The sequence below is a fragment of the Aplidium turbinatum genome, chromosome 8, assembly GCF_918807975.1.
Source record: "Aplidium turbinatum chromosome 8, kaAplTurb1.1, whole genome shotgun sequence".
In the NCBI taxonomy this organism is placed as follows: Eukaryota; Metazoa; Chordata; class Ascidiacea; order Aplousobranchia; family Polyclinidae; genus Aplidium; species Aplidium turbinatum.
In genome coordinates this window covers 31,093,086-31,165,174 of record NC_137479.1, presented here as the reverse complement: position 1 = coordinate 31,165,174, position 72,089 = coordinate 31,093,086, and the positions used below count along the sequence as shown (strand labels likewise).

Genomic DNA, 72,089 nt, shown 5'->3' with positions numbered 1-72,089 from the left:
TGTACTTTAAAACTGATCAGACATAAATTCCTGGCACGAGTGCAAACATCTTGATCTTCGTGCTAAATACAGCGAGGAAAATTTTTCAAGTTTTGAAATCAACCGAAAAAAAAATTAAAAATGATTCTGTTTCGAAAACAATTTCTTCATTGGTGGAATAATCTTTGGGAGGAAATCTCTCGTTTGACTTTTTGTCTGAATTTGTATACAAGCACCCCTAGGTTTAGTTCTCCAAACTCTTACAATAGCCTACTCGAGCAGCGATTCGAAAAAACTTGCAGCACTTAATTAAAAGGACATAATGTTGGTTCATTACTTTTATCTTTGTACTGCTGGCAAGCTCTTGCTGAAAGTCTATCCTCGCAGGATCCCGGATGTTTGGGACACACCACCATTGCACATGCGCGTTGTTCGGTTATAGGATCCCCGCACGAATCTGGAAATAGCATTCCATGTCAGTCATAAAGTAAACTAGGTTTGAAATATAGGAGGGTCATATTAGGATTCATAGAGTTTTTCCAAACTAATCATAAATTTGATAAATAAAAACGAAAAACTGAATTGTCTTGAAGCAATAAAAATTTAAAATCGTTAAAGTATTTTGAATAAAATCTGAGTATATTTTGTAGTTGAAATTAAAGTTATTTGAAAATTAACCATTTTGTTGTAACATCTTTGAATACCTGGCTGAAGAAAACTTTTGTGATTTCAAAAGTTTAATAAAACAAAGAAGAATAGAATTATTAGCCTCCTCCACTGATTATTCATCAGCAATCCTCACCATTATGACAAGCCATCTTCATCCTCTTCTGTTGTCCTCCTCCACAGGTGAGAGAACACTCACTCCATTCAGACCACGCAGCTGTAGCTGAGAAGATCAAAGCTTGTTCTGTTATTTTTGGACTCTGAATGAATGAGCTTAATTTTTGAAAAATATTGACAAATACTGTTGTGATATGATCCATGGCCACCTGGAGATGCGGCCTGATTTGTCACATTTTGCAGATTTTGATTACCGCTACTGCTAGTCCTTGACTGACATTTTCTGAGATTGTTTTACTTTTTGCTGTCTCCTAATGATATAAAAGCTTTTTTGTTGCCTTGAGGAAACAGTAGCAAATGAAAAAAAGTACCGGTAAGTTGAAATACGCTCAATCAGACTGTTATCGAAAAGTTAACAGTCTGACTAAAATCTTCGAAATCAAATTTTCTTTGTTTTTCAACATGTGAGGATGTTAAAACCTATTGTGTCATGTGAGGAAAACAGTAAAGAAAGCGTAAAAATATAATTTTTAGAAAAATTTATTTAAGCATTCGCCCAAAGTTAGCAAAATCCGGAAATTTATGCAAAATGTGACAAATCAGGCCTTATCTTTAGATAGCCCGAGCGAACTTTGCATGATCATGTGAGCTTTGCATAATAACATTTTAAAAATAGCATGAGATTTTATTAAATAGAAAACGGAACAGCACAATTTTGAAATTCAGCCGAAAAACATTCTTCTCATTGCCATTGGCTGACAAAGTATCAATGTATCTTGTATCAACCGATAAGTTTGATCGTTCTTTCACTAGTACATGACCTGAAAGTAGGGATATGTGGCAATTTTCAAGACATATTCCAATAGTGATTATGCCTGTAGTTGCTGGGTCATAATAAAGACCAGAATTAAAAGTGAAACGGCAAAGAGTTACTCATATTTTACTTTTTAAAACAAAACACACTTAAAAATTAAACTTAACATTTCTAGTAGGCTACTAGAACATCAGATTAATTGAAATGCGGGGCCATAATTTGCCTATCACTGCTCTATACTCACAACATGAGCGACATGACTTCCGGCAATTGGCCTGCATGAAGGTACGCATTTGAGGATAGATGGCGCTGTCGCAGAACCCAGATTCGGCCCACAATCCACATACGTCATGAGTGTCGTAACAATCTGCAAAAACAAACAATAGTCGTCATGAAAATCACCTAATATATGCTGAATATAATTGCATATTATATTCAGTCGCCATCTCTGCCTGAAGCATACTGCGCAGCAGCATGGGTCATCTGCCTCCATGAATCAGGGTTCTGAGCTAACTCGTCCAGTGTTGCCAAATTGAGTTCATACCATGCCGGGATGTTGTCTGCCATCGCCTTGGTTGTCTGCCACGTTTTCTCTTTCCGTTGACTTTTTCTTCCATGCAGATTTTGCTGACTCCGTATTTTGATTTTTTAGTGTGGCGGAACAGTTTTAGAATTTTTGATTTTATTGTTACTGCAATTAGGTGTAGCTTCGTTATACTTAATAAGTCTTCTATATTCATGTGGTCAAGTAGCCTTTTGTTGGTCATGCTTCTCATGATGTGGTGGAAAGTGGTGAGTTTTCTATTGTTTTGGGCGTTCAATTTACGCATTCGACTGTATAGCACATGGTAAAACAAAAGTGTTAAAAATTTTGATTTTAATTGCATAAAATTATTCATGCTAAATCAACATATAAATGTGTCAAAGACCATTTGAAACGTACCCATATCATCAGCAATTGGTGTTGGAGTTGTGAAGTCCCCTGGCACGGAACAAAAGCCGCAGGTTTTGCGGCAACTTTTTTTAAGAAAAGGAATAGCGTCGGTTTGCCCACATGCTGATAACATTTCCGAACACTTTGAAAACGTATCTTCGCAAGCTGCAACAAATTGTGATTTAATAATAGAAATCGTTACCTAGTACAATCGCCTAAAAGACATATCTAACACAAAACTTTAAATAAGTCCAACAAAAAGATATGTGGAGCACTTTGGAAATGTAGTGTTGAAAGAGGTTGCTAAACACCTTTATCTTTTTTTACCATTTGGTAGCATCAATTATGTCTAGTACAAAACACTTTTATGGTCTAGATCAGTGTTTCTCAACATTTTTTGGCCCAACGCCCCCTTTATAGGCTAAACTGGTGAAATTTTACCGCCCGGCCCCCCAACAAAAACGATTAATTACGAAAAGCAAATATATATTTGCGAGCATGAAAACAGTATACTGGCAGTAGTGGTTACGTCATAATGAAACTCACCAGATTTTGTGATATACTGAAAAATTACTGAATTTAAATTTTAAATAGATGGCATTCGTAAACAAAACGGTTGGTGTAAGAGAAATTGCTTGGGCATGGTGCGAGCATGTAGAGTAGATTATCCAGACAATGATGTGACGAAATCGTTACGCTGGTCGGTAGATGGGTTAAACCAAAATGCCCCTGATAATCAAAACGCCCTCCCCCCCTTTAAGCCGTAATCATACCGCCCTCCTGCAAAATCAAACCCCCCCGGGGGGGCCGTACCGCCCGGTTGAGAACCACTGGTCTAGATTGTAGTTAACATGCACCTATTGCTATCTCGTCTATCGTGGTAGCCTAAATAAGTTGGCAAAAGTGACATCTTAACCTGAAACTTACGGGTTTGAGTTGTTATAGAAACCGGGCTTGCTCCCTCTGTTGTTGCTGAACCGCACTTGCCACAAGTTCGTCTGCAGTTCATTGTGACGTTGGCGTTCACGTCACAATGCATAACGAGACGAGGACAGGCTTGGTATTGGTCGACGCAATCTGACAACAGAGAGATCGTTTTATTGACTGCGATTGTGGAATCTCCGACTGGTGACCACTGACCAGTAGGAGACAGGTTTCCGTGTTGTTTACCCATTTCAACAGGTTTCAGATTTCTTTCCTTTCTTATAATAAATTCCACCAAAAGTTTTCTATTTCTCAGTAGCCTAAGCATTTCTGTTTCTCATTGAAAATCTCAGAATTGTGCTTTCGATTGACGGTTGATAGGTAACCAAGTAACAAAAAAATCCATCTTTTTTACATTTGGACGTCTGTAGACGTCGGATTATTGTAAAAAGTTTGGATTTTTCTAGTGTTGCAATTGTATAATGCGTAGATGTGTTGTAATACCGTGCAGCCTTGTGCGTGTAACTTTCATTGAGCATGGCGAGTACCTGCATTGGGCGGCCGCAGGGCCGGATTTAGCTGATGGGGGGCCCGGGGCACTTTTAGATTGGGGGGCCCCGTGCAAAAATTTTTTTCAAGCCAAGTACTGCACAGCATTTTGCAGAAACTTTAAAGGCCAAAAGGAAAAAATAACACAAAATCACATTTTTTCCACATAGGGGGCCCCTTCAAAAGTCGGGGGGCCCGGGGCAACTGCCCTCTCTGCCCCCCCTAAATCCGGGCCTGGGCGGCCGTGTAGATTTTGAACATTCTACTCACCATCAGCAGGTGGTTTTGAATCACCAGTGGTCTGGGGAGTGGTAGTTCTGAACAAAACTGCGTTCGTGCTGACACCATTACTTAATGACGTGGTGGGTTGCTTGCTGGTTGTTGTTCGGAAATAAATCTTTTCTGTGACAACATCACTGTGAGATAAGGTAATTGGTGGAAATGTTGCAAAAGCTGATGATGTGTTGACGTCAGAAGATAAATCTAAAGAGGACAAAATAAATTTGACAAAAACAAGACTAAAAATTCGTCACTGACGAAACGTTGGCTGGTTTTGAATCTTTATCCTCGGACTGACAAAGCCTTGATTGGTTATTTCTGGTAGTTTCGCATACTTGTAGAGGCTCTTGACGCAGGGCCGGTTACCGAGATTGGCAGAGTGAAGTTTTCCGATTGTTGAAGTGTTGTTGCCAGAGAATTATTCCACCCATTAGTTGTCGCTGATTGGAGAGCAGTCCTGAAATGCGTTGCTGAAGCGCACACCCCGAGAGTCGAACCAGCGCCGCTTGATCTTGAGCCAGGCGTGTAACCACTGAGCCAACGGGGCGGACATTGCTAATAAATGCTAGGTATCATCCTTAACATCAGTAGGTAGCCTAAAGGCCTATAGTCACCAGAAGAACGCAAGTCACTTTATTTATCAAATTGCGAAGTGGCACCCTTTCGACTACATAGCCCTTAAATTTTATCATTATTTTGTACAGTACGCTGCAGTAGAGAGAAATGCCTACGCCCTTCTTGGTGGATAATTCAGTTCAGCAGACCATAGACCTAAGTTCAAATGGCTTTTCTTATGACTAGTTGTGCCACAAAATTGGAAAATGCATTGAACTATCAGATCTGAGTAAAAGTAATTTAACATTTACCAGCATCACCTGGTTTCATCGATTAATTATTTATGTGAAGGTGTAATACAAAGAAGCATCACTGTACCTTGACAAAGTCCGCACGTGCGCTTGCAGAACAACTGCATCAGTGAGGAGGATGTGCAAGTATAAAGAGGGAATACGTCACAACTGGAATGCTCATCAGCGCACTCTTGTGAGGAAGAAGAGGTTGTTTCTGCTGCCGCTAAAATCGCAGTTGGGTTGGAAGTAGACAAGAACACGATTGTTGGCGCTGCAGTAGTTGCTAAAGTAACAATCGGGTTGTCATTGTTAAAGTGTGACACAGTTGTCTGTTCTAACAAGGAGTTATCTGCTAACGATTGTGTTTGAGTTTCAGTAAACGAAACGTCATCAATGGTTGCGTCTTCAAATACGTCATTGGTGGTTGGCTTGATTGACAGGTCCACGTCATTCATTGCAACTTGCGTTGTTTCTTGTTGAGAGGTTGTGTGATGCAACAAATCATTGATCCGGGTTGTTGCAGGAAGACTCGTTGCGACACTTCCTTGAGAAACTTGTGGCTCTAATGATGTTAAAATGTTATAAAACAATTTGCATCACACACGCGCAACGTAGGCTACTCGATCGCGCTTTATAGACTAGGACTACGCTGGAACTGTCTGCTTTGAGAGCAACAGCTTTTGTGAAAGATAAAGCGCTTTACAAAAATCCGTATTATTATAAGCTTGTTTGCTATCCTATCAGGCCCGGATTTAGGGGGGGGCAGAGGGGGCAGTTGCCCCGGGCCCCCCGACTTTTGAAGGGCCCCCCTATGTGGAAAAAAATGTGATTTTGTGTTATTTTTTTTTTTTTGACCTTTAAAGTTTCTGCAAAATGCTGTGCAATACTGGACTGATGCTACTGTAGACGTAGAGATAGTTTTTCGCGCCGAAGGCGCGAAAAATTTTTTTGCACGGGGGCCCCCCAATCTTAAAGTGCCCCGGGCCCCCCATCAGCTAAATCCGGCCCTGTATCCTATGTATTATGTTCACATTCTTGTTGTTAGAAATGCTTAAAAAAAACTGAATACAACTTCACTTTAATCAAAAATATCTTGATGTTGCTTCAGCTTGTACTTGACAAACGTTCGTTTCCATCACGACTAGTCAATGGTTTGGTTTGGTTTGGTTGGTTGGTATTGAATCTTTATCCTCGGACTGACAAAGCCTTGATAGGTTATTCCTGGTAGTGTCGCATACTTGTAGAGGCTCTTGACGCAAGGCCGGTTACCGAGATTGGCAGAGTGAAGTTTTCCGATTGTTGAAGTGTTGTTGCTGGGGAATTATTCTATCCATTAGATGCCGCTGAATGGAGAGTAGTCCTGAAATGCGTTGCTGAAGCGCACACCCCGAGAGTCGAACTTGCGCTTACGTCGAACTCCGAGAGTCGAAGTTTGAAGCGTAAGAGAGAAGCAAATTATTTAGAATTACAGAATATCAAAAATATTGAAATGTGTTGCAGTCAACATAAAATATATCAGTTTAAGTATAATAAAAAAAACATAAAATTTTGCGATAACATCGCGTTTTAAGACATATTAAATTTTCAAGTTAATTTGAAAGTGTGCTTACAACAACACCTCAACAAAAATAAACATTTTTCAGTTAAATAAAACAGTTTATTTTTACCATTTGTTGTTGTGAAGCTAGTATCGGTTTTTGAACAAACTCCGCACGTTTTCTTACAGTAAGTTCGAGCAAACTGACTTGTTGGACACAAGAAAATGAGGAATCTACACAAATTAGCTACATCCAGACATCCGTCAGAGGGAGCCACTGAAATAAGATTGAAAAAATATCGTTGCAGCAAAATTTTGATATTTCTTCCGAAAAAACAAAATTGAAATTAAATTATTAGTAGCCTATGTTTGAAAGATTACAATAATAAATCACTTTTTTACAAGAAGATATACACTTGCAAGTAAAGTTACGGTGTTCTGCAGTGAACCATTTTGAACATAACTTTTCTTATTTAATTTATTTAACTTTTTTATGCTGATGAAGCAAAAATCTCGATGTATTTAAATCTTTTGTTGCAATTGATAGTTGCCGGATTCGTCAAGCGCTTTTTTTGTGAGTTACCAGTTGTACTTGAAGTCTGCTACAACGTCAAATAAAGAAAGGTAGCTATTTAGCAATTAGATAACATGGTACGGTACATGTTCTTCTGGTGCAAACTAAGTTGAACTGTCACAAAATGCATACGGTGATTATTTCTTTTTATTCCGACGTTTCGTCAATCAGATACGACTAAGTTCTCCAGGGGGCTAGATCAGGTAGTGACTACCAGTGGCGTATATTCAGGGTGTTCACTGAACACCCCAAGAAATCCAGAAAAAAAAATTTCCATCGGTTGTCGATGTTCTTTACTTTCCTGATATTCTAACATCTTGCTGCATGCTGATTGCTTTCTTTTCAATTGCAAAACTCGTCCCCTTCTAATTTTAATACTCCAACGTTTGAGGTCATTGCCTTTAATTTTTTTCGGTCATTACCTTTAAGCTGGGTGTGCACTGACAGCTTGGCGAGTGCTATTTAAAATAAACAATTAAAAAAAATGACGTCACAAGGCAGCGAAAACAGCAATGGTTTTAGTTCAGCCAGGCTACTCACTCGCTGATCTGAACACCTTGGCGCGTCATTGGGGGAATCCCAGGCAATAGCAAGTTTTAGCTTGTTGGACTAGAGTTTGAGGTGATCAGAGTTGGAAACAAGATAAGATAAAATGTTTTTTATGTACCAAGTGCCAGTAAATTAGTCGAGGTTTTAAACAGTTTCGTTTTTACTAAGTAGTACGGCGGATAAAAGTACAGCCGACCAACATAGCAATCGACTTTCTTTTCTTGTTTATTATCGAGTTGCTTTGCTATTGTTTTTTGTTTTAACTTTCACCTGTTTGTTTTCAATTCGCTTGTACATTTCTCAAGGTGTTGCGACCGTGCCTAATCCTTGCATGAAGTAAATCATTTCCATCTCGAGCACGCTTTAACTTTCGCGTTTTTTCAGACTCCTGCTGTGTTATGGATGGCAAGTAATATTGTTCGTTTTGATGGTCGGAAATAAAAAGTGAACTGAAGTATGCTATGTGACTTTAGAAATGCAACTTAATGTTTGATATTATTAAGTCATTCATTCAATAGGCGCTGTCAAATAAATATCTATTTTGTATTCTTCTCCATTCCGACAACATTATTTTTGTCAGTTCTGTTCATGTTCAGAATTTGTGCTGAAAATGCTCTCAGAACGCACCAAATTCAATGTTAATTTTTCAAATTTTCTGGGGGAGGCCCCCCAGACCCCCCGCTGTTGCTTTACCGTCACTGAACACCCTGTTAAAGTGGTCACGGTACGCCACTGGTGACTACCTGTTCTGTTTAGCACAGCAAAACAGATTATTATCTTAAAACATCTTGTGATAGTTCATTCAGCCAGTGTTTCCACTTTTAGGGAAATTTCCCTAAATTAGGGAAATTTGGAGTAAATTTTTGGCTGTAGGGAAATTTTTAGGGAATTGCTTGTTTTAGGGAAATATTTAGGGAAATTTAAATTTTACAAAACGAAATCAATTTTTTTTTATAAATTAGAATTTGGCTGGTAATTTAAAAAAAAAAGCTTTAAATTTAGGTTCTTCAATTTTATTTTGAAACACTGGAATTTCGCAGGAAATTTTCAGGCCAGGAGTCAACAAAGTTGAAAATTTAAATGGCCTTGCACTGATTCGCTACGGTATAGAATTTATCGAAGCTGGCTGCTGCGAAGTGCCTTCAAAAGTTCAAATTGTGTTTTAGGCAGCCCATTTTTGAAAACGTGTTTGTTTAAGTATCACTTGTATTTTGTTGTAACTTTTTATTTGGTGGAGTCTTCTCTGACATCAAAATTCATTTTTAAAAGTGCCCTTAAAATAAGAAGTTTAGAAAACTTGTTATATTTTTAATTTCTTTTCAATTTTATTTTTCATTGCTGGCACAAACATGTAGTGAACAGCAAAGTAACAAAAGGGAAACTAGCAAAATAACAAACCGTAATTTGCCGATGCTTCACATTTGTCACATTAAAAACAGGGAAGCTGACTCGATGACTGATTTCTTTTGTTGCTTCCTGTCTGTTGTGGTATCTAGATTGCTATGGTGCTATCTTATTCATATTGTATCTAATTGTACCGTACTACTCTCGCAACAGACAAATTAAAGTTTTCTCTCTGAAAAATCAATGAATTGATATTAAATGGCTCACACAGTATGAAGAAGCAAGAGAATTCAGAACAAAATTTTGGCTGGTTTGTAATTGTGTATATTGTAAATGCATAATTGTGGCAGTAGCAGATCCCGAAACAATTGGATAATTTTAAAAATTTCTGTTGATTGAGCGAGATTCTTTTGTTGTTTCATTTTTTGCCATTTTTTGTGTGCTTATCAAATTCTCATGTGTATCTATCATTCGTTGTTTTTTTATCTGTCGCTACATATAGAAACCTGTTTTTTTTTATGCTATTTTCAACACATATTTGTTCTTTTATTTTAGGGAAATTTTTAGGGAATTTCAAGGTATGATTTAGGGAAATTTAAGCAAACTGTACACTAAATTTAGGGAAATTGAAAATTTGAAAGTGGAAGCACTGCATTCAGCTTAGTTTCTAGGCTACCATAAAAATGTATATCATGTTGTTTAACTAAATGCCTGGTGAACAGCCTAATTCAATATTTAGCAATTAGTTGTAATAAATGATGTAATATACTGATGATGCTCAATTCAAGTTATAAAACCTAGTTTAAAAACCTCTAATCATACGATTGTTGGTGGAAGCGTTGGGCAATTCCACTACTGCCATACGTTTAAAATCAAACAAAGCCAAGTTCTTTAAACCTGTTAAACAGTCTGCCAGTTTCAACGTATTTTGTTGTGAAATTATCTCAACTGACTGTGGCAGTCAAATCAAAATATTTTTAATTCTCAACGTTGTTTTCCGGTCAATGTACATTGTACAATGAACGACTGAACGACCAACTTTCAAAAACAAAGGGTGATTCCCCAATGCATTGACAGTAAGTCAGGGGTCACCAACCTTTTTTGCATGCGGGCCACTTTGGCACTTAGGAGAGCTGTGGCGGGCCACACTAATAAAATTTTGGGTAGGTTGACTCTTATGCTAGAAAAGAACGCATTTCGTACTCAGTATCCAGCGTTATATGTTCTTAAATCTTAGAATACCGCAGCAACAAAATTAGTCGAACAACGCTACTGCCAGGCCAAGCTCCTTTAACAACACTTTTGACTTCTTAAACATTACCTAATAAACGAGGCCACTTGTATAGCGAGGCGAGCGGTTTCATCAGAATATTCATCGCCAAGCAAAGAGTGGTGTTGTCCAGTGGCGTAGCTAGGGGGCGGGGGAGGGCGGATCGCCCCGGGCGCCACGTCAGGGGGCAGCACTTTCAGACTACGATTTTTGATTTTGATTATAATCTGATAAAAAAACGCATTTCATTTTCACATGTTTTTTCTTGAAGGGGCGGCAAAATCCGAATCCGCCCCGGGCGGCACATTCCCCAGCTACGCCACTGGTGTTGTCACTTCGCTTCACAAAAGACATCTTGCCATTAACAGTTTCAGTAAACATGGAAATGTTTGACACATCGCAATACAAGCAACAATAGTGACCTGCAAACATATCAGCAAAAAATAGGCTCCAATAACAGGGAGAAAGAAACCAGGCACCATGAAACAAACGTTTGTGGAAATCACCGAAAAATCGTTTCTATCGTAACTCATGAACAGTGTTCCCTCTAAAAAAGCAAGGAGTTGGTTTTTCATCCTTTTTGTGAGAGTCTATAAAACCGTCTTTCCTTGATTATTAGCCAAATGTCACTTGCGCTCATAGACACTTGCGGTGCTTATCAGCATAGCAAGAATTGTTGATTAACAACATTTTGCAGTACTAAGCTAGATATTTTCATACCAGAAAATATCTTTAAATTTATATATAATATTTTTCCAATTTATTATAAATTGAGTTGGCACACCGGCCTATTTTGCCAACAAAAACTTGCATAAAGGAACACTGCTCGTGAAATCCAATAACGGTGAAACGCACACTAGTGTTTACAGGACATTTACAAAATTAAAATAAGCAACCCTATGCTCACAAGACATTTTCGAAATTCGAAAACAGAAGTTTTAATCAATCACTGGGACAGTGTGGATGGACATCGCATTGGAATAACTTTTAACGACCCCTACCTAGAACTACAATCTGATTGGTAGGCGGTGGAATCGTATGCAAAGCGAACATATGCTTCCCGGAAAAAATTTTTTGCCTTCATCCTGTTTAACTCCTCAAGAAAAGTATTTTGGGTTGTGCTTGTGCGCTGATACCTTCCGCGGGCCGCCAGTTGGTGACCCCTGCAGTAAGTTGATAGATATAATCACCACACAATCGTGGGCTACAAATCAGCATGGTTGTTGGCTAATCATTGTTAGCCTACTCTCACCTGTTGATATGGCATGAAGCATTGGAGACGTTGTTGCTGATGTTGATATGGCATGAAGCATTGGAGACGTTGTTGCTGATGTTGTTGAAGGTAATGTGATAGTTTTTGGTGAAGTTGTTTGTGATGATGTTGACTCAATAATTGTCTCAGTTCCTGTTGACATCACTGATGAAGTGAGTGTTGCCATTTCAGTTGGTGCACTGCTTAAAATAGCTGTTGTAACTTCCACTGTTAAGTTGCTCCTGAAACTTGTTGTATTCAATACAGGTGTAGCATTAGTTTCATTCGCTGTGGTTGTCGAAATTTCTGTTTCAGCTTCTGGGTTTGATGTTGTTAGAACTGGTGTCTTTAAAGTTTCCAAAATTTCAGTGGTTGCTGCTATGTTAGTGCTAGAAGTTGTTGTCATACCAACTGTTGTTGTTGCTACGGAGCCTGTCGTTAGCATAGCGTCTTGGGTGGTTGTCTCTATCGATGACGTCGTTGGTGAAGGTGTTGTTATACTTTCCATATCAAGCGGTCTCATCGGTTCTATGAAATGGGTGGTAGCAACAATGATAGTTGATGCTTTTTGTTCGATTTGATCTGAGAAAACAGCTTTTATCGAAAAAATGTTTTATCTTTGTTCATGACTCAGTTACGTAAAAACTAAGTCACGTCACACAAGTGATGGCTATACGTATTTGTTGCGTCACAGTAGCCTATGATAATTTCAAACTTTCCGAAGCAAATGTAAGAAAACATTACTCAACAGCTTCACTGCCGTCATTTAAAATTCTAGTTTTTTTGCTTAATCAAGAAGAATAAAGTCTTGCAGACCTTATTGATTACAAATCAGAGCTTGGGTAATCTTCGCCATTAGACAACGTCAATTGAGTCAAGTTAAACAACAAACCCTGTCGTTTTTACATTGGTCGTCTGCAGACGTTGAATCAATGTAAAAATGACGAAGTTTGCTATCTGGGATGGCTCACCTGGGCACAAGCCACAGGAGCGCTTGCAGTTTGTCGTCATAAACTTCTCGTACAGAGGAGTGACGCAGTAGCCTTGCTCCAACCAATAATCGCAATCTCCTTTCCTCAAGTCATCGCAAGCTGGATTCGTGTTGCTGGGTACCTCTTCACCTGAAACAAAGTTTGAAATGAGAAAGTGGCTTTATTTAATTTTTATTTTCTCCATACAATCGTTCTTCAACCAGACACATGCATCGAACCGTTTTTGTTACGCTTTTTTACGCCTTTACAAGGAAAGAAATAACTTAGCTAGCAAAAAGAATAAAATAGATATTTTGTCTTTGAAGCAGAAGACATGATAGTTTTTGTCTTAACTTTTTCCGCCATTTTAAGCAATTATGACGGTAAAGTTCTGCCTTGAAAGAGCAACTATTCTTAAAAATAGCAGAGGGCTGATAGTGGGCTGCCTTGGCCTACTATCAGCCCTCTGCTATTTATAATTGTGACAATATGCTGTATCCACCTTTGCACAATTCGCAACTCAGTCTGCATTTGATTTCCATAAATCGTTTGTAGTCTTTGTGGTCGCAATAATTTCTATTTTTCCATCTTCCGCATTTGGAGTGAAGGTTGAGACATTCCGTCGTGTTAGCGCTACCTACCGTATTTCGCTTTACTCGTTTGTAAATAGTCTCACTGGCGATTAAAGGAAGGTACGCGTCATCCTGCAACATCAACATAAGACATCTACTTGGAGATGAATGTAATTTACTTGAAAATAAAAAAACTGAAACTGAACTTTTGGTTAAACGCAGAAACATTCATCTTTAGCTTTCCAAGTGGCCATATGCAACTTGGTTTGGTTGGTTGGTTTTGAATCTTTATCCTCGGACTGACAAAGCCTTGATTGGTTATTCCTGGTAGTTTCGCATACTTGTAGAGGCTCTTTGGCGCAGGGCCGGTTACCTAGATTGGCAGAGTGAAGTTTTCCGATTGTTGAAGTGTTGTTGCCAGGAAATTATTCCATTCACTAAGTGCTGCTGAATGGAGAGCAGTCCTGAAATGCGTTGCTCAAGCGCACACCCTGAGAGTCGAACTTGCGCCGCATGATCTTGAGCTAGGTGCGTAACCACCGAGCTAACGGGGCGGACACAAATTTCACAACTTAATCCGAGCTTTAAGCCAATGGCGTAATCCATTGGCTTAAAGCTCGGATTGGAGTTGTTGGAGCTTACTGAGATTCAATAGCGTTGATAGGGGAGTCTAGGGGGAACTTTTACACCCGGGTGCAGAATAAATTGAGGGGCCTTAAAGCTTCCCAGGGGTCTCAAAACGTTTGCAAAAAAGATGCATACATTTTGCTATAATTTCTTTGGTTGGCGGTGTTTTGTTTTGGAGGCCTAGGAATGCCATTGGTACCGGACCTAATGTAGCCACTCAATGGGCCTGCCGAAATGGAAAAGAGTCTGTGTTTTATCAAAGTGTTGTTGCTTGCAGCCGAAGTTAATCAATTCGGTAGGATCTGTTAAATGAAGAGCAGTCTTTCAGACTTGACATCAGTTTTCGATTTCATTTCCAGTAGGGATTTTAGATCAAGGGAATGCGAAGCTACATCCTTTGTTTAGCTTATCCGCAACACGAAAATATTTGAGTTTTTCCATTTAAAACATATGGTACTTTTTGTAAGTTCTGTAGGTCTGTAGGAGATATGAAATTGAAGGTTTTTGTTGAAAGTAAGCTTTTAATGAGACCTAAAAAATTGTCAACTTGAGAATTAATTCTTTCAATGTGGCCGGAAAAGCAGAGCTTTGTGTCTCGTAATAAATGTAACAACCTCAATTTCCAAACATGGATTGGTCCGCGGGTGTAGATGGGAATGAAAATAATAAATCTTTCAACTATGACAACGTAATTACTTCAAATGTATTGAAATTATCTTTTTATAATCTTACCTCCTCTTCCTGAGATCTTTGTGACGTGTGTTCTGTCGTCATAGAACAAGCAGCGTCATTTAAAATAAAGAATAAATACGTCATCAGGATAATGTATTGCGAAAACGACATTTTGAATAAAACAAAACTTTAATTTTTTTTAGCTTTCAAAGATATTTTTAAGCTCTAAACTACAGTCAGAGCAGTCTTTTTATTTTTTTTATTTTTTTTATTTAATTTCTTTTAAATTCTCTTTCCTCTAAAAACGTATAAAATAAGAACCGTATCATGATGATGAGCAGTAACTAGATTCTTCCTTGAAAAGCATCAACATTTGTTTGCATGCATCAGTTACAGAGAATAGGTTAATCTTTTCCAACGTTTACAAATACATGATAGCTCTAAAACTTCATCTTTCACAAACGGAACGGCGCCAATTGGCAACCAACAAACTGTAGGCCTAAATAAAAAAAATATATATATTAATTTTGGCTCATACAGCAATTTCGAATTAGTGGACTGGCAGAAGTATCAGTTTTTAGGAACGGCTAGAAAAAGCCAAAATTTCATCAGCTCTACGACATGAAAAATCTCCTAAGATACGACCTGACAATTTGTCATCATCCGCAAGATGTCGCTATGCAACATGATAAGAAAGCTTTCTGGTCTCATTATGACACTGTCTGCAGAAATCGCTTTCAACAAACTAAAACATTTCAATTGTTCATCTAACATCAATAAACACTGATACAACTTAGTGGTTTATGTTTTGTTTAATAAACCATGTGTTGCTTCACATGGTATCGTTTCAAAAACCTCTGGTATGTTTATGTTCTTTTACATTGATTCAATGCAAACACTGGATATATTTCAACAAACTCTTTCAACTCCTTCCTCAAGACGAGTCATTCTAATGGGATGGCAAGATTTTGTTCTTATTTTGTGAACCAAAAACAATAAACTACACAATGTTAGAGCATTCTAAATGGTGATAGAATCCTAATAAATGTAAATTCATCTTGCCAGAAATAATTCACTTCAACTTCTTATTTGACATGTTTGAACATACATGGATGAGAGACCAACAGTGTTGGTATCAATTCTTGCATTCCTAGTTCGATACCGGGTAAAGTCAGAAACAACCACCATATAAATTCGATGTCTAATGTAGTTATGTAATAAATTGAGTCTTGCTTGCAGCAGCAAGATCCTTTTCACAAGCCAAGTGTAGATGAAACGATCTGTTTCAACCTAATGTTTTATAACAAGCGGTTTTTCACAAGCTTTCGGGGGGTTGGTGAAGGTTTCAAAATTGTGCTTCAAAAGCTTGTGAAAAAACTGCTGTTACAACAGCAAGCCCACAGGTTGAAACAGATCGTTTCATCTACACTTGCGGAATTAGTTAATACGGTTAGTTTACATTTAATTTTTTAGTACCAGTAATCAAAATTTTTGTAAGTTTAATGTGATTTCTTATACAATTTGCAACTAGCTGACTTTCGAATTCTTTACAACCAATTCGATAATATGCGGTTTATTTCCAATGGAAATCTACTTTTCATTTCGTTACGTGATTTTATTTATAGCTTTCACACATCAAAGAATTATTTTCAATAAAAAGAGCAATAAAATTGCGCTTGACAATTGAATAATCAAAGTTGCAATAAAAAGACACGTAAGGGAACAGCGATGTTTGAAAACACAATAATCGCCGCGCGAGTCATGCAAGAGATCAAGTATTGTCCATCGAACAATCTTGTAATTGTTGTACGGTACCTCAACAACAAAGGTCAAAAGGCGGTAGCTGCAATCGCTAAACAGGCAATTACAAAAATAATATTGGTAAATCATAAATTTTCATCTAACAGTGTTTATGCTTACGTATGTTGTATGAATATCACATGATACACATTTACGTAAGCTAGTACATCACGCCACGTCTCTTAACGACCTGCACAAAAATGACGTCATCTACTTAATTCCAAATTGTCACCACCTAGCCTAAACCTGAACTCAATTCAAGAAAGTGAAAAAAATATATTATAACTCTACTGTAGTACCTTTGAAAACAATTTTAAGTTTTTGATGACAGTAAAGGACTTATTCTAAATGCTATATTTTGATTTTTAAGAAAAATAAAAGACATTTTGTAATAAAAAAAATCAAAAATTTTCAGATTGAAAAATTACACTTTTTGCAAATTTCTTAAAAGCTATGTAATTGCGTCTTCCAGTGCATTTCTGTCAAATATTTGTGACAAACAGTTTTGTTGAACCTAATATTTATGATGGCGTATCAACATTATAACGCCGAAATTCATGTAGTAGGTTACGTTGCCATTATTTGGCTGGAAAAACTTTTCATTTCTTATGTTTACTGTTAAACGCTTTTTACTGTAATTAATTATTTGTCTTTTCTTAAAACATCTGCTTTTCTGAGATGATTTCTTATGGACATTAATATTGTAGTTTTGAGAATTTCTGACTTCTTACATCACTTCACTCAAACTGCATGGGTCTTCACTGAACACGATATGAGTTCGTTTCACATTTTGTAGAACCTATCAAGAACCTTGTTATCGCCTATATGTTTGCTCAACATCGAAAAACATTGAATCGGCATTAAAATTGCAAGATGCTTCATTGAACCAACCTTCTATTGAGCAAGAAATGTTGAGAATCAAAGGTTAGAGACCAGTTAATAACTTGTATATACGGCAACGTTAAATAGAATATCTGCTTGGACGTTGCGACTTTTTAGAATGTTCTAAAAAACTCATCGGATTCTAATTGTTAATTGCAATACTTTCCACCGCCATTCTTCACATCAATAATTGCACATACATATAAACTACAAATCACTTTTTGACCGCTGTTAGTTCAACGAAACAATACGTTGGCTTATTGTTGTTTAGAGATTAGACGAGGTTGGTTCTACCTTATTGAAAGAAACAGACAAAGGATGAACTATTTATGAACAAAGCGATTTTCACTTTATGTGAGCAACTATATAATAGTGCGACAATTCTATGACACTTGCAAAGAAGAATTAAAAGCTTGAACTTCGTTGCGTGATATTTTTAATGATTTTTATGCCTTCATCATGCTTTGAACTTAATATGAAAACAACCAGACTGAATTACTGTGCAGCCAGCCACAGTAAAAATATGGATGAAAAATGTAGACTACCGATGAAACGCTGAGTTGCATGATCAAGACATGATCGGAACAATCAGCAATGGTTCAATTCTTAGGGTGGAAAATACAACACTCTTGAAGTGCAGCTCTGTTCGGTGACATTTGGTGAATTGAAAAGGTTACTGTGAAAGCAGTGGTGTAGCCAACGCAGAGGGATCGAGGAGCTATAGTGGACCACTGCTCACCAAGTCGCCAAGTTTCTTTGCCCCAGTTGCTGAGCTATCATATCATTGCAAACAACTACTTCATCTGGTATGGTACAGATCTAGTCAGATTCCTACCCGATGTGATGAAGATATGTAGACTATCAAATAAAGTGGCTGAGGCCGAGGGTCACTTTCAATGTAGGCTACAAATCTATCTGTTACGGCCAATCTCTGTACAAATCAAACGTCATATAAAACCGTTCAAGTCTACTGAATATTACGTCATGGAAGTTGCTAGAAAATGTGCCAAAATTGCACCATCGTTCATAGACTTGTGTCAAACTTGTTTGGACTTGTTTGGGCCTGTTTAAACAGGAAATATTACATCAGCTTGAACACCTGTTGGAATGACTTCATAATTGTCTTTCATTTATTGCGTCACAGTTACTTTCTACGTGAATTTGAGATATTGATATCTTTTCTGATTCATTCGTAAAATGATTGCTTGAAAGTTGGCCGCTCATTTAACTGTTGGCTTAGTGCTTGCTAGCTGGACAAAAGTTCCGTCTTTTATCCAATTAATCTGTATTGTAGTGACAGTTTTTTTAGAGGTGTAGGCGTTACACCTATTTTCGATAGCCTCGGGCTAATTTTACTGGAATACACTGTTTGAATAGACGTTTCGAAAGTGTGTTTATTTTTGGGTCATTGCATGCAGACGAACGGATTTGGGAATCTTACGTTACAATTTTCCCACGAAGAGATTATGGTTTACCGCTGTGACCATAAAAAATAAAAGACGAGTTCTTGTTAGCTGGTAGGCCAAGAAGCACTAAAAGCATAAAAAATAAAAGACGATTCTCTGTCTAGTGTTTGGCACAGAAGCACTTAGAAGCAAAAAAATAAAAGACGATTCTCTGTCTAGTGTTTGGCACAGAAGCACTTAGAAGCAAAGAAATAATAAAAGAAGATCTTATTGGTTGGTAGTCTAAAGAAGCAAAGAAAATTAAAGACATTTCTTCTCGGTAGGCAACTGAAGAACTTTAAGCTAAAAAGTAAAGACATTTCTTCTCAGTTTGGTACAGAAGAAAAATAACTTTGACATTTATTGGCAAGAAAGAAGATTAAAGGCAATCCATCTGTGCTTGAAGATTCAAGTGGAAGAATCCAAGCAAGTTTTGTCGACGTTTGGACTTCACATACTCGTACAGCTACGGTATCGTGCATTTAAATTCTTTTTTGTATTTTTACGGTCTTTGCAGTTAAGTTTTTTATAACTACTGTAATTTTGTGTGTTTGTGTAACTTAATTTTTTAATTGTTAAATTTAGCCCTAACATTTAATATGTCTACACTCGGTGGCGACAGGGACTCGACCGCCGTCGACTCGACTGAGTTTAAGCCTGATGATGTTCTTTGCGGTCGGGCAGGCCATTCTGGGGAGGGACCCATTAACGATGAGGCTAAGTCAGTTCGAGAGGCCCGGCATCTTAGACGGGATATTTTGACTCAAATTGGGAAACTTTCTGTAGTCCTAGGTTCTTTGAGTGATAAGCAGGAACTGTTAATTTTTAGATCTAAGTTATCTACTTTAGAAGAGGAATTACGGCATTTCCATGCTCTTTTGAGTAAAATTGTTAACTCTGCAATCTTGGCAGAACTTCGTGATAGGGTAGATCCCGAATTTAACTCGTTAAAAAATAACTTCGAACAAAAAGAAAGTGAGTTGTCAGATAGGTTGGATGCTGACATACATCCTGAGGATAGCGCCTCAAATGTAAGCACTAGGATGTCTGAGAGCTCGTCACGGATAGTTGCACAAATTAACCTACAGTTAAGACGAGAGGAGCTCCAGATCCAAGCTGAGGCCGAAGCAAGAGCTGCTGAGGCCATCGCAAGAGCTGAAGCCATACGAGCTGAGGCTGCCGCACGAGCAGAGGCTGCCGCAAGAGCTGAGGCCATACGAGCTGAGGCCATACGAGCTGAGGCTGCCGCGAGAGCTGAGGCCGACGCGAGAGCTGCTGAGGCCGAAGCGAGAGCTGCTGAGGCCGCCGCGAGAGCCGAAGCTAGAGCTGCTGAGTTCGCACTCAAAGACGCTCAGTTGAGGGCCGAACAACGTAAAGAGGTAGTTTTAGCTGAATATCGTTCTGAGTTGGGCTCCCGGCGTAGCTCTAGGAAGGGCTCTTCTAGGCATTCCAGAAGTGAACATCAATCACAGTTTAATTTACCTAACCTTTTCCACACGCCTGTTCAATCCGTAAGTGGACCTGTACAATCCACATGTTTTCCAGCTGTTTCAGGAGGTCTCGGGGCCGCGGCTAAGGATCTTCCGAAGGCTGTAGAGCCAAGGTCTGCAAATTACAACCGAACTCCTCCCCCAGAGCGTACAGGTCACGGGGCCGCCAATAGCAGTAATGCTTTGCCCCCTTCACAGTTTTCAGCGCCGCTAGTTTTTGATCGCCCAGCTACACGTAATTTGGGTGGTTGTGAGAGGCGTATCGTGTCTCCTGATTTTAACGTATGTGAGGATCGTGATCGGGCTGTGCATGTGACTGAGCCCACTCAGCCCATTAAGGGATATAGCTTGTCTTCTCCCGCTAAATCGAGTTCTCAACAGCAGGATTGCTTTTTTGAATACCAAAATAGTAGGACGTTCTTCGATAAGGCGGCCTTGATTGGTTACGATGGTAATAATATGCCATTTATCTTCTTTAAAAATCGTGTTATGGCCTTGATGGCAGCTTCGCCCTTTAAGGGAACTCGTTTGACTTTGTTGCAAGCAGCTTGTGTTAGAACAGCTGCACAAACGATTGCTAATTTGGTTTCCGACACTTCTGGCTTGTCAGAGGAAGACAGGATAGAAATGTCGTTATCTCGCTTGTCCCAGCGTTTTGGAGTTCGTGGAGGTCTTTTCGCAGAACCAGAAATTAGAAAGTATCGCTATGGTAGCAAATTGACTTCTATCTCTTCCAGTGATTTGAAAGAGTTTAAAGATGAATTGTCGCAGTGTTTGCTTTACGCGAAAGCTTATGGTCAGCGTGATAAATTAGAAGGACGTTTTGTTTTGGATTTGGCTAAGCGACTCCCGTTTGACGCTAAGCAGCGTTATCTTGACTTTTTAGGTGATCAGTATGGTAGCACTGAGGAACCTACTTTTCAGAGTTTGTTTGATTTTGTAGTACGGGAGGAAACGCGCAAGTCGACTGATTTTAGCATTATGCTAATGGGCGATTCTGGTGAGTCGCAGCATTTTAAAAAGTTTGGCAAAGGAAAATTGCCTTCATGTCCGGTTAGGCAGACGTCGGTAAAACCCCATGATAATGTGATTTCAGGGAGTTCGCAGTACTCGACTGCTGTTGGCGCACCGCGCGGCGGTGTGGCCAGACATAGTGACATACCGGCGTGTTTTTGTTGTTCGTCACGTGGTCAAGTTGAATATCATTTTTTGTCTAATTGTAAAGAATTTTTGCGCTTGACACCTAAAGATCGGAGAGATGTCATTGTGAAAGCTGGCAAATGCTTGAATTGTTTGCGCCAGCATATGGTTAGAGACTGTAATCATGCAAATAACTGTCGTAAGTGTGGACCTACCAACGATAGGAAACACTATTTTCTTCTGCATGATTTTTATGTGACGTCACGTGATTCTCTGGATTTGGTCGGTAAAGATGAGGCTGGTGCCAGAGTTCCTGTGCGTAATGTTAAGATTGGAAATGTTAAAGCAGCCTTTAACCGCGTTACTGCTGCTCGTGTTTTGAATCCAATGACTGGCAAATCGAAGTTGGTGTATTGTCAGCATGATCCTGGTTCGCAGTTGACCTTTGTTTCGAGTGACTTGGTGTGCGAACTTGGTCTTAAACCGTATGATAAAGCGTCGTTTAAAATGGATACTCTGGCTGGTCAGAAACCTACTTGTGCTGACCTTGTTAAACTCAACATCCAGTCGTTAGAGACTGATGAACTGTTTTGTGATATAACCTCGGTGGTTAACCCAGCTTGGGCTGACGATGTTAAAACTTTACCCCATAAACAAGATTTAAGTGGTTTCCGTCATTTTCATGACGTGAATATGTTTCATTTGAATGATTGTAGTACTGTAGATGTACTGATTGGCAACGACAACGCTTATTTGATGTGTGCAAAAGAAGAGCGTGTTGGTGACAATCGTAGTGAACCGCATGCTTTGCTCACTCCTCTCGGTTGGTTGGCTTGTGGTGGTAAGTCACCCTTAGTTGAAAGCGTTGCTAAAGTGTGCAGAGTGCAGACGTCTTCAGAGTCGGATGTCATCTCTGGCTTTCAGCGTAAAATTGAGTCTCGCGATATGGAAATAGCAGACCTGAATAAAGTCATTCAGGATTTGACTTTGCAAAATGAAACCTGTGAATTGTCTCGCAATGGTATTTTGGCTAGAGAACTTGTCGAACCGAATATTGATTTGAAAGATGGTCGATTTGAGATACCTGTTCCGTTGAAGGAAGATATTGATCTACCTAACAAATTTGTGTTGGCATCAGATAGAGCTGCTGCTTTAAAGAAGAAGGCTTTAAAACAATCTGAATTTCGAGGAACTTGTGTTAATGATGTAATGTTTTCGGGTCCTGACTTGTTAAACCCTCTGGTAGATGTCTTGGCTAGATTTCGGCTTGAAAGATTTGGTTTCATGGCTGATGTGACCAAGTACTTTTTTCACATTTTACACTCTTCAATACATAAGCCCAATTTTATTGAACTGCTTACGTACACCAGCAGTGCCGTTCGGATCGTGAACGAACGCCCTTTGGTACCTTTGAGTGACGACCCTAGGGATTTTACTGTCATCACCCCTGCCTCACTTTTGACCCCATACTTAGACCCATACTGTGCTGTTGGGCAACCACATGATCGTGACCAATTAAGAAGGGATTATCGGTTCAATTTGTCACTTTCTCAGCAGTTTTGGAATAAATGGATCGATTTTTACTTGCCAGGTCTTCAGGGCCGGAAAAAATGGCTAAAAATGGCCGAGAATTTGGAGCCTGGTCAACTTGTAGTGGTAGGTTCTCTCCAAGACATTGGTAAACGTGGGAAGTATCAACTTGGGAGGGTGCATGAGGTAGTTCCACAAATTAGGAAAGGGAAGCCTGTGGTTCGTAGAGCCAAAGTTGCCGTCTGCAACTATGATGAGAGTACGGGGAAAGTAAAAGTAGACTACGTGTTGAGGGATATTTCGTGCCTCGCCCCCGTAAAGAACACCTAAGTGTTAGGGTTTGAGCCTGGTTTTGTCTGCGGTGGCCGATACTTGTCTGAGCCCGGAACAGTCGGTTATTAGCGCAACCATTGTATATAGCGTCATTTAGCGTGTACCTATGGTACCAATTTCATGTATCGTCGTGTTTATTCTTATTGCTGTTCATTCTTTGCATGCCCTTTGTATTTGCGTATTAACTTAAACGTGAGTGATTCAAACAATTAGTGTATCATGTGTTTTATTCATTGGCTCACGATTGTCCTTCAATTCTTTTTTAGTTATGCCATGTTAGACTGTCATAACTAGGGGCCGCTATGTTACGGCCAATCTCTGTACAAATCAAACGTCATATAAAACCGTTCAAGTCTACTGAATATTACGTCATGGAAGTTGCTAGAAAATGTGCCAAAATTGCACCATCGTTCATAGACTTGTGTCAAACTTGTTTGGACTTGTTTGGGCCTGTTTAAACAGGAAATATTACATCAGCTTGAACACCTGTTGGAATGACTTCATAATTGTCTTTCATTTATTGCGTCACAGTTACTTTCTACGTGAATTTGAGATATTGATATCTTTTCTGATTCATTCGTAAAATGATTGCTTGAAAGTTGGCCGCTCATTTAACTGTTGGCTTAGTGCTTGCTAGCTGGACAAAAGTTCCGTCTTTTATCCAATTAATCTGTATTGTAGTGACAGTTTTTTTAGAGGTGTAGGCGTTACACCTATTTTCGATAGCCTCGGGCTAATTTTACTGGAATACACTGTTTGAATAGACGTTTCGAAAGTGTGTTTATTTTTGGGTCATTGCATGCAGACGAACGGATTTGGGAATCTTACGTTACAATTTTCCCACGAAGAGATTATGGTTTACCGCTGTGACCACTATCCGAAAGAGCCAAAGCCTTGCTGTTGCGGATTCGAAAATTTGTATCGCGAACGTAGCCTACCCAAATTGTTGTGATCTATTATAATGAGCAAATGGGCGTTTTCTTGAAAAAAAAAACAGTAGGCCTAATTGAGAATGGTTGTGTGCCGTTGGGGCCAAAGGTTTATCCTTCTACTACCCCAGATCTACTATGTTCACGGACTACACTGAAAGGCTACTGTAGAGAGCAGCCAGTCTTTGGTGTCATCACCAAGACACGCAGACCTTCCACTCCATTAGGTGACTTAAGATAGTGCAATCGTTGATGCAGTGGTCTGTTCCTCAGCACCACATTCACAAGAAGAGAAGAAGGCCATCTCAAATCAGTGTTATGGCTACTTGAACAAACTTAACTAAAAATGATTGCACCGGAATCGATTTTTGTCTGTATTAGGTTGAACTGACTTGGTATCAAAACTATTTTACAATTGAATCACTTTTACCTTCTTTGACAATAGACTGACTTGTGTTTTTTTCTTATCTGGTTAAATCAAACTAATGAAAACTTTTAATCCGCCAAAATCGTTTCCGTAATGCGGTGTTTTACTATTTGCCATGGTTTGTGACTCAAACTTAGAAGTTCAAGAAAAATAAGCTTAAATCGAAGAGCATTTGCAACATTTCTTTACCACTACCGTACCCAATTGCTTTAGGTAGCCTATGTGGTTCTTTCAACCAAGGGCTCCGGACACTTCTTCAGCGTGGGGGGTAATTTAAGCAGGGGTGGGATGTTTTGACATCGACATGGGTCTTATTAGATTATCGCGTCACATATACTTCTGGGAGGTCGCCCGCCAGACCCCCTTCGCATTACTGAAAGCTTCAGTTTCTTATACAGCGTCTCAGGCGACATGTTTTGCGCCGAAGGCGCAAAATTCTTACTTTTCAGCACGATTTAAAATCGAAAAGTTATTTCAACAAATCTGAAATCGCAACAAAAGCTCTTTAACATTTGCCACATTTTTTGAAGTTTTGAGACAATTTTGACTGGAAGAGGGGACGTACGCAAAATCCCTCTCTGTATTCTTCCTTGGCTCAAGTCCTCCGAATGTTGCAATTCAGACGCTAAAAGGTTAGATTTGAAAGGTCAAAAGCGTTAAGGTTAAAGCTTTAATCTATAACTTATTTTACAATTACATGAATACAGCACTGTAACCTGTGCCATAACTTCCACAGTGGAAAGAAAAGTTTCAGCATCTAGGGTCTAGGCATACATTCAACTCAGAAAAAAATAAAATAAAAGCTAAAATGCATTAATTTTTATAACAACTGAAAATGGGGAGACATCTTGATCGATAATACAGGAAGGCTTACCATCTGCGCCGTGTAAGAAATAACACTAAACAAAAAAATGCCATAATAATAGCCTACCTTGTGCCGAAATACTACAAAAAAAATAACATTATAAACGAACACATCAACTCAAACAAAACGCTGTGTGCACTCTGCTTCTATTATAAGCAGAACGGTCAGAAGTCCCCAAAGACTTTGTGCACTGTTGAAAACAAATTGTTTGCAGATTTCATCTACACTTAGTTCATCCAAATACACTTGATGGGCATGGCACATGGCAATAGAATTGAGTCTTAAAGCAGTCACTGTTATGTGCTTCGGAGCCATGTTTTTAAGCGGCGTAGCGAGCTAATAACGATCTTTTAGCTTCTGCCGAAGAAGGGCCATTGACCAATAGCAATCTTAGCCTACAAGTTTTTCCACACTGGCATACAACTCTTTGACAATAGGTTTAAGTCCCATTAACTTGTTTCGAACATCGCACACATACTTGATCGGCCCAAATTTCTGATGAAAGTGGCTTAAATCTTGGCCCAAAATTTTCACGTCGAAGCCATATCGTTCCAACGCAGCAACAGCACTGTCGTTGACTGTGCCAGATACTAAAACTTCTTCAAGCATTTAGTGAATTTTAATTCCTTTGCCATTGAAGCGATGGGTGAGGCCTTGCACTATGCCTTTTTAATTAAACAGTTTTTAGCAGTGAGGAATTATGACGTCACACATGGCGCATTGTGATGCGTATATTTTTGACAGGATACATATTAGTTTGGCGTTGTCTTGCGAGTCGGAGTTTCTAAGCAAAAAACTCAAAAGTTGTGCAACAAAATAAAAAAATGAAAATAAAACACAAAAGTAAAAAAAATGTTGAAAATGAAATTTTTATCTCTACATTAGTGGGGGGGGGGGGGGTAATTTTGCATTAGCTACCCCCCACTCCAATTGGTGGGGGGGTAATCACCCCCCTGGCCCCCCCCTCTAACGGAGCCCATGCTTTCAACTAATTCATTTACTTTAAACTGTTAGGTTTGGTGGCCGTGCTTAATTTATTTTCATCTATGCAACCTTTAAATCTGCATCGTATGCACGTTTTAAACTTTTATGGTTTTGCCCCCTTTTCCTTTTGTTGGTTTTGTTCTCGTACACTGCTTGTAATTTATCATTGCTGTTGTTTTCCGACAAAGAAAAAATAAATTGAATTATTAATATTTAAATATTTTTTTGATAAATTTAATGGGTTTATTATTTTAATTGTTATTTAAAACATAGTAACTTTAGCGGGTTAAACATACTTTATTTCACACAAAATATAACATAATTAAAATAAAATAAACTCAAACGTTTTCGACACGTACGTGTGTCGATCCTCATCAGGAATTAAATCTGCAATACATACGTAAAATGAAAAATCGTAAGATAAATTTGACTATGCACTGTAACTGTAACGACACTCTGGACTGAAAGCACAAACTAAACAAATGTTTTACTCGATAATTTACTCGCAATCATTTTCGTATCATTTGTTCAGTTTGTGCTTTGAGTCTAGACTGCAGTGTTTCTCAACCCCGAGTCCGCGGACTCAAATGAGTCCGCGGAAGGGCCTGGATGAGTCCGCGAGCACAGTTGCTTTTGCTAGTGGTCAGTTCATATTGCATTACAAATAAAACGTAAAATGCTCCTATTTCACCAACTTTATCTTTGTGATGTCGTAATAAATGGGCTAAAATTCTAAAACTGACTGTGTTCTACCGATGAGAACACAGTCAGTTTTAGATTAGATGCCTGGTGAACAGTCTCAGACAGAATTACTTGAAATGGCTAAAAGAAAACAAGTTTTTGCATATAATGATGAATACTTGAAGCTTTGGATTTACTTTGATTGAGGTGAATGGCGAAGTGAGGCCGCAGTGTGTGTTGTGCTTAACAGTCTTAGCTCACAGCTCTTTAAAGGACACGAAACTTTGTTGGCACCTAGAATCAAACCATGGAAATGTTGTTAACTTCACAAATCTCTTGAAGTATTTAAAGAAAAAGAGCATCAGGTGAAGCGAAGTCGCATTGATCGCCCAACTGCTTGGGGAGGAATAGTATATTCTCACAGTCATGCAGTGCGTGCTTCTTTTGCGGTTGCATGGAAAATCGCTTACAAGTGCAAAAGCACCTCACACAGCTGGAGAAAATTTGATTAAACCAGCATCTGTTGAAATGGCCAGGATAATGTGTGGTGATGCTGTTGCTAAAAAACTGGAAATGGTTCCTTTGTCAAACGACACCATGAAGCGGCGTATCGAAGAACTCTCAAGAAATGTTCTGCAACAAACAATCGCTGCCATAAGATGCTGTGAAAGATTTAGTTTGCAACTGGATGGGACAACCGATATCGGAAGTGATGCACAGCTCATGGTGTTTGTGCGATATTTTGACACAAATGATTTCGTTGAGCAGTTTCTGTTTTGCCGTCCACTTGCTAAAAATACCACAGGAGAAGAAATATTCAAGAAAGTGGATTACTTCTTTGAAGAACATCAGCTTGAGTGGTCTAATTGCGTGTCTGTTTGTGCTGATGGTGCTCCAGCCATGGTGGGAAGTAAGAAAGGCTTCATGAGTTTTGTGAAAAAGAAAAACAATAACATTTCGGTCGTTCATTGTCTTCTCCACAGAGAAAATTTGGTAACAAAAGAAATACAAGAAAATGTAGCCATAGTTTTTAAAGAGGTTGTATCTGTGGTGAATTATATTAAATCTCGTCCTTTGAACACTCGCTTATTTCGTGCTTTGTGTGACGAAATGGGAGCGGAACTCAGTGGGCTTATGTTCCATTCAACTGTTCGTTGGTTGTCACGAGGAAAGGTGCTTGAGAGAGTGGCTACTCTTAACGAGGAAACCCATGCTTTTTTAAAAGAGCAAAATCATGAACTTGCTGATCGCTTTCGTGATGATGAATGGATTGCAAAGTTGCTATTTTTAGCCGATGTTTTCAGCCATGTAAACCAACTGAATAGTTCTATGCAAGGAAAAGAGAAACTATTTTTTGATGTTTTGGAAAGTATTAATGCATTCAAACGTAAAATAAAGCTATGGATGCATTGAATGAAAAGTGGGAGGTTGGCTGCTTTCCCAGGATTGAACTTATTTGTGGAAGAGAAAGATATCAATTTGGGCGTCATTCTTCCCATCTTTCTTGGGCACCTCAACACATTTCTTTCTGAATTGGATCGTTGTATTCCTTCCAACAATTATTGCAGGATCTTTAATTGGGTTCGGAATCCTTTTCAGGTGTCAGCGCTAGAACTTCACTCAGATATGGACTGTAGGGGAAGGGAAGGTAATTTGATACGGAAGGTAATTTGATACACCCCCCCTACAGAAATGTACAAAAAATATTGGTCAAAAATATTGTCATTAGGTGGAAGATCTGTGAAAATAATGCCTACAAAAATTGCACCATGCAGCTAACTCGTGCTTTTATGGCATAAAATTGTGAAAGTGTGTTTTTTGAGTATTTTCGTAAAAATTTTAACTCATGATTATTTTCGTCTGGAAAATTAAAGAAAAGTTCCTGAAAGATGAAACCAAACTCATTTGACAGTTCATTGATAAGGCTTCAAGGGCATGTCACGTTTTTTCTGCAATGTGCATCCAAGCATACAAAAATCAGTATTTTATAACTTTTTTTGAAAAAGGTAAATTGATACATGTGGAGAAGGTAAATTGATACAGTATATTACATTCTTTTTTGTGACTGTAATAAATGTTGACATTGCTCTACTTGATTTAAATAAGTTATTCTTTATTAACAAGACCCGCTACTTTGGGAAACAACTATTATATAGGCTTTCGTAGGCCTACACGCTATCTGCTGTCAAAATATGAGAACAGCGCAAAGCACCCCCCTTGAATAAGAACTCCAGCCAATGATCCTTCCCATGATCATCCCGCTGCAGAAGCTTCGCCGCACACATGGGCCTCAACAGTCATCTTTGCACCCAAGCACGCCAACCACATATTAAATTTTCATTTATTGCTTTGCTGTCAAAGGGGATTTCTGTATTAGTTTTACTGTATCAAATTACCTTCCGGGTGTATCAATTTACCTTCCGTGGAAGGTAATTTGATACATTTGAGTGACGTTTTTAAAATTTCAATTAAAAAAAAAGTAACAAAAATAAAAAAGTGAAAGTGTTTTTAAAAAGTGTGTAAGGGATCGGACTTTCATTTCAGCATAAAATCAATAGTTTGTGTCACGTAATTTTTAGTTAACAGGCAAAAATGTTAAAAGTGTATCAAATTACCTTCCCTTCCCCTATTGCTGAACAGTTGCTTGAATTGCAAAGCCAACAGATGTGGAAAGACAAGTTTAAAAAGGCTTCTTTGACTCAATTTTGGGCAAATGTGCAGTCGATGGAGCCTAGTCGTTCAGATCTTTGCAAGCAAGCTGCAACAGCTCTTTTGCCATTTCCAACCACATACCTGTGTGAATCTGGCTTTTCAACTCTGACGATGATCAAAACGAAGTATCGCAATAGACTTCAACCGGAAGATGACATTAGATGTGCACTGACAACCATAATTCCGGAATTCGATAAACTTGTCAAGCAAGTTCAAGGACAAGGCTTTCATTGAGTGTGTGTTGAGTGAAAAACAGTGCTTGCTTTTTTCGTTGATACCGTATTAAACTCTCTTGGATAGAAATCAAAAAACCTATTTTTCGTTAATATATAGCTTGAGTCCGCGGGTATATAGGCGAGCTTGAGAATAGTCCGTGAGTCAAAAAGGTTGAGAACCACTGGTCTAGAGTGTCGTTACAGTTACAGTGCATAGTCAAATTTATCTTACGATTTTTCATTTTACGTATGTATTGCAGATTTAATTCCTGATGAGGACACACGTACGTGTCGAAAACTTTTGAGTTTATTTATTTTAATTATGTTATATTTTGTGTGAAATAAAGTATGTTTAACCCGCTAAAGTTACTATGTTTTATTTCTCTATTGGTTCAACAAAGCAAAATCTCTACCAAAGCTTTATAATTGTTTTGTTTTTTTAAACCTGGCTTCAAAATTTGAAATCTTGAGGATATTTGAGAAATATTCTGACATTTTAAAATTTAGATTTTTCCATTTTTTACCAACTAAACATGGATTCGTTTCTAGCACTAGTTGCTACGTTCATCTGATGAAATTGAAAGTAAAATTAACAACAAACAAGATGGTTTATTGCTTCACTGATGGTTTATTGCTTCATGGATTACTGGGGCAACAGTCAGGACGCTTAACTACGGGACTTTCCCTTCATCGAAAACGTCTGCAAAAGAATGCTCTGAGTAAACTCTCAGTCTCAACTTGTCTGATCTGATTCACAAGAAACAGAATGCAGGCGTTCGAGGTTTGCGCTATCTTATTTCTTTCCTCAAGTTAAAAGAAATCAATTCAAAGTGGGTTGAGAATTGTTAAAAAATCTTAAGATAGTAACCTAGGGTAAGGAGAATAAAAATTAATTGTTTATGACATGAGTTCATTGACAATCAGAAACTTGTCAAATGTAGTGACTTCATTTTTGTCTTTGATTTGATAATATTTCAAGGTAGAGGTTATAGTTGCTCTGAGGCTATGGTACTTGAGCGTACAGTTTGAATTATATATGCATGAGCATAGGGCTTTACAAGGAGATGCTAACATCAATGATCGATTTAATGTATTTGTTACTGCTTGAGCAAATATGCACAAAGTGAAATGTCTAATGGTAATATAAACTGACAGTGACCTTGAACCAAAACTTTAAAAATATACCGTGGTTAAAGTGCTTTCTTTGGAAGTTAGTAGTAGATGAGTAAACATACTCGTTAACATTGGTAATAAGCTTTGTACAATCAGTCATTCCCATAACAACACCAGCTGTGTCTATGCAGGTGCAATGCTGGAGTGAGGGTTGTTATGATATTTTTAACGTAAAGAGGTTAATTAAAGTAATTTACGTTCTTCTGGTGACTATTTACTAGGTTACCTCCTGATGTTAAAGATGATAACTAGCTTTTTGTATTTCCGACGTTTCATCAGTCAGCACGACTGACTTTATCAAGGTGGCTAAAACAGGTTAACACAACCCATTCAGCAACGATGGTACAACACAAAAACATACTGATAAAATGAATAACGCAGCAAGAATCAGAGTTAAAACACGCGACAAGATACCTAGAGGAAAAGAGGTTACCTAGAGGAAAAGAGGTAAAGAAGTTACTTGATTAATTGATTTGATCTTTTTCCTCAGACTGGAAAAGCTTTTATGATAGTTTAGTTCTGGAAGTTTCACATGTTAATAGAGGCTTTGAACCACTGACGCAGGCTCAGTCAGCAAGATTAACAGCTCTAGTGAAGTTTCTGATAGTTGTTGAAGAGTTTTTGTGTGAGTTATTCCATTCACTAGGTGCTGTCAAATGGAGAGTAGTCCAGAAATTTGTTGTTCAAGCACACACCCTGAGAACCAAAACAGCATCGCTTGATCTTGAATCTGACTGAGTAATGAGTACCATAATTGAGCTAACCAGGCAGACTATCCAACTGAGCTAACAGTTGCCTACTCATGCAAGCTTGAGATATTCCCTCCAACAATGATTATTTTACTGATGTAATAAATAAACTGCATTCACACTTTGGTGTGAATAATCCTCCCTCTCGACTTTTCAATAAGATTCTCATAGGGTTTTTAATTTAGATTTTACTATGTCCCAAGTTGAAGAGCACAAACTCAGTCACTTGTCACAATCCCTTTTATTGGTAAGAAATCTAAACGTTTTATCATGAAGTTTTCCAGATATATTAAAATAAAATTTAACGTCAAACTTGTTCTAGTGTATAAAATGTGTAAAACTGGTTTTATTTTCAATTAATGTCCAGAACTTTTTTCCACTTGTTTTACTTTTCCAATACACATACTGAGCTGCATGATGAATTGCATCTGCAATAGAGTTATAATATTTTTTAAAGTCCTTGACTAATGACTACATAGTGAAATGGTACAAAAAGTTTATCATTAGTAAAAATTAGGCCACAATTATAAACTCTAATAATGTATCAAATTTTCAGGGTTATGGGAAAAGCACTAGTTTCACTTGTTGTAATATTGATACCTTGCGATTTCCTTGCTGAATTAACTTTTGTGTAGGGTTGACATTAAATTTGTTATCAAAATCTTTACAAAAATATGCAGTAACGTTTGGAAATTCTTTCATGCATTTTAGAATGTTGTTAGCAATGGAATATTCAATTAACATTTGTGTTTGGAATGGCTTTTGAAACCAAGAAGAAAACAAGCTTTGCCGATGTTATATCATACTGTAATGAAACAAAGTCAGAAAGAGGTAATTGTCTTTGGTCAAAAATGCATAGAAAACTAATATACTTCACATGCAAATTTTGCATTCTTAGAATAATGTGGAATGTTTGTTTATTTCAATTTATTGAATGTGGCATTTATTGAGCTTAAACAAGGTTAATTCTTTGAAAATTTATTAGAGTTTTGCAAACTAACCTAACATATAAGATTTAAGAAAAATGTGAACACTATATATAATATAAACGACGACCTTTTAGAGTACATGCATAAAAGTGAGACAAATTGGTTTTAAATTGGATTGGCTTTACGTTGATACGGGTTTAAAGTAATCGCCCCCCTTTTTTAAATAACCTAACATAGGCTACCTTTTATGGTAAAACAAGCTATTACCAGATTTGTATTTTCAATTTTTGTCACATCTTGCATCCCATCTAGATCTGAACACACTTACTTTAGTTGTGATACCGTTGTAGATCATCAGTTTGGTTCATAGAATTAACCTACAAAACTTTAGCATGTAGACAATTCATTTTGTTGTACCGTAAACACATTTCTTTAATCATATAAAGATACAAAAGAAGCAAATTTGATATATGAGAAAGCAACCTGCTTCTTTACATGGTTTTGTGCATTGAAATTAAATTTGTATAACCTGGATATGTTACATGGTTTCATAGATTTACATTATATTTTTCATTTACGTTAGAACACTCTTGCATAGAAGATTCGAACATGTGATAAAATACCAAAGAATCATATTGAAATGTTCTTAATACAAATTCCCTCTGGAAAATGTGATAGAAGACATGGTGAACTTGCCTTTCAAAAGTTTTATATTCTGACATACAAATATTTTTGAATTTTCTATACTATGACCTTTTACTGTGACATGCAAATGTTTTAATTGATATTCATAGTTGAAGCACGCTTTAGTCCAGTAGTTTCTTGATAAAATTAGTATTTGCAATTCGGATACCAAACTCTGTTTTATATGTTTTGTTTGTTTCCAAAACTTGTAATTAACAGAGCTCTGTTAATTACATTTGTTGCTTTGTTTTTTGATTGATATAGCCATGGCCACCTGGAGATGCGGCCTGATTTGTCACATTTTGCAGATTTTGATTACAGCTACTGCTAGTGCTTGACTGATATTTTTTGAGATGTTTTTACTTTTTGCGGTTTCCTAATGACATGAAACTTTTTTGTTGCCTTAGGGAAGCAGCAGCAAATGAAAAAAAGTAAGTTGAAAAACTCTAAATCAGACTGTTATTGAAAAATTAACAGTCTGACTAAAATCTTCGAAATAAAATTTTCTTTGTTTTTCAACATGTGAGGATGTTAAAACCTATTGTGTCATCTGGGGAAAAGAGAAAAGAAAGCGTAAAAATCTAATTTTTAGAAAAATTTATTTAAACGTTTGCCCAAAGTTAGTAAAACCTGGAAATTTCGGCAAAATGTGACAAATCAGGCCGTATCTTTAGGTGGCCATGATATAGCCTACTGTTCTGTGTTTAAATTTAATCAATGTCATTTATTATCTTAAAGATAATAAATGAGTTTTATTTCAACTACTAACAAGGTTCGAGTCCCACTCATAGCCACAGCGACATTATTGTGGAAACTCTGAGTGTCCGGTCTAAAAGTCCTTCCAATTTCCAGCGAGGAAACGCGTGGTCATCACCAGTGCACAAAGAGGCACTGGAATTGTCGAGCCGAAAGCGTTGTGCAGTTTTAAACATGATTGGTGAGCTATGCTGCATGAGCTGGGTTTGGCAAGGGAAGGTTTCTTGCATTGGCAATAGTATGGTTTGTTGTTCCATTTGTTGGGTCGTTTTAGTTTGTGTTTGTGTGACTAGTTATACAAGTCATCCGCAAGCAAATAATTTAATTGGGAAATTATACGTTTGAAACCTGCTTTGGAAGCAGAATCGCCACCCAATTGATTTGCCAAACTATCCATCAACTAGCCTTCAACATCATTGTTTCCATAATGTCTTGTAGGAAGTGTAGGTATTGAAATGGGGCAATTTTTAGTAAAAACTACAGCCCCAAATGCGTTGAATCATTTTGGAATTTCTTATGATGGAATCGTAATATTTGAATTGTCACATTGAACAGCTTCATTTTATTTCTATAACATGAAGTATAAACATTCGTGCTCTATCTACAATGCTTGGTTGGTAGATGGTTGGTATACTTGTTGCAGTGAATTGATGTCACATTTTAAGAAACAAAGTTTTACTGTAGTTTTTCTAGTTTCAAGTGTGCTAGATTTGCTGTGGTTCTTTGTGTTGAAAAGCTGTTTTCGTTTTTTCAATGGCTCAAACGTTGAGGTAATATTTTAGTTAGCAATAATTTATCCCTTCACCCTCTGTGCAGAAAAAAATTGGAAGTTGAACATCCGTAGCAAGATTGAGTCGGATTTGACTGATCAAGTACAACAAGCGCTGGCCCCTTTGACCAATGAGAAGCGATGGGCCAACAAGAAAAAGACAGACCGACAAAAAAACTTTCAAGTAAGATTATTTTGTGCATTTTGGTTTTACTTTTTAGAAGTTCCCGAATGAGGTTTCGTCTTTTTGTGTGCCAAAGTTACAACTGATGCTAAAGTTACGCTGCTATAACCAAGTCTCACTCATACCATACCTTCAAAGAAAACTGCTTTTGATGTAAGTTATTTTCACACGGAGATAACACGAATCACTGTAAACAAGTTATCAAGTTTTCTAAAGTATAGCTTTTTCAAGCAGAATAAACCAGAAAAACTATATTTCAGCCCACCTTTAAAACAGAAATGTATACTGTGCCAAAGTTATACTTGATATCTGGAAGTGGAAATAACTGGTTGCATCGTCAATTCGCAAGGGGTCATACAACAACTTGTATATACATAACTTAACTTTTATTCCAGGAGTTTTTTTTGGATCTTTTTGAGACACCTGAGTTAATTTGCGTGTTATTTTTCATTTATTCAGAAATTTATGTTAATACGTTTGCCTAATGTTGCTTGTTTATTTTGAGCTCTTGTTTGGTACCCCATTGTGTTCATGATTTCTACAGACTTGGGATCTAATGTAAACAAACAAATGAATAAAACGTAGCATATCTGGATGTACTTTTGACTCATAAAAATCTGGCATGAAATAAGTTGTCGATAAACCATCACAAAGAATAAACTTAACAGCTTCGTTACTTGTTTCAGTATTCAATTTATTTGTAGAATTTTTTGTTGATTCCACAACAGAAGTATTTCGTTGAAACATAACTCGAAGACTTACCCGGTCTCTAACATGTTTTCTTTGAAAACCGACACCATTCTTTTGCCCTATTTCTTTGCTATTGTGGAGGCACAATTGAACTATTGTTTTATGTCTTGGTCAAGAAGGAAGCAGCTACACGTGAGGCTGGTTGCTTGTCACCTCCCCAATGTATAAGCTGACCTATCAGCTTACGCAAGCAAGGTCGTTTTATGGGGAAATCATTCTGATACCTGTTATGTGCCTGATGTGGCTAGTGCCAGTCAATAAGTTGTATGCCCTACTGATCAAGCTGTGTTGCTGAACTAGGGTGCATCAATAATAATCGTGTTTTTATTTGCGCCCATTGCGATAACATACAGTACACTGCGATCACAGATGCGATACAACAGACTACAGGAAGCAGCGAAGTGACATATAGTCTTCGAGTCAGCTGCTCCCCTTTATTTTGGCTTCAAAATTTTCCCTGGCGTGGTGAACTTGCTGTGTGGTGCAATTTTCTTTGTAAATAGCAAATAAAGTGTATCTACGTGTAAATTTCATTCGCAACACCAGAAGATAAACCATGACAAAAATGGTGTAAAGCACTAGTATAGTCTAGCTGGCACATATGCCTATGTCCCCTAATGTCGTGAGATGTTCCAGTAGCAGCATACTACCGGTACTCGTTGCAATGCTGGTCCATGGGTAACAGCTTCCATTTACCTTTGATGATTTAAAAAGAGATGTGGCAAGAGCTTAATGTTTAGGCTGAAGGGGAAGTCTCCTGAATACACTTTTAATGCAAACTGCATGCTGTTGGTATATCCTGGGAGGGACCTAGTATCGTGTATATCTGTAACATTTCACTTTAGGGGATTGTCCTGTGCAATTGTAGCTCTGCTGGAAGAGTTAATCTAACCACAATTTAATTCTAAAAGTGTCGTAAGTTCATGAAATCTCAGTTTTAATAAACCTTTTTGAAAGTGTGTCACTTTCTTGGGATGTACTTCAATTCTGATATTAAAGTACATCCCACTACTTTTATAGTAGGATGTACTTTTTTATACGGATTATTATCACTGACAACACATTGGAATAATTTTGGTTCTGTTTCGTCTAAACAACGAACAATGCTTTCGAATCATGTGTCTGGTGAACATCCTTGGTCGTCTTTTCTTTTAGATGCTCAAGATGAATTCTTACTCAAAGAACAGGTTTGCATCAAGATTCGGATCGGACTCTAACGGAGGAGGAGGAGGAGGAGGAGGAAGCTTTAAGTATATTGACGTTAATTACATCCCTCAACATCGTGTTCTTCCGGGAAGAGGAGAGAACTATTACTCCAAAGATACTTTGCCGAAAACTCTCACTAATCTCAGTCTGCCAAGGAAGAGTGGCCTTCCGTCGCAAGGTAACTAAGTTTTGCACTGAACTGAGTTGCCTCAATCAGTCCAGTGATTTATTTCCTTCAACAGTCGTCCCGTAGGAGAAATGTAGCCTATTAGGGTTGATATCAACTTGATACCAATTGTTTTTTATCCTAAATTAAACCAGATCATCCTTAGTGGAACTAAATTGTCAGTACAAACGAAATTACTTAATTTTGTTGATATATCGATTTTTATTAAAACGAAATTACTGTACTCAGTTCAGTGACGTATTTTCTTTGATTTTTCTTCTGTGAATTATACTCGTATACATGTTTGTGGTGTGTAAATGTCATCAACCCCCCAAAGTTAAAAAAACCCATCATTGATATGTATAGCGGACTTGTCGGTACAAAGTAAACAGATTTTGTTGAGCGGTTTGCGTCTTCAACACGTTTCGTTTGTGCGTTATACCGTGCATTTAGTACAGAGTTCTTCAACTCAAATTGTTCTGAGGACCAAATGAATACCGTATGCAGCCCACGGCCCTCATGTTTAAGACCCTTAATTGAGAGGTATCCACCATAGTAAGACAGTGAAATCTATGCAACGAGTACTTGATTCTTGCGTTCCTGTATAAGCTGGAGAAGGCCCTATCTGTCTTGGCCTTTGAAGTGTTGGTGGGTCATTGGCAAACCGCTCGACTTCGGAGCATGGAACAAAAGCTCATAGGAGACGGTTGTTCTGATTAACTGTCTAATCGTCAGCGATAATATCTAGCAATCATCCAAACCAACCTAATCATCAAACGGGCCACGGCCTCATCAGTTTTGTAACCGGTCAGTTCGTGTTAAAGTCACTTGCCAGTTCATCTGATCCTGTTCCAATGTTGTAAGCAGCGGCGACGACGATAACTACAAAAGTCTAACGTTTCATGAAGAAAATGTTTGCACAATTACACTGCAATGATTTTTTCTCTACCAAACTCGCAATAGAAGTTCGATACTTTGCAGGCTTGCACGGCTTGGAGGACATGGCCAGAGCACAGAAGCATGCTTCCAATATAAGAGGAGGCTTGGACGTTACCCTCCTAGACTCTAATTTCAACTTTCTATCTCTCCCCAAGCATGAAGCTGGCCTTAATGGCTTGAAGTGGGTTCAAAGCGTTTCTTGCTAATGCTTACGTTTATGAGAGAGTGATACTTTAGTCTTTTTAAGGTTACCTTGCTTGTATACGTAATCTACTTTTGTAATTGAGTAGACGTTGAATTAGATGGTCACGACTTTGTTCGTTGCAGGCCATTAGTTCCTAATGTGATTTCCTACAACGGTCTATCCCTACCTAACTATGGAGCGAATCGCAGATGTTTCCAGGTGAGTCCTATCATCCTTCATCTTATGCGAGGCGTGCTATGCAGGAAGCAATGTTATTCTGGGTTTTTAAGCAAGATTATAGCCGGTCGTAAATTGATTGTTCGGCAAACGAGTTGGCGTTCAGAATGTTTATCACACAAGTACTTACTCTGGTGTTGAACTGTACCAAATTATGCAAAATAGTCTTGTGTAAAAGTTGGTGAATGTATTCAGTAATACTGAGATCTTTTGGTGAAGTTTTGTATAATGCTGTTGTATGCCACTCAAAGGATGAAAAAACCCGCAATTCAACTAAGGAAGATGTTATCCCTATTTTGTGTTGGTTTGTGAACCCCTCATTTCACCCAATAGTCCATAGATGGTTGCCCGGTGCGTTGTGAAGCATAGCAAGAAACTTTTTCCTTTCACGCTCCGTAAAAGTTGATATTATTCCAGTTGTTGTATCCTGGTCACATTCTTGGCTAATTCTATATTTCAAAACGTGTTTTTACTGTATTTAAACATCGCTTAACATCCATTTGATGAAGTTAGCTTGTTTATCTGTCAAGTTATTACAGAACATCCTTGCGATTTATTTTTTAAGGTGTTGTCTGAGATGTTTTCCAATCGTTTGTCGACAGATGTACGGATCATCCGGTTCAAGGGCTATTGGCACTTTCAAGTTAAGCTTGAGACGCACTTGAGAGTATTATTTTTGCAACTACTGTGTTAGTGAATGTAGAAGACAATAAATATGGAAATAGATGACAAACGTTTTGTACATGACCTCCAGTGATGAAAGGTTTTCATCTGCACACAGTAGCCGCCCATACTTGACGGTTGAAATAAAGTTTTATACATTGTTTTTATGCGTCACAATTGATTATTATCCGCTCGCAGTTTAGGCCATCTTTAGCGCACAACAATGGCCATTGTGACAGCATAGAGATACAACGCTTTAGATTGAATGTCGCTTTCACTAAACATTGGTTTAACGAAACATATCAGACAAACGATGTTCATGACGACCAAATGTGCTCCAGCACTAAACCACTGCTGGAGAATTCAAATAATTTTTCCATTCAATTGTTTCGGGCAAATATTGAGTTGTTTTTGTTTTTTTAACAAATCCACCATGATTCGCCTGATTAGTATCACTGGACAAGCTCAGTGTAAGATTATACTTTTCAAACCACTCTCGTCTCTATGGACAGTCCAGTAACCGGCAAGTGTCTTAGTTTTTGCATTCGCGACTCTGTAGGCTTCAATACCGGTTCGGCGATACCGACAAACACTTCATAGATATCGATTGTGTTCTTTGTTGGATAATATAGTTGAAGATAGGTCTTCGTAGTAATGTGGTAACTGGTAACATCGTAAGTTTGGTATGAAATTAACAAAGATATTTTTGCTATTACTAAATCGTTGGCTGATGTGGAGCTACGGCAAATACATTGTGACATCATGATCATCAGCGTGGACGGATTGTGTCTTGGAATGTCGATTGTTGCAAGACGACCTAAGTTTTTAAACATGTTGTTTCCATTGTTTCAGCTAAACTGGTAAAAACGCCCATTAGTGAAATGCAGCGTGTTCTTGGTAATTTTATGTTATCAATTGTTACCACGTTAATGCGACGTTTAAAAACGTAAAAATCCAGGCAATGCATAAATGATTTCTTCAGCTGTGAACTCCTGGAATGTATTGACTGGGAGCAAACCACCTTCGTGGTACACTGCGTGTGAAAATTTTGTCCCTCCCTCTTGCATTGCGTATAGCTCACATCAAAAATATGACCAGTGCACTTCATAGCAACACAAGCCCTTTTGGCTCAATTGTTTTACTGTCATCACTAACTAAAGCTTGGATTTTCGTGGTTAGCTTTTTCATCTCGTTTTTTCTAACTTTCCAGGCCTACACGAAAGAGGGAATGAATAACCTTTTGAACTCTCGGACGCGCAGGGGTAAGCTGACCTACTTGGGGGATGGAAAGTACGTTGACAAACGTGGGGTTACCATCAGCCGATTGGGACCCTTCTGGCCCCAAGGCTACGGCCCGGTGTGCGATTGTCCCAGGTCAGTCATACTGTTGCTTTCTATCTTGTTTCCTTAACTTGTAGTTGTAACATTTCATTAAAAATTAAATGAGTTCCATGGTTTTCGGTTTTTTCTTTTAACATCGTGATTTTAAGTTGCTGATGACGCTTGCTGTCATAATTGACATCTTGTGAAACGATGATCGACAGCTTTAGTTGTGCGTTTGAGATACCACCATTTCAGCCACGTATCCAGCCTACTTGTGTTTGCTGTAGGACTAGGTGAATGTGTTAAAGGAAGTTGTTGAAAGGAAATTAACATTGAAGTATTTTTATACAACCATTCAGATTTCCATGCTAACCCTATTCAATGATTGTTTTGTTTGTAATGTTTTAGATTCATTAGTTCCTGTCCCAAGCAAGAAAAGTTGTTGCGCACATCAGGTGAGCAGATATGTTGTTGATTTGTGTGCCGTTATAATAACCAGACATTTCTCTTACCGGGTACATTAGTTTTAATCTACTTAAAAGTAGGATATTTAAACACAGAACATAAATACATACGTAAACATAAAAGAGCATTAGAGGTGCTCTCCACTCAACACAGGAATCTGACACCAGCTCAGAAACCCAAAACTGTAACAAGTTGAAAACAGAAAACACAGCTTGTGCCAATAAAGCAAGAAATGTCTGCGTCCGAAACAAAATAATCATGACGTCACACACGCGAATAAGAAGAGGGCGATTTCATTACAGTTTGTATACGTACCAAGTTGTCTATCAGGGAGGGCCTCGTCAGAAGCGCAGAGGTTAAAGTCTCAATAAGCGCCATGAAGCTCCGATGTCCGCGGTTGCCACTTTAACATAACAACTTTTGTAAGCGTCTGTAAAGCATGAACCAATCAGAAGCTGCGTTTCCTGTGACGTCATTGCGCAAATGGAAGTTAGAGGTAGAACCACGGCCGTGGTAGAACAGAAAAATGCAAACAGCTCTTATAGAAAGTAAATTTAGTAAACGTTCCGCCGGAGCCACCGTGTCCTAGGTGGTTAGGGCGAGGGAATACATTTAGATGACGTGAGTTAGATTCCCACTTCTGTCATAACTGTTTTTTCTTATGTAATTATCAAACAACGTTCAAAGCACTGATCAACTCTCTGGCTGAGTGTTAGAAGGTTCACAATTCGACGGTAGCCGCCTAAACCATGTTCTGATTGGTGCACCAGATTGATTGCACCAGATGGTTTGTCGGGTATTATTGCTGAAGGGTTGCATAGCCGAGTGGTGAGAGTCCTAGTTCCACGATTAAAAGGGCGTCGGTTCGACACCGCTCAAGAGCATGCGGCTCGTATTTGGAAAGACGTTCAAAGGCTTGCCTGCCGTCCACTTAATCAAAATTTTATACTGTACAGTATTACCTGGTGAAGCCTGGATACGATAAAACAAAATTGAAAAAGCAAACAGAACACTGTTGAATGGAACTTACCTTGGAGCTGATGTTATGTGATCATTTCTTTGCAAAATTAAGGCTTGTCTGAATGCGATGTGCTTCTTACAAAGTTGGTTTGTCGATCCAACTGGTTCTATTGATATCGTGCCATTGTTAGAGAGCACATTGTCTGCTTCTGCCAAGTCAGCTGGTAGGCTCACGTTGATTTTTCCTAAACAAATGTTTAATCAATTGCCAATTTGACATTTCAACTGCCACATGGGGCCAAGTGTTGACAATTTACTTTCTTTGAAAATGGTATCAGCGTCGTCACCTTCAAAAAAACGTTACGTTTTTATGACAATTGACAACACTGACTTTAGAAAACTATGTGGCACCCTTTCCTGCCGACGCTCGGCGCATACTTATGTAAATAGAATACATGTTTGCTAACAGGGAACTACGCTGTCAGCCCTATGCCTTGAACAGCTATATGCAGTTGGGAATCATTCTTGTCGCACTTGTTTGCTTGGGACATGACGATTTTGTTAATTTTGGTGACATGATTATTCTTGTCGTTGTGCAGCAATTGCGTTGTCTTATATTTCTCTACTGTGGTGAAATTAGCAACGTCTTTGAAGTAACTAAATGCATGTTTTATAAACTGATACCATTTCTCAAAACACAAAAATAAAAACAACGGCACCCATCAATATCTGAGCCACCGTATTAATCGGTGTGAAAGCAATTAATTATATAACACTTCTATGAGAATTGATGTCACTTGAAAGTTATATTTTCATTTGAACTTTGTAAATTCAAGGAATTCTTTCATACACCAAACAGTATTGTCTTCGAAAACAAATATTAGTTCTTATAAATGTGTAGACTATAATGTCCATGCGTTGCGTAGTTAAGAGTTGACTTGACGTAAAAGTGACGCAATTGCTTTTTAATCTACTCACAACAGCATCTGGTCTCATTGTCCGCTTAGAGAATAACAGCACTTGTGGTACCATAAGCACCACTACGGACTCCGGCCTTGGGCATCTCATTTAATTCTCATAATTATTCAAGAGAAGGACAATTCAATGTTGCCTAAAGCAGCACATATATGAGTGAGTTTAACTTTTCTTGTTGCTGTTCATTTGAATACGAAAGCAGGAGGCTGATTGGACGTGTGTGGTCATAACGAACTTGTTATTGAGGCGCTCTATTGAACGGGAGTGGTTGAGCTATCCGAATGTTGTGTCTTGACACGCATAGGGAGGCTTAGTTCTATAACAGCGGTACAAGACGCCAGTTTAGTGGTAATTAGATGAAAGGGTTTACTGGTAGTTTCGTGTGGCCGCAGCTTCATGTGTTCAGCTCGTTGTCTTTAAGCCAGTTTTTAAAAGTGTTTTTGCATTACTGAACTGTGTTGTAGCCACCGGGTAGTGCAGTACGTGGACAGTCTAAGCTTAAATTATGAACAATTCGTTTGCTGTTTTTACAATTTGGACAGATTTCTATTTCTCAATCTGTTCATCGGCGAGGAAAGGCAGGAGTTAGAGAATGACGTGATAAAATTGTATTGCAGATATAATCCATTTGTTTCTGTCGAATGAGCATTGTGGAAGTGCCTCCCTGAATAATAATTTGTGGCTCTCATGTTGCGTATAATTTGTTAAGTTAAATTACATTCCAATATATCTATTTTTTGAATAACTGAGGTTGGTTAATTAATTGTTAAGCTGGTTTTAAGCATTGCCTATCCATCAACTGTTCAGTATTTGTCTCACGTTGAAACAACTCTGCTACTAATCATAATAATAACAGTCCTGCGTTTTGGTTCTGCGTTACAACTTGATTGTTTTGGGGGCGCCAACGTTTGTGTAAACGAGTTGTTGTTTTTCCGAAGGCGAGGAGGTGAGCTTAGCAGTCAGACTGCACGATATCGTATTATGAATCGAACGAACTGTGTTTGAAATTGTAAAACAATGTAACGACTGGTTTGCTGTCTGGAAAGTTCCTTTCTACTTCAATGATTATATTCCAGATAGAAGTAAAGGTTGTTACGTCAGGGTGTTACGTCAGGGTGATACGCCATGGTGTTACGTCAGGTTGTTATGTCAGGGTGGGGTTATAAGTGTATAACTCTCGTACAGGGGTACTAAGATACGTGAATAACAAATAAGGCGCAAGTAGCTTCTAGTGTCGCTTAGGCGATGTAGACGGTCGTGGTTGTCAGAAACGTTTACAAGCAAATGGCAAATGAAAGTTTCACTCACGACCGCCCACCACATTGTTTCTTCTTAACGCAAATTCTTTCTTTTTTCATTAAGGTCCATGTTACTGAATCTTTGAAGAAATAATTTTGCGCTTTGTATGTTGAAAATTATTAATAGTTTGTTTTTATTTATTTGGAACATTCAAGTTCATCTTTCTTTTGTTTAAATAGAGCTGTAGCTTTTTCATGATTGTTCAATGCGACAAAATTTATTTTAGTTGGTTCGTGTATGATGTTCGCTGCATGTCAGACAGATGTCCCTATGCCTGTCAATCACCACCAAATGTTTAATGACCCCGCCCACAAATCGGTGCAGCAATCAACTACAGAGTTGCCAAAACTGTTTTTCAAAAGCAAGCCGGTCAAAGAAAAATGTCGAGACCGAGCTGGTTTGAGCAACTGTTTGAAGAATGGCAGAAACTCTGCACCAGGGAGTGTACCTGGACTAAGAAGCTATGATAAAGGCACCACCAAAAGAAAAAGGCCAAATCTTGTAGAAATAAAGCAAAATCGACCTTCTGTTCCCAAAGATACAGACGCAGCTTTTCAAGAAGTGGTCACAAGGTGGCTGCCTGAGCTACTAAATTGCAGGCCTCACAGTTTCAATAAAAATTTTCCAACAAATCTTCTGCTTCCGAAAAGCACTTTCTGGTCTTCCGTCAGCTCTAGACATTCTTCCAATAAATTCCGTGGCTTGAAATGGCCCAAAACTAAACAAATGGTCGTAAAGCCCCCTAAGTTATTGGAGTCTTGCCCTGAATTAAATGAAACCTTATGTGCTTTGAAAAAGAAGCAATCGATTTTAAATTCGCGAAAGGGTAAGTGTTGATAGTTTTGCTTTTTCCTGGTTTATAATTTTGATTTATTTCCATAAACTGGCTCCTTTTTATGGCTTTCTTTACAGATGATTCAACGAAGGATAAAGATGGTCCAAAAATAACCAGTGTAACAACCAGTGCCAACAACGTTGGGTTGACAAAGCCTCGGTTCTCTAATGAACCTGACCAGGCTAATGACATTCAATTTGGAAATACCAATGCTACCACCGACCATCATTCTACCAACCAAACCATCTTTGAACCATCTATGAACCATCTCTCGAACCACCAGCGCACGAGACACGAACACACCAGTAAAACAAACCACACTGTGTTAGAAACCAGTAACCAAGAAACCAGTAACCCGCAATCAACTACTGGTCTGCCTCTACCCAATCAAAATAGGAACCAATTTAACCAACCAATTGCTACGAGTAACCAGGTTTCTAACAATGACGTCACAAACCGTCTGAATAGCCAAACAATGAACAATCAATCGAGCAATCACTATCGCAATAAACATTTGTCTAACAACCAATCGATCATTCCGAAGCCTACTAACAACTTATCACCAAGAGACGCCACCCTCAACAAAGTATCTAGTCAAGGGAAGTTGTCCCAAGATAAGAAAAACTCCGTTTGGAGAGGGAAACCAGTGATCTACGACTGTGACCGCTCTTCTAGGAGTCCTCTTCCTCATTCCATCCCTGATGGAGTAGATGAGTCGTTGGTGTTTGAATCTCGGTTCGAGTCAGGAAACCTGCGACAAGTCAGGCGAATGTAAGTCCCTAGGATTAGCTCTTCCTTACAAACTCTTCCTGGACGCAAAATAAAACATGAATATTTTTTATTACTGTAACGTTTTGAAATGAAACGCCAGTCAAAACGTACCTATGTCACTCCGTTTTACTAATGTATGACTTAATTCCTTTCATAATTTACATAATATTGTCACTACTGCTCGCAGACTAAATTTATTTGTTTCTTAGCAACCGAAAAACACTATTGTTGATTTCTTTCTCAACTTAACTGCTGCATTCTTAAACTGACCCACTGAAGATTTTACTATGCCTGTTATAAAGTTGTGCTGAAGAGAATTTAATATTCGAAATCGCAATACACAACAAGATAAATAATATGAGATGTTCTACTGGTGCAAATTAAGCTAAACTATCACAAGATGTATACAGTGACAATCTGCTTTTATTCCGACGTTTCGTCAATCAGACACGACTGACTTCTTCAGGGGGCTAGACCAGGTAGTGACTACCTGTCTAGCATGGCAAAACACAGGACCATGTTGCTGAAAACAACTAAACATGCAAAATGAAAATTCAACTTCTGGACAAAAACTTATCGCGCGCAAAGTTTGAAATAAGTTTGAAAAAAAGGGAAGTTTTTGTCCAGAAGTTGAATTTTCATTTTGCATGTTTAGTTGTTTTTAGCAACATGTCCTGTGTTTTGCCATGCTAGACAGGTAGTCACTACCTGGTTTAGCCCCCTGAAGAAGTCAGTCGTGTCTGATTGACGAAACGTCGGAATAAAAGCAGATTGTCACTGTATACATCTTGTGATAGTTTAGCTTAATTTGCACCAGTAGAACATCTCATATTATTTAATTTAATGCCTGGTGAACAGTCTCAATCAATTTTCAGCACAACAAGATAACTTGACATCAATTGGACTAGTCGTACATTTGTCTTGAATTTATAATTAGTTGGCAGTGCATCCTATGGATCCGTAATTGGGCCTCTCTCTTGGCATCAGCTTGCTGGGCGTGCAGTTGTTCTCTTGCGTTATATTGCCTTTTTCATTATCTTTGCATTTTGGTAGAGAGTTTGCATTTTTTTTGGATAGCAGGATGGCATTTTGAAATGAGATGCCATCCTGCTATTGGCAAAATGAATAATGAATAAAAGTATACCGTGTAATAAAAATAAAAGTTACCGCAAAACTAAATATCTGCTGAACATTTCATTTGCAATAATTCATTGTTTTTGTGTATGCCTCTTATTGCGCTCATAATGATTGCTATGTTCTAACTATCATCTTTGTTCCCTCATAGATCCGAGTACGACTACGAGCTTGTGTTGCGCACAGACATGTACACAAACAGACACACGCAGTGGTACTACTTCAGGATCCAGAAGGCGAAAAGAAACCGACTCTACAAGTTCAACATAATCAACTTCTTGAAGAAGGACAGCTTATATAATTACGGTACGTGACTACAATGACGTCATTTCTTTAGGTTTAGAAGATGCTCTGCCAATTATGTGGGTTGCATGGAGCCCAGACCACGGCAGCAATAAGAAAGGAGGCACACTGCTGTTGCAATATACTTCTTTCGGTCACAAGTGTATGTTTTGCTTCTGCAGGGATGAAGCCGCTGATATACTCAGAGAAACGAGCTGTCAATCAAGACATGGGCTGGCATCGGATTGGTCAAAACGTCAAGTACGCGGCCTGGAACAATCCGACGAGGAACGCCATTTTGTCGCTCGACCTGCAATACTACTGCTTGGAGTTTGAGGTGGGCGGAGTCTACGTGGAAATGATGCGATGTGATTGGTTGATATCCAAATGCAAGGATATTTTCATAAGCGATATTGCAAATTTTATCTCTTGTACGGACTCTCTACTACATTTGCTAAAAAGTTTTTGTGTTCGTGTCATATTGGCACACTTGCAGAAACTTTGAACCCCTAATGCATGGCCGTTCACCCGGGTTAACAATTAAAAGTTTCTATCTGCACTCTGTTGCTCCCTGATTTGCCCTTGTTTTTGTTTTTTCACTCACTTTGAAGCAGCAAAGTAACGGAGCTTTGTTAGCTCAAGTAGCCAGCCACTCCTTCATCGCTATCCTATTGTGACGATTGTTGTCAGCTCTTTGTCTTAGAACGTGTTTTTGTCGCGATGTACGTCAGCTTAACATATAACACCAGTCCTCGGGATTGTTGAATGACTTGGTCACCAATCGACAAATGAACACATCCGTTGCTTGTATTTCTTGACCATCAATTGACAAAGCATTCTTACTTTGATTAACGCTGTTTGTATTGCCCACAAGTATCACAAAGATTTGTTGTTAGTTATCAAGAAAAAGGTTTCACCTGACAATTGACGATACGAACAGTGTGTGTCGCTTGGTTGAACTTACCAAGTTATTATCTACAATTGCTCTTCTATGTTCGCCATCTTAAGTTACCGGCAGCAGTGTTTGTCGTCGTCGCTTGGAAAGCCTTCCATCGCTGATGTGCTACTTTTCAACTGGTTGATTGTAGCAATATTCATGAGACAAGAAAACCTCTTTCGAAAGTTACTTCTGATCGTTTTGTATTTAGAGGTTTCAAATTATTCACCCAGGTCCAGGCACTGAGGTTGACAAATAAATTGTTTGTAGTTGAGGTGTTGTTGCTTGTAAGCTATTATTGTATACATCGTTGGGTAATGTCTTCTAATGTTGCTGTCTACCTTCGGTCTCACGACAGAGATGGTAGGAAACAACTATTTCTTTTCCTGGTCATTGAATCTTGGCCTTTGTGGGCCATTTTGCTGGCATTTTGTTCATAGGTCAGTGTAGCTAGTATTGTAGTTTTACAGTAATAATGGTACAAAATTAAGGAGACGTCTTTCCACAGGTCACGTTAGACTGGGATGAAGTGGAGGAGGACACCATATACCTCGCCCACTGCTATCCTTACACCTACTCCGACCTCAGACGACATCTTGACCACGTGATGGCAAACCCGGAAATGGCCCGCCATGTGAAAAAAGAAGTATTATGCGAAACGACCGCGGGAAACGCCTGTTTTCTTCTCACCATTACAGAGTTTCCCGACCCAGAAAAAGATAAATACAAAGACTTCCATCAGGTGATGCAAAAGTTGAAACATAGCCTGCAGAGTTTGGAGGCTATGTTAACTAACTGAGCTTGTGTGGAAATAAGCCCATACCATCGAAATAATACGAAAATCAATGAAGTATTGTTTCGTAACACATTACGTAACATTGATATAATAAAAGTAACCACCGTGACGCAAATAGTAAGATACGAAATCAGGTGTCAACGCATCAATGGTTACACACGGTTCGCCATTCCTTGGGCATATCACAACCCGATCATTTAGGACAGGTCATAATTATATCTGCAGTCTATTGTGGTAGATAGCTTCATCATTTCAGGCATCATCTGCACCGCATTGATGATTATAATTTGTGGACCTCTGTTACGCACAATCGGTAATCGCATTACAACGAGAATGTGCGTAGATTCTACGTCATGTAAAGCATATACTGACGCAACAAAGAAAAACTTTTAACACGATCGCTTTTTATTGCAGGAAAAGAAGGGGGTTGTGGTTACCTCCCGCGTACATCCGGGGGAGAGCCAGGCCAGTTGGATGATGAAGGGGGTAATTGACCACCTCACATCTGACCACCCCTTGGCTAAGCAACTACGGAAAAAGTTCATTTTTAAGGTCAGTTGGGCATCTTTGAAAAGAATCACTTCAGGGTTTTAAACATGTTTTAAGTAATTCCCTGATAAATAAAGCTGTTTTTTTATTATTTATTTAACGTTTGCTAACGGTCAACTATGTGCAAATTTTATATCGAAAGGATTTTTTTTTCATTGTGAAAATACGCAATGTTTAATGTGGATTCGCATGTTTTAAATTTGTGTCAATATCAAATTATCTTTGGCTCTAAATTTTGTTTCATTTTCTGTCGCCGAATGGTGGCGCCATAGATCGTTCCCATGCTGAACCCGGATGGAGTGATCGTGGGAAATTATCGGACGTCATTAGCAGCACGTGACCTGAACCGGAACTATCGCCATCCCAAACAAGGGACTTTCCCTACCGTATGGCACACCAAGCAAATGGTGGACCAGTTCAACAAAGACCATCCGGTAAGTAATCAATCAATGCTTGGCTTATCACTGGTCTAGTTCAATATAAAAAGTGAATGTTTGGTTGGTTTGAATCTTTATCCTCGGACTGAGAAAACCTCTGGTAGGTTATTCCTGGCAGTTTTGCATTCTTGTAGACGTTTTGAACTGCTAACGCAGGCCCGGTCACCGAGATTGACAGAGTGAAGTTTTCGATTGCTGAAAGGTTATCTCTGGCTATTCCATTCACAAGCTGCTACTAAACGGAGAGCAGTTCTTAAAAGCATTGCTCAAGCGTACACCCCGAGAATCGAACTAACGCCACAACACTATCTTACAATTTTTTTTGTGCGCAAAGTCAAGCGCTTAACTATCGAGGTGAGAGCACCATCAAGAAGATTTTACTTTCATCCAACGCTGGTTCATTTGCTTATAAGTGATGTCGCAATGTTTTGACGATAATAGATGTAGGAATGTAAATTCGCCGACAATTAATGTTTTTCAAAATAATCAAAGTTCTGTTCCAAACTGAAGCATTGACTAAACGGAAGATGTAAATTTCTCATAAATTTTGATCATTTTTCTAAAAGCCACTTTTGTCACTGCCTGATTTTTGTGTTTTAGATTATTCTGTACTGCGACCTGCATGGCCACAGCAGGAAACATATGGTGTTTATGTACGGCTGTGAGAGAAAGGCTATCTACAACAATGTTAACGCCAAAACTAAGAAGAATAATCAAAACGGAGAAACCAATGCCACTGCTTCGAGGCCAGTTCAGCAAAATGGCGGGAAAGCTCCAGATTCGTTGGATGAAACGCGTGACTTTGTTGAAGAACGAATGTTTCCTTGGCTGATGCACCAACTTGCCCCAACACGGTCAGAAAGTGTTCAAGTATTTACTTCATGTACTCATGTAATCGTATCCCGTCTTATGCCCGGTGGTTAGAGATTTGGATTGAGACAAACTCCCATCAATTAACTTGATTGATATCAAAACTTTCCTGAGACTATTTTACTGCCCAAGCTGGCAGATGACTTACGACGTGTCACGCTCGGATGAACCCGGTCGCATATTTACAAAATGTTTCCTATTTGGTATCCTATCTGGCGAACTAACCAATCAGAAGCCGCATCGATTTACGTAAGGAGCGACGTTGCAAGATTGCGCGCATGAGCGACGCTCTTTCACAGAGCTGTGTTCTGCATGAATAGCCCGACAGCCAACAGACCATCTCCACTTGCAGTGCAGGTGGATTCAATTAAAAGTTTTGTCAATCAACCCGAACTTGCCAAATTAACCTACCAGCCTGCTAGACAGCAAGCGAATCTGCAACTCTTATTCCAAGACGCAAAGCAAGTTTGCATGAATGACGTAATAAAGCGATCCGACTTCTGATTGGTCAATTTTCGAGATAGGACATCAAATAGGGAACCTTTTGTAAATATGCAACCCGGTCATTTATTTGTGGTGTTGGTTTCGAGTTTTGTTTTGTGTTCACATGTGGAACATTAAGACATTGCTGTAAAGTGGAACTCCATCATTGATGTTGCAGTTTTTCCTTCCATGGGACAAAGTTTGCGGTGAGAAGATGCAAAGAGTCCACTGGAAGAGTGGTGATGTTCAGACAGATGGGGATATGGAATAGCTTCACCATGGAGGCTTCGTTCTCCGGGACCAGTTTGGGGAAGGAGTAAGTTGCTTGTCTAGGCCGCAGAAACGCCACAAGAATTCAAATTTTGCCGACGGGAGTATCTTAACACTCTCTACGCTATGTGTGTTAGTGCGTCCCAGTATTCCATGTGTATAATTCTGCGAAACGCTTGAAGGTAAATTCCTCATGTGGATGAGCCTAGCTACAGGCTCAGCCTTGTCAGCAGAGTTCTCTTCACTGTCTTCAGTTTTTGTGCGATAAAAAGTTTGTGATCAACCCATTTTCAACCGAATATTCAAATTATCAGCTTTGACTTCATCGTTAGTTGCCGTAAAATAAAACGGTTATACTAATAAGTGATTAACTGATTATGATATCATCAATGATGATTTCTTCTAGAACTGGACGTCACTTCAACATCGACGACTTCATGCTGATTGGTCGGAAATTGTGCGATTGCGTTCTAGAATATTCGAACATTTGTGACAATCCAGTCGCGAAATCCCGAGCGATTATGAATATGACTCGTGAAATTACGCAACAGGTGCGTCACTGTGACATCAGATTAGACTGGTTCCGTAACTTAGCATCAGAAATGAGAATGTGATGCTCTTGCGCATGCGCAGATTAAAGTATGTAGATTGCGGATTATCAGTACCTGCAGATATTCGAACCATGCTCATGTAGGCTTCAGCGTGATTGTTCACAAGAACGAGTGCTAACATGATGACGTCATCATTCCCAGGTGCTGCAGACCAGAAGCAACCTGGCATCTACACAGCCCCTTGCAGATGGAAGCAAACCTGCCAACAACGCTTCAAGTAAAAAGATACAACAAGCGAATAAGACCAGCCCCAATACCAGTGAGTGTGTAACATGATATGACTTTATTAAAATATATGGTAATTGGCGATCCTTCCAATTGACCACATCCTGGGTGCATTATGCGGTGACAAACAACTCCAGTGACGTGGAACAAAAGTTAGACATATTTTTAGGCTCAAAATGCTGTCTATGATTGAAAAGTATTTTATGAAAACTAAAACATTGACTAAACAGGGCTGTTGACTATAGCTTCAACATCATATTTAACAACATGAAATCTGCAACAAGTTCCGTTTATTGTGGTCCCCTCTTTTACAGACGGGACTTACCCAACCCCAAGCTTCGCCAACATCAAGTCCACTATTGCAAGACAAATGCGTCAGAATAGCAAGCCTTCGAATTCCATGAACCCGGAAGTTGGTCAGCAGCGCCTTCAAGAGAGTGAGAGTGCGACAGAAAGTGTATTGCCGAAAGAGGGCACTGAAGAGACATCATCACCCGACGAAGCCACAACAGAACAAAATATTGTTTCCACTCAGAACACTAACCTAGGTGGTGACGTCAGTGATGACGCAACAACGAGGAATGGTCTACCCGCGATAATCGACGAAGCCTCCCGGCAAGCAGCTCTGGATGAGAATTGCTTCAAGTTGCTGCAGAGTTTGAACGTCCACCAGATGGAGCTAGAATCCGAGTATGTGATTTTCCATCGTTACAATTAAGAATTTATAAAAAATTTGATGCTTGCCTTAGAACTACAATCAATGACAACTCAGTTAGAGTTAATCCTTTGACCACGCCAAAGTTACCCTGATGTGTCTCTGTTTGTTGTCGTTAGCCTGATTTGTGGGTAGTGATAAACTTCCAATGCGGGTTCAGTTTCATTATATCTGACGAACCAGCTGAGTGTGCTCTCAACCTGCTACCTATGATTACCATTGGGGTTGTTTCAATGGAATCGATTTCATTCTGGTCACGTTTATAGCGAAAAATATAAAAACTGATCAATGAAATTACATTATCACTAAGAAGTTACATGCCTTGAGGAATCTTTGTCAATCATCAATCGTCGTCATTATGTTTCATAGTTCTAGAATGTAGTTTTTGCTTGAATGACGCAATTGTTCTTGTGTACATCAGTCTCAATTTCAATTTAGAACGTTGTGGCAGTTTTGCATTTTCTACAAAGCCATTATGACGTCACCCTTTAGCAGATGGCTTGACAATAACCAAAGATTATCAACTGATCTTCGCTATTTCAGAACAAGCTCTGAGAGCAACAGCGATTCTGAGCCGGAGCTCCCTGAGGATTCTCCTTCGTCGTCCGGCGGAAAAAATCGCGGATCACAACGGAATTCTGGCGGAGGGCGGAAAAAGAAGAAGAAAAAGAGGCAACAGAAGTATGGAAAATCAATTTCTGCTCCATCCAACATCCAACCTCCACCAGTGTCCAGTAAAAAAGTCCTGGAAGAGCAAAATGCTAAAGAGACCAAAGCAAAAGCAAACCTGGTATTTGAAAACATTGTATTGAAAATCTTATGTCATCGAGTGTGAACCCATCGCATGAGATGTAATGTGACATCAGATGATGCGTGATAATACAAAATCGTGCTGTGACATCACAAGTGATGACGTCAATCGAAATAGATTTGTTATTAACTGAGCAACATTGTGTGATTGCATAGCTAAGCTATGTACAGTATACAATATGGTTATAATAAGGTATCAAGCAAATTAGATCTTGGATTGTAACAGAGCCTTGTCCACAGTGTATCGTTTGTTTTGACACAATTCGACATCCGTTGACAAGAAATGTTTTAAGAATGACATCATGTTGTTGAAACGTGATCTTACTTCTCCAGGCCACCTATCCAGGCTACGTCAACAAGTACGCTAACCGTAGCAACGGGGGAATCCCCATCTTCGCTCAGGAGAGGATGAAGGAACGAGCAGCAAGGAGGTTGGTGCCTTTGGAATGCCTACGACCTTGGAATGATATTGACCGTGTTTGGAATGCATGGATAAATTTCTTAATCAGTTGCCAGTTTGTTGTTTTCAAAGATGAATTGTGATTCCAGTCAACCACTTCATCTGGTCCAGATCTGCTTAGATCCGTACCCGGTCTGGTAAAGATCTGGACCAGATAAAGTGGTTGTCTAAGACAGTATCAAGTAATTTTACTACAAAGTTGTTAAAAAAAAACTGGATCTTATCAACGAATGACTGGATTATTGAATTAATTATTAAACAAATTGATCAGCTAATCATGACATCATATGCAATTGTCCCGTTCGCAATCTGACGTCATGCATTGCAGGCTTGCTGAGTTGAAACTGGCTGAAGAAGATCGCAAGCAGCAGGAAAACCAGCTCCGAGAGCAGCTTCTCCTGGCAGGGATCCAAGACGGACCCAGCGTGACGTATGAGATTCCGGTAAGTGACGTATGAAATAGTGAGTGACGCATGAAGTACCGGTGAGTGACGTATGAGATACCGGTGAGTGACGAAGGAGATACCGGTGAGTGACGTATGAAATAGCAGTGAGTGACGTATGAGATACCGGTGAGTGACGTGTGAGATACCGGTAAGCGACATGATTGAAGAAAACATGATTGCTGTCCATGGGGAGATTTTCACGTAGTAAAATTTGTCCTTTATGCATTGAATCGATGTAAAAACAGGAATTTGCTAGCAAGGTTTATTATTATCTCGAGTTCGTGAAACACAGTAAGTTAAACAATTAGTCAGTTAAAGTTTAATCTAAACATTTTGAAGTCCAACTCATGAGACGAGATTTACAAAGATCTCGCCAGATGTTCAACTGCGACAGTTTGGGGAACTTGGTCTTAGCATAGGAAAAGTTGACATTTTGCTGTTTCTTGGGCTATGTACTTTAGCAATGATGAGACCATAATTCAGTGGCTGCCCATCACTGCTAAACAACTGGCTCTTTCCACGGACGTTTATTGACGTGCTGTTGCTGCTTCAATACTCTATCTTCATCTAGGTGTCACATAGTGAGAACGATGATACAAACGGATATTCGGAAATATGCGGGGTTCGATACAAGGTGGCCAACCAACCAAGAAGGTGAGAAGGAAGATGTGTTGTTGTTTGTGTTGATGGAACGCAAGAAAGTATACGTCACTTCCGGGTTTTAACAGCCAGCAAGCGCTCGCCGGATATATTCGGCATTTCTCGACCGAGCATACTAGAGAGGCATCTTCTCCCGGTGGCACCCCATTGGGAAATTATTTACTCTAGAAGTTCACAAAACTGACAGGGATAGTTAAGTTTGTTGGTGATTGTCTGAGATACTTTTCGTATAGTCAGAGGGACAATCCTCTGAAGCAGGTAGGGGTAGGTACCTCATTTTTCAAAATCACTCTGTATGCGATATTTAACCCCCCTTGATGTACACTATTTTTCAGGGTGCATTACATGTTGTATAACCCCTATCGTGGTCAGTCCCCCACTGGACAGGAACGTCGCCCTGTCGTCACTATGAGGTTCTCGCCCCCACCCCAGTTACGTCACAATCAAGTTGGCAATGCGTCACTGCCGCATCCTCAGCAATATGGCGACCAGGACAGCGACATGCACATGCCCTATCGTGTGCAAGCTCCCGGTGAGGGATGGTTGGCTAGTTGGATAATAACATTTTTTAATTGAGTGAATATTTTCAACTTTAGTTTGAGTTTGAAGATTTTCGATATTTCTAAAACAAGTTGAGACAATTACATGACAATCCGTTCGTCTGTTTGGTTTGTTATGAAACAATTCGTTTCTTTCCAGCTGGTCGCCTGTCGAACCAACGTGGCCTCAGTGGCCTGACCCAGCTTTCGGGGTCAATGTCCGCTGGTAGCCCCACCGACCAATCCAGCAGCCAATCAAGCGACCGAGCCGGTGACGACACCGTCGATGACGTCATGGTGCACGAAGGGAATTCCCCGCCAAACGCAGACCGAATGGAGCCGCGGTCCGTGGTCGTCCCCGTACAGCACAACATCTCCTTCAAGATGTACAAACAATCCTGGAAACAAAAACAAACTGCCGCCGCGTCGTCACAGCAACGTCATCATGACGTCGACGAGTTTGACATGGCTGTCATGCGACAGCAAGCGGCCGAAGAAGAGATGAAACTGCAAGAGGAAAATGGGAGCGAGAGAAATATTTCTGAACTTCTCCTCCCCCCAACCATGGCAGTGACGGATGTGATGACGGCCCACATGCGCTACCCTGGTCAAGTCCACAGAGTGGAGGCGATGCGGCCCCTGCCACGCGGGAGAACTATGTCGCGAGGCCCCCCAATGATCTTTGGCGAGCCCGTTCCCATCAACCAAAAAATCTTTGATCACCCCGATCCGCTAGATGGCGCTCCGCGGCAGCGTGAGAAGTCATTTACGAAAGTTTCCTCCTCTGCACAACAAAAACTTTCCTCGAATCAAAATAGGTTACGTCAACGTGACGCGTTTTACAACGAAAATACGTCACGGTCTGTCGAGCACGACTTCCAACCAGTGCACCCGAACGAGGGGCATCCCCTGCAATCAGAGACGAACATTTCAAACCAGATCATGTCGGCCGACAACGAACCGCTCTTCGTTCCTCGATTCGTCGCTTTAGCTCCACCTCGCGGTAGCAATAATGAAGACGTTTTGAGAGGAAAAGGCAACTTGACTGACAGAACAACAAACCACAGTGTGAAGGAAAGTTCAAGCTTACAACCTTCCACAGTGCGGTGAGTGGCACTCCTTCTTAGCCAAGCCATCGCCACCAGGGCACGTACCCGCAGCACAACATGACTTGCACCGAGCGTTCTTTGTTTTGTCATCGTTGCTAAGCAACACAGGCGCCTGCTCAGGGTATGACGTTGTGACGTCATTGACTTCACTGTTTGTCTACAATGAAATTATTGATGTTGTTTTATCTATCGTCTCTATCGCTTGCTCTCGAACCAAGTTCTTCGACATGATATCCAGTATAAATATAAGCTCAAAAAGTTGGCGGTGTTATTGTAACATGTTTCCACAGTTGTCACAGTCACAGTTGCCACAGTCACCTTATAGCCACTTTGCTAAGTGCCACCTGCCTTTGATGCATCTATTGACGACGATGATTAGTAAAATAACGCTGACGAGGCGACAACCCAAACAGCAAAATTGATCATTCTTACAGCCTGCAGACGTTGAATCAATGTAATAGTGACGAATTTTACTGTCTGAAGATGATGCAAGCTTCATCGGAGGATGCCTGTTCATGTAGCGCATGAAACGTTTGCATGCATCGTGAAAGCCAATCTGCACTGCACATTGTTGTAGTTTGCGCTGTTTGTATTGTCTGATAATAACCTTCAAAGAAGTTCATCAAATATAATTGATATCATTTCACCCTTTCTCGTATGAACGCGTCTTCAATTCAAAGCTATATATTTCTTTTGCTTTGCTTTCGTTTAGCACATTCCTATCACTTTGCACTTATTCCTTCCGCTTACTTTCTTGTATCTTGTTCAGAAAATGTATCTTTTTATTTGTATTCTCGCGAAATTGAACGGGAAACAATTTGTCGCTGTTTCAAAGCGTTTAATTTTCCAAACTCAAATCCGACGTTTAATTTTGTCCAAACAACGTTGAAAGTAGTTATTACAATTCGAGCAGTATTTTGTGCTTTAATTACAATCTTTTATATAGTTTCAATGCAAATTGCTTCACAGGATAGCGGAAACTACTAATATTTCAGTGCACCCAGGCTTATTGCTTGAGTTAATGAGTATGTCTGTCTACACACCAATTGATCATGTTGCTGAGCCGCATGCTCTCGGCTAGTGCGGAACTGAGGTCCTTGGAGCCTCTGAAAGCCACTTCACCATTGTACCTACACGCTTGGCCGGCGAAAATTTTACGACCCACTTCTGTGAAGAGTCAAACTTACAGCAACAACTTGTAGTCATATTGTTCATTGTGCTTAATTTTTTGTTCCGATTCTGAAATAATGAATTTTATAAATTCCTAGCTTTTTATTATTTTGTACTTTGCGATACTCGCTGTGCTCGATGAGTCTCATGGTCCTCAGTACAATATATTTTTATAATAAATTATTCCCAATAATGCTCAGCCTTATGTAAAGTGTAGCTACATTTACCACAAAATCATCTCTGGTACACCGAACAGGTCATGCTTGTAGAATTAATTCTTCGGACTGAGAAATTTTCTTTGTAGGTTATCGTGGCCGTTTCCTACACCTGTAGAGCCTTTGAATACAAGTGGATGCCGAGTTTGGCAATCCTTTGGTGTTTTCGCATTTCAACGAAGTGTTGCCGCCATTAAAAACTCACATTTTAATTCCCCTTCCTATGGTAGGGAGGCGGTGAAGTTTGTTGCCAGCAAACTCCAGCTTGATGACAAAGCACACGAGTTTCACTCTATAGCTGGCTACTCAATTAGCGGCCCGAATCCGGACCTTCTGGACGTTGATGGTGGACCTCGGGCTTCTGGAAGAATAACCTGATTGGCACGTTTCAGGGTTGCTTTAACAGATTTCTATTGAGAAGAAGCAATTTTATCTGTGATTAACTTAGTAATCGGGAGGGGGGCTTCTCCCCCTCAGACCCCCAGCCCTTTGTCAACAATCCACGTCGAGTTGCATTTTACCTAAAAAAAATGAGTCGGCACTGGTACTGATTAACTTTCGTCGTTGCGTGTGAAATAACTTATTCACCGGACCGTTAAACATATTCAACTTGTCAAACTGGACCTTTGTTAACATTAGTTGAGTAACCCTGTTCTAAAGTATACTGTAATATAACCTTGCTTCATCTTTAAAAGACATCCTCTCTTTTTCTCATAACACGGACTGATAGGGATGCAAGTCCTGGTTTACATTAATTCCACATTCAATGGAGCGTTAGAAAATGAGAGATTACTGTATTGACATTATAAACAAAGACAAAAAATTGACAGATACAAACACAACCCAGACAGAAAAATCGTCATTTTTACATTGATTCGATTTCTGCAGACGTTGAATCAATGTAAAAATGATAGATTTTTCTGTCTGGATTTAAGCTCCAGATACGGCTTCACTTTCGCAGCTTTCTGGTCGGAATGCCAACTGCCGCTTTCCTTTCAGCCGCACTTGGAATAAGGAACATTGGATTTAGAAATGAGGACAAAGTCTATTTCTGCAAGTTCCACTTCCCTTGTGTTTCAGGAAACAGCTATTCGTTGTCAACTGAATCAGGTTTCAGATATTATGACATTGGCATTCTAAAGATAAAAAGCAAATATTAATTGTAGTCAAAGTTGTTTTGTGACGAAATCTTCGTGGCGATCTAACCGTCTCAAGAGCCAAAAGTGAACAACTCATCTTTTGTTGAAGTTGAAAAAAAGCTGTATATTTACACAGTTTGTCTCGGAAACAACAATTTATCTGGATGATCACATTTTTCCATTTATAATGGTGGAAACACTGATCCAGTTTCATGATGAGTTGGAAAGAATCTCAACTAGCCTTAAACCCAGAAGTCTGGAATGCATCCAATGCCTTGATATAGTTCATACACAGTGTTCGTCCAACACCAATTTGTTTCAGTATCCAACGTCTATGATGAGAGGAGTCACAAAGTCAGAATGGCGGATTCCCATAGAAAACGATTTCCCTTTTCTCATGTTGCTGTAAACCAACTCTGGGCTGTGGGCCCCAGGTCCTGGTTTTTGAGATTTATCCCCGGGCATGAAGCTGCGCGCCCCCATCGAGTACTGGGGAGCGTTCCGTTTGAAGAGCTGAGGATTTATGGTTCGATACCCGGCAGGTCCAGGAGTTTTTGCCAAATCATCAGAAAAACTTTGACCTTTCGTCCTACTCCGAAGTGAGTAACTCGGACTCGATCTGCGATGCGGGACGCGATCCCCTATGGCGGAGGGCACGCGATACGCGTTCGGAGCAGGATTTGAATCCAACTTTCTCAACCTGGTTCGAGCTGACATGGAGTATTGTGGCGCACGTCTCTCGTTTGGCGGATGAATAAGTTCAGATTTGTACGTCCCGGGGCCAGGTGTCCTGAAGTAATCTAGAATGCAAAATAACTTTTAAGAAAAGCGGAGCCTACGAATATTATCAAGTTGTGGCGATGCGATATAGTGTTGGTTTGAAAGCTGCGCTCGGGATTCAATTTGTACAACCATCGCCCGACTCACTGACATTATTATCATATAATACGTATTTGTCTTCCCCTCCTCCGAGATTTTGTGCTGGCACACTCCTGATTGCCTTTGTGCCCTTAATTAGGCCATTGGTTGCAAAAATCAATATGGTTGCAAAAGCTTTATAGCAATATTAGATGACCATAAAAAAGGCAAAGCAGTCATAACCCAGTGCTTCTGTAAGTTCACAGTTTAACCCAGGGAGCGGTTTAACTCCACACATAAGTATTCTTTGGGTAAGTAGCAGAGGTATTACTAAACTAGCAATAAGGTCTATGTAGGCTACACTCAGTAGCCGACATTGAGTCTATTCAACTGCTTTCTGGCATAAAAATGTTTAGTTTCCCGACGCTGATTGGCCATGACATATTAACAACAAGTCAAAAATAACTATCAAGAAATTTGTTAAAATTTACTGAAAGATCTTTTGTTGAACTATCAAACATTACTATGCTCTATTTGTATCACGGAAGCGTTTTAAAAATAATTTTGTCCCTCTTCTTCCCATGAAGGTCAGATGAGTGTGGCATCCTGGTAAACTGCTTTTGTGTATTCACACTTAATACTTTTACTTAAAATTTTAAGAAGGACTTTACTCAATTTTGTGCAGTCTACATGCGGATGGTTATAAGTAATTATCTTAACAAATCTTCCTATGTCTTAAACCACAAAAATGCAACAACAAATAATTTTCTGTGTTTCTTCCCTCGGTCTTCACATGAAGCGCTTCTCACTTGTAATTAGCATCAGTTTGCTTGAGTCATTGGAGAAGATAGAATGGTTGACTACAGGGTAGAGACTGGCAAGCTGCTTCTTTAACTAATTTATTGCTCCATTGATCATCAACATTAAGTTCCTTCCTCTCGTCGAGGGTTGGAGGCAATGAGACGCTAAGTTTCTCTGTTGTAAGATTTTTCTACTGAAGTTTTGTAGTTAAGTCCTGACCAATCTTCAATATCATTAGTCCAAATTCTTGGTGGTCTGCCCCTATTTCGTTTGCCGTTCATTTTTCCTTCTAGTAGTTGTGAACTGAAAACTGAAAAATTGCTCCATTCACGAGCTTCCAATCTTGAGTGATAAACTGTCGTCACCCATGTTTGGCAGACAGACAGACAGACAGACAGACAGACAGACAGACAGACAGACAGACAGACAGACAGACAGACAGACAGACAGACAGACAGACAGACAGACAGACAGACAGACAGACAGACAGACAGACAGACAGACAGACAGACAGACAGACAGACAGACAGACAGACAGACAGACAGACAGACAGACAGACAGACAGACAGACAGACAGACAGACAGACAGACAGACAGACAGACAGACAGACAGACAGACAGACAGACAGACAGACAGACAGACAGACAGACCTGAGAACCAGACAGACAGACAGACCTGAGAACCAGAACAGCTTCTGGAACTTTCATGTCTACCTCACGGAAGAACAGTAGGCCTACTTCTCAAACGTTTTATTTTTGCAGCGTCCTAAAATTTTCACTGAAACGACTGTCGCGGTGCATTTAAAATCTTGTTTTGTTGTTAGTTCTTACCCAGATGTTACCCAGATGTTGAATCAATTTAAAAATGACGAATTTTGCCATCTGTGCAGCAATTCTCTTGTGATGAGAGATTTTGCGACCCAAATTCCATCCTTCTACTACTCATGGTTTAAGAACCTTTACCACAGAATATTAACTTAATTTAGCTTAGTGCCGTGTAGTCTAGCTTGGATACGAAATAAGTGGTTCTCAGTGATTGCATTCTTCATATTCGTTTTGGTCCTTTAGCGAGTTTTTGATGCAATTAATTCAATAAACTAAATTAATAAAATTTTCAAATAGATTTAATTGAATGACCAAGGGGAGTTCCATACTTGAATCCAAAGATCGTGGACGAGAAGATAAGGTTCTCATTATACAAAAACCTTCGGCACTAACTAGAGTAGGGTGGCCAGTACCTTTCTCTCGGCCACCTTTCCTTCAGCACTAGGCCCACCCAATTTATTACATTTTGGGTTGAGGTGAGCGGTATTTTTCAACAAGCAGCCTAAGCGGAGACGAACCAGGATTGCATGATTGGAAAGCGAGCGCCTTATCCGCTGCACCATCCCACCACCATTGATTGACTGTGATGCTCAAAAACTGGTCAGCTATGATTCTATGAACGCTGCATGCTTATTAACGAACAACAGATTGGACTTGATTTTGTTTATTTAGGTCAGGCAGTTAAACATAACCAAAATGTTGTGAGATTTTTCAATCAGGACTAATATTTTGTGATTGTTAAATAAGTTAAAACTCTAAAGCTTTGGCAGAGAGTTTGCTTTGTTGAACTACAGACAAACAAAACAAAGTAACTTCAGCGGGTTTAACATGTTTTATTACAAAGAGTTATCACATAATTAAAAATTTAAGGTTGCAGATTTAAGTAATTCCTGATGAAGACACACGTAAGTGTCGAAAACGTTTGAGCTGATTTTTTAATCATGTTATAACTCTTTGTAATAAAACATGTTAAGCCCGTTAAGTTACTTTGTTTTGTTTGTCTAGTTTAGAATTTATTGAAAGAGAAGGTAAGAAAGCAAATCTTCGTGTCCACCTTTAAATATGCAATTATGTGCCTTGTGGAGACACATCCGCGAGCTTTATGACGTTGAACAGAAAGCTATTCAAAGTTAGTTCAAGTGGTTTAACTTAATTGACCTCACACTTTTCATGACCACTTTAGAATAAGGAATAATAAAAAGCAAGAAATGGTACCATACCGTTTAGATGGAATGTCCGCTTCTGAACTGGTAGGCATTCGTTCGATCCCCTGTCGGGTCATACCAAAGAACTTTTAAAAATGTTACTGAATTTATTCCGGCTTGGCACTCAGAAATGGAATGGATTTAGGATATTAATATGGTAGCCACTTTAACAAGTAGAAATTTTGCCACTGCGAATGACTACAATGCAACCGCCAACCAATCAGAACACGTTATAAGAGGCTACCGTCCAATTGCGACCTTTCTAGCACTCAGCCAGAGAGTTAATGCTTGTTTTGAAGTTTATTTGATAATTACAGAAGAAAAAAGAGCAATAGCAGTGGTGGGAATCAAACCCGCGTCAATAAAATAACTACTTTCTAGCCCTAACCCTAACCCCTAAGCCAACCAGCTGACAGAAAATCCATCAGTTGATTTGCTTTGTATCATCTTCTTTTCGCTCCTTTTCACGTCATAAAAAACGTAGCTTATGATTGGTTGGCGGTGCATTCTAGTCAATTGCAGTGGCAGAATTTTTCCTTGTTAAAGTGGCTATACCTATTAATATACTCGGCTGCGCCACCATACGGCTGCACTGATACTGTCCGCTTTGGTTGGTTGGTTTTGAATCTTTATCCTCGAACTGACAAAGCCTTGATAGGTTATCCCTGGCAGTTTCGCATACTTGTAGAGACTTTGACCCAGGGCTGGTTACCGAGATTGGCAGTATGAAGTTTCTGATTGTTGAAGTGTTGTTGCAAGGTAATTATTCTATTCACTAGGTGCCGCTGAATGGAGAGCAGTCCTTAGAATGGGTTGCTCAAGCACACGCCCCGAGAGCCGAACCAGCGCCGCGTGATCTTGAGCCAGTGGGCGCGTAACCACTGAGCTAACGGGGTGGACTAAAGGGTAAACTTTGTGAAGCTCTGAGGAGCAACGCACATCTGCGATGGATATAGCGCCGCATAAAAACACACATTATAAAATGTTTTAAAAACGTCATCAAAGTATGTAAGTGACCTTTAACACCTTAAAAGTTGGCAAGCGAACTGCATAATATTATCTCATCGGTGGAAATTATTTTCCAAGAATTTCGACATCTTTCAGTTCATTGCAGTCGTCACAATTGCTGCGCGTTCGTTACGTATAGGCTACGCTGCAACACTACCTCAACACTCTAGCTACTGCAGGCTACAACTAAGTGATGGTACGATTAAGCATAGAGTCTTCGCAAATACTTCTATATTCTAAATTAATTTCAACAATGCAAGTTAAAATGAAGGAAAGAAAAGCATAAGAATGGATGCAACACAATGTTATATTTGTATAAAGACAATTCCAGTGTGATGTCAATCAATGTCACAATTGTAATTTATGACACAAGAGTTTTTAAACGCAATATTGACGTAAGCTTAACGCAAACCAATTGCTTGCAATGTTGACCCAGTTTATTTCCATTTTTGTCTATAGCACAAACCCAAACAGCAAAGCAACCGTTTTTTTTTTGCTTAGAATGCAGGATAGCAGTAGAATGACGTCATATTCTATATATCGGCCCTTTTCACATTAAATCCAACGTCTGCAGATGTTGAATCAATGTAAAATACGGTTAATTTGCTGACTAGGAAAGCTTGCATCGGATAGCAGTAGAATGACGTCATATACTAAAAACTTGCGGCCTAACTACAAAATCACATAATGTGGAATTTTGTTCTCAGCTGTCAAGGTTGGTCCTTTCCACATTAATCAAACGTCTGCAGATGATGAATCAATGTGAAAAGGATAATTTTGTAAGCTGGGTTGTCACGACATACATCTTAGGGTTGCTTGACAAAAAAACATTTTATTTTATTGCAAATTAGTATGTTTGTGAAGAATTTTGATGCGACAATAAAATCGTTTCGAATCGCGCCAGTGATTCAAAACTTCAATCCGGGCATTCCAGCGATTCAAATCGAGAACTAACTAACGCTCTGAAATTAAATTTAGAAAATAAACTTTCATTTTACCTCATCCTTGTTAGGGAGTGGGATTTAAAAGGCCGGTTGAAACGTTGTCGGCTTGCTATGACGTTGTTATGGCTTTGTTACAAACAAACGTTGCGTAGTAACGATGAGGGAGGGATAATAATCTCAGAGATAGAAAATCTCAAAACATGAAATTTCAAGCATAGGAGACAAAAACAGCAATGACCCAGACAGCAAACCAGTCATTTTTACACTAATTCATAAAAAATGGTTGATTTGCTCTCTGATAATGTGCGATCGGACGAAATATTGCGGTGCAGCTCACAAACAAAACACAATGGAAGGCAAGACAGTAATTTGGTGTCTGGGCATGATGACGAAAATGTTGCATTACATTAAGTAGTCTGCATCTTATTCCGCAACCATCATGTTTCGACTATGCGCACACTTATCATTCAAACAAGTCATAGATTTCAAATAAATTTTCAAGAATTTGAGTTTGAAAAATTACAATGTCTTACCAATCGAAACGTGGTTGTCGTAGCCTATTCGCAGTCAGAGCTCATAGATTACCAAAGTCTTTATTTCAATTCGACCTGATAATGCCGTATTCAAAGTTTATTGTTTGGTAGCTCAAGCTTAGTTCAGTCACAGTTGCTTAGTCTGTGACGTCAATGATGAGAGGAGTTATAAATTCTGAATGACGAATTCCCATCGACACTACTGGAGCTTTTCGTTTATTTACGTAAACTTTTTCAGGGGAGTGAGCCCCCGGCCCGGGTTTTCGTGTATTGTCCCCTGGCATAACATTGCGGCCAAGCATGGAGTAAAGGGGTTGTTTGCAGCGGTACGCATCGGGCTTCGTGACGCTGTATTTAGCAGGACCGGGGGTCCTTGCCAAGTCCTCATCAAATCCATTAATTCGTGAGCGCCCGGTCATTGAATAAGATGCGTACGCTTTTTTGTTGATAATTTTTGGGCCAACTAGTTGGGGAAGCGTGTAAGCGTTGGCCGCAGGATTCGAATCCCTCTTTCGAAATCTCGTTCGGGCCGCCATGGAGTATTTAGGGGCATGCCTTTCCCCCTGGGGGTGCACCCTATGGTTATCATACGTTCCTGGGCCAGGTGGACGAAATAAATCTAAATGATTCAATTCGGTAACAAAGACAATTTATGCACGGGTCAATAAACGCAGACAAGTCGTTTTCGTTAAATTGACATGAAAACAATTACACATAGTGACGTTTAATGAAAAGTTGCAGGTGATTCCCGGTTGCCATGACGACGTTGAGCATGCAAGAAAAAGGAAAACTACAGTTAGAAAGATGAAGGACATCTAGAGATAAGCATGATGCATACTACCCAGTGATATGAGATTCTAGTAAGCTTAGAGCAGGTTCAACTTGTCCTTCCAGCCAAACGGACTCTACCAGGACAACATCGTTGACCAACTAGTTTGCCAACTTGCAAACCGCTGTAAACTTATTGAACCCCATCACCGTTGTACTAATCGCTAAACTACGACTATACATACAAATTACTTTGGACCTCTAATCACTTCACAATTTAATAAAGAGAGAAATCGTCTTTCGAAAAAAGCGCTTCATCTCAAAATATAATTATTTACAATTTTGTGAAGGGTGATGAAAACAAACAATAACTTAAACAACAATGTGCATACTGTGACAATGTGCATACTGTAACAATGTGCATACTGTGACAATGTGCATACTGTAACAATGTGCATACTGTGACAATGTGCATACTGTAACAATGTGCATACTGTAACAATGTGCATACTGTAACAATGTGCATACTGTAACAATGTGCATACTGTAACAATGTGCATACTGTAACAATGTGCATACTGTAACAATGTGCATAGGCTACTGTAACAATGTGCATACTGTAACAATGTGCATACTGTAACAATGTGCATACTGTGACAATGTGGATACTGTGACAATGTGCATACTGTAACAATGTGCATACTGTGACAATGTGCATACTGTGACAATGTGCATACTGTAACAATATGCATACTGTGACAATGTGCATACTGTGACAATGTGCATACTGTAACAATATGCATACTGTAACAATGTGCATACTGTAACAATGTGCATACTGTGACAATGTGCATACTGTAACAATGTGCATACTGTAACAATGTGCATACTGTAACAATGTGCATACTGTAACAATGTGCATACTGTAACAATGTGCATACTGTAACAATGTGCATACTGTAACAATGTGCATACTGTAACAATGTGCATACTGTAACAATGTGCATACTGTGACAATGTGCATACTGTAACAATGTGCATACTGTAACAATGTGCATACTGTAACAATGTGCATACTGTGACAATGTGCATACTGTAACAATATGCATACTGTAACAATGTGCATACTGTAACAATGTGCATACTGCTAATTTGCATTCATCAAATGCTGGCATTTGCACAACAATCTAACCTCTTAGTGTAATTTATTAAGTTAAGAATCGATTTCGCTATAGTAATAGCATCTTCAGCTTATTCAAATAGAATCTAGTAACTGATAATGTATAACTGATAACTGAGTAACTGATAACTGATAATGTAATGATAATCTAATACTGTAATGTTGTTTTCAACAACAACAACAGTAACTAACAATTTTTTAAATATGTTGCCTCCTTCTCACATTTTACGAAGTTGTGAAAAGTCCAAAGGTCTTATGATTTTCAGCAAAAGCGGTTTTACAAGTAAAATAATTACGATATCACATGACTATCTACATTAAGGCCAAGGCTAATTAACTACTTTAAGCAGGCTACTATTGAAATCAGATGGAAACTATTAGTTGAAGACGGAACAATTAAGGAAAAGCAACGTATTTGTAGAATATTTTTAGACAGAACAAACTCACTCGGTTCTGGCTGCCTTGCCAGCATTGAATACTTTGGTTCCCCCTCTGGACCAACTCGAGTGAACCTTGAACTAACGTGGTACTTAGGACCTGGGCTTATATCTTTCGAAAACACTGAAATAACAAACAAATTTAATTTTAGATGAGATGTTGGTTTTTGTTTGGAAGACTTCAAGGAATACATCCGGAAACGGCTTTCGAGTCGTTCAGTTATTTATCGGGTATAATGAGTCCTTTCCTCTTCTTGCAGCTCTGCCATATCTAACTTATGGTGTGGGACGGGGGTGTGGCCATGATCTTGTTCAACGAGTGATACAGTAAACACTTCAGAATGATTCGAAAAACGCCAGTGAAGTTTTCAAAACTTTCCATTTTTGATCAGATGAACCATAAAGGATTGAGACAGGATTGAAAATATAGCTGCGTGCTCTGGGTCGGTGTCGAACCGACACCCTTTGTTCTTCGGCCAAACCCTGTCACCTCTGGACCTCACAGCCGACTGCACTATTCCAGTCAGTTAAGGTGGTAGTTATTACATCATTAAACGTTGAAACGAAAAAACTTTTGCTGGCTGGAATAGTCAACACACATAGATAAAACAATGCCATTAAAGCAAGCTATACACAAGCACCCGCCTACACTAGATGCATGTGTTAAAACCATTCTGGTTTAAATAAAGAATTAATTTGAACTAAATTGGTCTTAATGATGTAGCTTCTCCAAACTTGCCATTTCACTCACTTGAATTATCTAACCGATGGCCGAATGAATAAGCGGGTTTCATGTGTTTTGTAAAATCATGGCTTTTAAAACCGACTGTTGATGGCAAGCAATATCGTCCCGCTCCAGGCCCTGAAGTAATGAAACAGAATAAACTGACAATTTATTGGTATAAAATAAATATGACAACGCTTATATGTCTAATACATCGCAACAGAGCTCATACAGAAACAGTAGCAAAATTATGTTTAATTTGGTTTTTACAAGAAAATTCGTTACGCTGCTGTTACAATAAATCTATGTGTTTACATCGTGTTGCTGCAGCTCTTGTTCCATCTCTCTACTGAAAACCAATTTTTGGCCATATCATTTACTATCTGCCTCTGAGAAACCACAAGAGATCATCTAAGCATGGGGCCTTAAGTGGCCTTTAAGAAACATTTGTGAGAGATGTGGACCCTTTGGCTCACAAACGATAGTTTGGGGCTACCGATACCAGTTTTAGCCAAGAGCCTAGTCTACGGTAGCCTATTATGATGTTTATTAAGTAAGCTCTAACAAATTAACATAACTGACTCGTTTAATAATATAACAACCAACTAAAAAATATAAAAAAACGATATTTCTTGTTTACTTTTTGCTTTAATAACACTTCCTTACCTCTTTCTCTTGCTGCAATCATCACCTGTTTTCTTTCTGTATCCTCCATCTTTGATCAAATAATTTGATTTAGTTATACCACTTGTTGCAAGTAAGCCACTACACGAAGCAACAAAGCCTTGTTGAGACCACAGATTGGTGAGAGATTGGTTTTTCGCGCAGCTCTTGCTCAGTTGCCATAGATACAGTAGCCTAGTAACGTGCTCTGAGGAGATCCAGTGGTTAACTTAATAATACAATAGCTTGTTTTGTCTCTCATTCTCTCTCGCTTCAACGAGCGTTTAAAAGGCTGTTAGAAAAAGCGCAAACAATAGCCTGCTTTCCGCCAGCTATATTGACAATAGGAGCATAAAAGAATTAAACTTAATCCCATAAACCGGCCCTTCAATGACGATGGCATAGTAAAGTAAACTTTCATCTACAAGAGCGCTTACAAGGCTCGTTATGCGCGAAGTGGAAGAATGTTTGACATCAACAATGTATTGTGTACACAGACACAACTTATACTACCAAGAAATGTAAGTCAACTATTGAATTTAGCCTACGTTGATCTGATATTGCCTGACGTCGAATATGTCAAATAACCTATCAGCAACTGGAATTTCTGAAGTGATGACTGCCACTGTCAATGATTGTTGACTTGTCTTGGTTTGTTTATGCTTCGGGTTGTCTCAGAGCCGTTGAGAAAATAATTTAATTTGGGCCGAGTGCCAATCAGACCCTCGGGCCCCAAGTCAAGACAATTCTAAGAAGAATGCACTACGGCAAACTTGTATCCAAAGAATCGACGAAATGATTTCTTTAAGTTCCCAGACCCTTTGGAAAAGCTACTGGCATCTAAAATTATCCCGGACCGGGTCAAAAAGTTCCTTTTAGAACCGTCTGGCAACGCTATTCAGTCGTCGTATCAAATTTAGTGCTGTTTGCATCTTAAGATGGATTCAATTTCACTTGGGAAGTTACTCCCGTCGCATGTTTCAAACTATAGCCTACCGACTGACAACTCTCATTGTTTTTGGAAAAGCGAAACTTTTTGAAAACAATTTGCTCTAGTCTAGAGTCTCCAGACCAGGATTGCCCAACGTGTCCATCGGATTTTGTACTGAGTCACACGTTTACCGTCGTCAGTAGTACTGACGACGGTAAACGTGTGATAAAGGTCAATCTATTTACATTAAAAGTGTCACAGGAAAATTGTTGCTTAGTGACTTCCCCACCGACGGTCGATCGTTATAGTAACTAAAACATTTTCTGATCGATCTTAATCAATGAAGAGTTGGCCACTCCTGCTCTAGATTGAAACACATCAAAACCGGTGTCCATGGGCTTTTTGGGAGTCGTAAGATTAATACTTCTTATAAAGGGGTCAGTTGGTACAAAAAGATTGGAAAGCACAAGCCGCAACCCAAAGCGATAAGGTGCTTACCTTGCATGAAAGTATCATCTCATTAGGATATGGTACAAGAACGATTAAGGAAACTTGCCAGGTCAAGCCTGAAGACAACATCTAGTTTAAGACTATTTTATCCAAGGTTAAAATAAGAGACATTGGTGAAGTTCTCCAATTGGGCAGGATGAGATGGTTTGGACACGTTGGGCGCAGCACTAGATGGATCTCTAAACGTCAGATGCGTCAAGGTTGCAACACAGCGGGATCAAGGTAGATTAAAACTTTTTCTGGAGGAATTTGTTAAGCGTGACCCTGCAGCCCAAAGCATTGACTTTGCCAACCCAATAGACCACGAGGTGAGGAAGACTTCGCTTTCAACAGATAGGCCACACACTCAACGCGAGGATAAATTCATGTCCTGTATTTTAAACTAACTAACTTGTCAAAAATTTTAAACTCAAAAGTTGAAACAGTTTACTGCATAACCAAAACTTCGCAAAGTGCAGTGGCGTATGCAAGAAATCTTTATCGAAATGTTTTTTAGAAATGTTTTTGCACGAGAATTTTAGGTTTTTAGCAACACAGTTGACCACAACACGTTTTTAGCTGAGTTGAACCAGCATCGTCATTGTCTCACTAGCACAACTTTGAAAAGCTGTTATAAAAATTCACTTGGACTGCATTGATCCCAGTTTTGTTAAAAACAATCAAGTTTGGAGGTCAAGTACTTTTATCTTGCAAACGACTTTCTTTGTGCATTTGAATAAAAGTCGCTTTGAAAATCAATTATAAAAATTCACCTGAACTGCATTGATCTCAGTTTTGCGATATTTTATTAAAAACAATTAAGTTTAGAAGTCAATTGTAGTTTTACTTGCAAACAATTTATTTTGTGAATTTGAATGAGAATAAAAATCGCTTGCAGCCCTGGTTATAAAACATTGCATCAGCTTTGAAAATTGCA

At 39.2% G+C, this 72,089-nt stretch overlaps 3 protein-coding genes across 4 annotated transcripts; 2 read left to right on the top strand and 1 right to left on the bottom strand.

Moving 5' to 3' along the window:
* Positions 1–27,410: 27,410 nt before the first annotated feature.
* LOC145776278 (protein FAM200C-like) lies at positions 27,411–28,397 on the top strand. The gene has a single exon (XM_082587680.1). It carries the CDS (start codon positions 27,411–27,413, stop codon positions 28,395–28,397), a length of 987 nt encoding a protein of 328 aa, XP_082443806.1.
* Positions 28,398–32,588: 4,191 nt separating this feature from the next.
* Positions 32,589–58,615, top strand: LOC145775256 (uncharacterized). Its single transcript, XM_082586512.1, has 25 exons — positions 32,589–32,664; positions 34,219–34,383; positions 35,019–35,155; positions 37,061–37,289; positions 38,259–38,397; positions 38,544–38,619; positions 40,511–40,674; positions 41,032–41,078; positions 45,235–45,928; positions 47,214–47,368; positions 47,527–47,681; positions 48,790–49,023; positions 49,492–49,629; positions 49,899–50,060; positions 50,664–50,917; positions 51,595–51,732; positions 52,093–52,237; positions 52,439–52,556; positions 52,837–53,212; positions 53,781–54,027; positions 54,381–54,478; positions 54,836–54,950; positions 55,525–55,607; positions 55,949–56,145; positions 56,313–58,615. Exons 1-25 carry the CDS (start codon positions 32,589–32,591, stop codon positions 57,260–57,262), a joined length of 5,292 nt encoding a protein of 1,763 aa, XP_082442638.1. The 3' UTR covers positions 57,263–58,615.
* An 805-nt stretch (positions 58,616–59,420) lies between these two features.
* On the bottom strand, positions 59,421–69,860 carry LOC145775370 (ciliary microtubule associated protein 1A-like). Of its 2 annotated transcripts, none has more exons than XM_082586658.1 (4): positions 69,736–69,860; positions 69,097–69,207; positions 68,356–68,469; positions 59,421–60,585 (listed from the first exon to the last, which is right to left on the bottom strand). In XM_082586658.1, exons 1-4 carry the CDS (start codon positions 69,782–69,784, stop codon positions 60,104–60,106), a joined length of 756 nt encoding a protein of 251 aa, XP_082442784.1. In that variant the 5' UTR covers positions 69,785–69,860; the 3' UTR covers positions 59,421–60,103. The 2 variants fall into 2 exon arrangements, with proteins under 2 accessions (XP_082442784.1, XP_082442783.1); XM_082586657.1 differs by lacking the exon at positions 59,421–60,585 and adding an exon at positions 64,698–66,579.
* Between the last annotated feature and the right edge of the window lie 2,229 nt (positions 69,861–72,089).

Excerpts from the sequence above, each read along its gene's own strand:
- LOC145776278 (XM_082587680.1), top strand. The coding sequence starts at position 27,411 with ATGCAGTGCGTGCTTCTTTTGCGGTTGCATGGAAAATCGCTTACAAGT.
- LOC145775256 (XM_082586512.1), top strand. The coding sequence starts at position 32,589 with ATGGCTTTTGAAACCAAGAAGAAAACAAGCTTTGCCGATGTTATATCA. Across the intron at positions 50,061-50,663 it reads AGTTCAACAAAGACCATCCG|ATTATTCTGTACTGCGACCT; the intron begins GTAAGTAATCAA and ends TTTGTGTTTTAG. Across the intron at positions 54,951-55,524 it reads GCGTGACGTATGAGATTCCG|GTGTCACATAGTGAGAACGA; the intron begins GTAAGTGACGTA and ends ATCTTCATCTAG.
- LOC145775370 (XM_082586658.1), bottom strand. The coding sequence starts at position 69,784 with ATGGAGGATACAGAAAGAAAACAGGTGATGATTGCAGCAAGAGAAAGA. Across the intron at positions 69,208-69,735 it reads GATTGCAGCAAGAGAAAGAG|GGCCTGGAGCGGGACGATAT; the intron begins GTAAGGAAGTGT and ends TCATTACTTCAG. Across the intron at positions 60,586-68,355 it reads GGCAAGGCAGCCAGAACCGA|ATTACTTCAGGACACCTGGC; the intron begins GTGAGTTTGTTC and ends TTTGCATTCTAG.